The following is a 72089-nucleotide window of genomic DNA, read 5'->3' as shown; positions in this document are numbered from 1 at the left end:
TTTTGTGAAGTGGTGGCTAAGTTATATGACTATTTTATGTACGTACATTATGACACTTTTAAAAACATGCAGAGATTTGCAGCAAACTTAGGTAAGGAGCATTGGCAAGGACCTAAAAGCATGGTTTTGCAAATGTGTCTGTGTTTAATTTTTTGGAAAGTTTCATAATGTAGGTACAAAAGATAGAGATATACCTTTGGTGAGTGAGGTATACCATGTGGTCATGGACAGTGGCCAGATTGTCTGGGTTATGGCCTAAGGCCATGACCTGGACAATCTGTCTACTGGCCATGACCACGAGGGACCAGCAATGGGGCTAAAGTGGGCATGAGAAATGCAAATTCCCTACTAATGCACATCTCATTCCTGTAGGTTCAAATGATTCACAGAAAGTATCTTAAGTACTGCTTAAATTCCGAGTGCGCGGGAGAAACAAAGACCCTGGCACAAGGTCACAAGCTAATAGAACCAGAAAAGAGTCCTGAAGGTAAGGACCCTCACGCCCCCGCATACCTCTTATACTAATTTCAGTCAATAATTAGAGTATAATATATACACAATAACTTACAGGAGATTTGTTCATGTTTACCAGCAAAGTAAACCTTTATTTAATCAGAACCAAATATTATATAAACGGAGCTGTGCGCGTTTAGGGTATCAAAACCCCTCTTCAGGAGCAACAAAATTTAAAGTCATAAAAAACCATAGTCTTCAATTGGATTTTCTAGAAATCAAAAGATAGAGTTCATTATTTAATTTCTTTCACATATGTCCTTAATTCCCTCAAAAATTGTAATTGACACTTTAAACCAGACTTCTAGCTCCCATATCATGTTGCAAGGATTCACCTGGATTCGCTTTAGAATACAGTACAAGCTTCTGGTGTCATTTCTTCTAGATATAAGGTAACAGACTCATTGATAAACTCACACTGGGGCTGATGTCAGTGGAACTAAGAAAATAAAATAAAAAAATTAAAAGATAAGAGAAATAAATAAGTTACCCTTCTTAACAGAGAATGAAGAACCACACTCTCCTTATAGAAGTCACACAACCTTACCTATAAATCCCTGCTGTGAGGCACAGTAAAATCCCTTTCTAAGTACACAATCATAGATTTTTTTCCGAGTGGGTGCCTCTCTCTAGTTGTGCCTCAGGGACATGGAAACTAGGAGAGATATATAAAAAAATAATAAAAAGTCACCATATGGTGTGATATTCCATTCATAGTATCAATCTTCTGTTATTCTCTTTGTGACACTTTATGTTAGATTTGCGGTTCACTATAAAAGAATACCTGGGGTTCCTTACCTTTGACATAAAGAGGCATGTGGTGGTCCTCATAAAATGAGTTAGGATTCTTAGATGGGGTGGATTAAGGTATACTTCCCACGTTATAAAACAAGTGCTGAAGCTTCATAAAAAGGCACTATTCAAACATGAATGAATTGTACTTTTTTGGCATCCTCCAAAAAAATGCAAGAATGTAATTATGAATGTAAGGCCATGCACTGAGGAATAAAGGTAATGTGTCCACTGTAGTAATTTAGATAGGTGAATAATGGAATGCCAGTGGGCAGTTAGAGAACTGACTACTGTGAAATTCAATGCATAATCACGTGGATATATAATTAATAATACTTAATAGTCAATGAATACAGTTGTCTAATTATCACATGAATATGTTCACAATCTACAGTAGCTTAAATCAAGTATGTTACAGAACATCAGAGTAACCATTAATTCAGTCAGTGTCAAGTCATCCATATACATTCGTTACAGGATATAATACTTATTTTTGTAGATGCAATTTGCACAGATGTTCTCCTTATTAGAGACCAATTTCAAGTATGTCAGCTGCCTTTCTATAGAGGAAACAGCATCTGGTCAATCATTACAGTGTCTATAGATAGGCCCCTAGGTAGAATTCCTTGTTCATCTCATTGGGGTGTAAAGCATCTAGTCTGTCAATCCAGGCCTGTTACCATTTGGTAAGTCTCTTATGGAGGTCACCTCCTCTCGGTGGTCTATTCACAACTTCTAGTATCACAAATCTAAGTTGGGCTACAGTGTGTCTGTGGTCACTTAAGTGTCTAGCGACAGGTGACTTCTCGTTGTGTGTGTGCGAAAGTTGCTTTTATGCTTCTTCCACCTCTCTTTAGCACGTCTGATGGTCTGGCACACATAGTATATGCCGCAAGGGCAGCTTAATCCATAGATCACGAAGCTTGTATCACAAGTTGCAAAGTTCTTCAGTACAATCTTAGAACCGGTGAGGAAGGAGAAAGACCCACTGACGTGGGCGAGGGTCTGCCGTCTCCCCATCCAGGGGTACACTGACAACTTCTAGCACAACGCCAGCCAGTCCTGCTACTACATCTAGTATACCTATGGTCCAGCTACTTTTCGGGAAAAAAGAAGACCAGGTGAGGATGTAAGAAAAATATGGTCACTGTTAGGGAGCATTCTCATAAATGTGCAAATTCCCTTCACCTTAGAGACCCTCAGCAACTTTGCTGGATTTTAAGGACTTGATATTTTTTTTTACCTGGAGAGAGTTTGAGCTGTTTGTCCTACTCTCTCATGTATTTTGAATGTGTTTTACTCTTGTGTTATTTGATTATGGAGTTTTAGACAACTCCATAGGCATCATCTTTTCATGTGTGTCACACAGCATCCTCACTGCAGTGACACATGAGAAGCCTTTCAGGCTGTCTCAAGGTTTAAATACTTCCTCTGGGATAAACTACTTTTTCCCAGAGAAAGTAAAGTGAAATTGACTTCACCATATTTTCAAATTTATAGACCCAGCACACCCTATCTTACAATAGAGTGCTGGAGGGGTTACTTAGTGTCCCCTATGTCTAGAAACTCAGGTAGCAGTCAAATGCTACCCTTTCCTCTCAAAATGGCTGGTGGCAGTGGTTTTACAATGAACTACCATGATTTTTCCCGACCGCGAACACCGGTAGCGTTAAATCGTGGAAGCCATGTTTTTCAAGATGGCGTCTGAGCCTCCTTTGTTTCAACAGGTCCCGGTATTCTTTTTTTGCCATTTTTTATCTGGAAAGGTCCTTCTAGAGTTTGTCTCTGCGTGCCAAACCAGGTTTGGTCCCTTTGTTTCTACACCTTTCAAGGGCTTCAGGACTGAAGACCGCCTCTGGCGCCCGAGTGTCTGGGGTGGGCACGAAGTGTGGGAGGTGCCGAAAACTCCCTGTGCTTAGTCTCCTAGGAGACCCAAATGCGTCTGACGTGATTGGCTGGCTGACTGTCCGGCAAGGACAGCCACCCTGCTAGGTGAGTGGCAGGTAGGCTGGAATGAATGGGAGGAAACTGGATAAAAGGCGAGTCTCTTGGCTTGGAAGGCAGAGTCGATCACTGGAACGAAAGAACCGAAGACAAGCTGGAAGTGGACAGCTGCTGCAACTCCTGGACCGTTGGTTTGCCCGGTGAAGCCCGGCTGCAGGTCCGAATCGCCAAGTTCATCTCGACAGAGAAGCCCTTCAAGGACAACTTCTCCTTTTGAGTTGGTAGGACCAATTGGATTCCATTCTCGAAGCTGGTTGTATTTTCCTGAGAGTGCTGCAGGAAACCGAATAGCTAGGGAGAGGGAAACCTGATTGTGTGCTTGACTGCTTGACCAGAATTGAAGATTTGCTTTTGCCAGCTCTTTGAGCAGTCCTCGTGCAGTGCAGGAGTCACCCGACGTCATCCCTCTTGTCCCCATGACTGAGGCCCAGGAACAGCAAGATCTGCAGGAACTGCCAGGAACAGATGTCTTCAGCTAAATCTTTTTCTTCATTGTAAGGTACTGTGAAAACCCAACCGAGAGAGCTTACCTCTCACTGCGAAAGTGCTTGAAACTTTGTCAACTTGCAGGTCTAGTCGGCTTGTGACCCAACATATCAATCTTTCTTTTACAAACTACTTCTGAGAACTTTAGCAAAGACTTTTGCATTTAACTTCCAGAACTGCTTTATCCTATGCAAGACTTTAGCCCATTGACTTTGGTCTAATCTATTGCATTGAATGAGCTCATCTGGCGAACTCAAACTAGTTGCACTGTTTAAGAGTAAACTGTAATATCTATTTTATTAACTTACGCCTTTTTGCTCCTACTTCAAATGCTCTGAATGCCATTTTGCTCCTCCATCAAAGTAGTTTAAATGCCTCAGAACCTGATATTGTGAAGTACCGAAGTATATTTATGTGTGATATAGATTGCCTCCTTCTAGTTAATGTTTTATAAATGACTGTGAAATAAATTAATAAGTGTTTTACCAAGAAACCTTGAGTATAAGAGTCTATTTGACTACTTGTAATTATAGACCTATACCGTCCTTACAGCTCACATTTACTCTTGAGATAAGCCTGACTGCTCAGCAGTGCTACCACAAAACTGGGTACTGCATGCAAACTTTGCCTAACAGTCACAGAACAGATAAAAGACCAGCTGGTCATTAATATCTCTAGCAAAAATGTGTCTAAGAGTCAAATGGACACCCTCAACTGAGGACTTTCATTTACACCAACACAGGGTTTAACCTTTTTTGAGGAATGTATCAATATCTTTAGATTGATCCGCAAAATGAGATAAAAAATGTTCTTTGATCTACAACCACCATGTGAGGAACCATCTGCCACTTTTGATTATATCAAGATGAAACCAAAGAGCACTTTTGATTTTCAGATCAATAACATGGCACTTAGCCTCTTTGAAAGGAATATGCTTTCTGATCTCAAAAGTATTAATTACAGGAAAACTTCATGTCACAATATCCAGAAATGACAAAGTCAGATTTTTAAGAGTTTAGCAGATGATGGCACACTCATGTTAAAACCTGCTGATAAAGGAAGAGCACTTGTAATCATGAACACCACTTTTTATAACAATCGCTGCATTGAAATGCTCAATGATAAAGACACCTGTATTAAAATAAACAATGACCCAACCCCAATCATAGGGGAACTAACCAAGAATGTTCTTGATAAAGCTCTAGATAACGGATGGATAAACACAAAAACAAGAGATTTCCTATATAAGGAGTTTCCTATCACCTTAGTGTTCTATGGTCTCCCAAAGATTCACAAAGATCTTAAAAAGCCCCCTTGAGGCCAATAGTAGCAGGGACTGGTAACATCTGTGATCCCTTGGCTATTAACCTGGACAAGATCTTACAGACAATTGTACAAAAGACGTCTACATACTGAAAGGGGCCCCCAGGGGTCCCTAACGTCTATGGAAACAAGTTAAATTATTGAGAATTACCATCTACACAGGCTGCGCTTGATAGCTATACAAAACCCCTGAATGTGGTAATTGTGCACAAAAAAAGGATGGGGAAGTGGTCACAAATATGTTCAGCTGGTTTTTATTCAGAGTAAAACTTGTACATTCACAGAAAAAGTGACACACATCCAATGTGTTGGTTCTATCAAAATTTGAACACAGTATACACCTGTGTAAAAACCGTTGAGTTTGTACAATTGTAAGAGAAAGGGTTTATACTTGAGACATGGTATATTGCCATGTAATATCTAAACACATTATTGAAGCAGGCTATGTGCCAGGTAGCGATAAACAACCTGAATTACTACAATTGCGAAAAAATGCTTTGTGCAAACAAAGTGCCCTTAATACTAAAGAAATGCCAACACGTGTTTCAACCAAAAAGGCCGTCCTCAGGGCATACAAATACATATGCAGCTTGATAATTAGTCCAAAGACAACTAAAGTAGGGGGTAGTGGGTCAAAGCAAAAAAGAGAAAGAAGAAACAGGAGAGAAGAAAAAATGAAAACATAACGTTAGAATAATGCGTGCAGTTAAATCCTCTATTTATTAGGATAGTAGTCAAATCAAGTCATACCTTGTTGTGATTGTACTTGATTAATTCTTGGTTATGCTTGTGATAGTTGAGGAATGAGTAATTCTCAAAAGTGTAGCTGGCCAGGTCTGTAAACTGTAAAGCCATAAAGCAAAATAGTGCATATTTAGCCTAAAAGTCCTGCACTAACGGTTTATTATATAGTAATCACGTATAATTTGTAAAAAGTATAAAGATTATATTTACCGATCTTGCAGTCAAGCCGTAATTGTTGCTCGACTGGTGTGCCGCTGATGCAGCAGAAATGAAGTATAGTGCACGTATTTAACGTGCTTTCCCTTTAATAACGGCCGTAATCTATAAGATAATCATAACAGCGTGTTTACGTGATTTGCAAATATAGACACGTTGAATCAGCTATCGCACGAAAGAAAAGTAAGGGGCAGCCCTGGCTTACCGGCATAGGCTCCTGATGTTCGTGTGCACAATGGCGGGTTGTTTCTTCAATGCTGAAGGCATCGGCAGTGACTGGGGGTTACTATAGTAACCTCCACAGAATAGGTCAGGTGACATAGTCACGTGACCCAGTTGCTTGGGAACAGATTCCAAGCCGGAAATAGTAGAAATACTCATTTGTTGTGCGTTTACTTTGCAGAGATGCACTAATTTAATGGAACCGCATTCGCCAATAGTGATGTGGATGCTTGATAAGATCTGATATTTAATTCTCAACATGACATGAGAAATGGAAACGAACATTGTCCGCATAGTATACGTGCAAGGAAAGCGATAAGGAGGTTTGATATATGCATGTATTTGGAACCTGGGCGGTTCACTGTAAGGATATATATTAACAATTTTGCATACCGCAATTAGCTGGTGTGATACCAGAATGATCATGATTTATGGGCCAATAATAATTAGAAGTGTCGACAGGCATTTAATTACCAGTTAAGAAATGACGATAGATGGAATCTGAAGTTGGTTCATTAGACTATGTATAGGCGCCTCGGGCATAGCCGGTAAGCCCTCTTAAAGATCATAGGCTAGATAGCATATGTTTAACATTAGCTTAAAATTCTCGAAATTACCTCTGTATTCCCATGCTAACATGACCCATTCCGGCTGGACGGGTGATGCACATCCACTGTAGCTGAATAGTTGAATCATGAGCAAGTTCAAAGGTCATATTCATCTGGCTGAATCTAAGTATGAAAATATCATGTGCGATAGAATTAATGGAACTGATAAAAAATGAGCCTGTTGGAAGTATTGAGTAAAGGTAAGAACATTCAATATTATACAATCTGAAAGAACACCATCATTGGTACAAAATGGCAAAAATACCCTTGCAATTGGTAAATGATACTTGGCGTACAACTAGTAGCAACATCATATACTGAGCAAACAGTTTCTGTCTCTAGATCTATTAAAATTAGTCACATTGCTGAGTACACCAAATGCGGTGGATTAGTGAAATCTATAAGTACTATCAATATTAGCTAAACTTTTAACGGATAGGTTCAAAGTTATCATTTAAGGTAAGTTCTGAAAACTCCTGATATTAGTAAATTAAGCATATATCATCCTTGCCGTCTGTTACCTTAAGGAACCCCAGGTATCGGAACAGTATGCAACCAATTGAATTTTCACAATTTAAAGAAACACATTGAGTTCATGGTCTTGGTTCAAGCCAAGTGACAGGCAGCGTAGTTTGCAAATCATTCTTTCTTCCTGCTGTCGTAAGGTCAATTCTCTGTTGCCACCTCTCTGTTGTTGTTTGATGTGTTTGAGTCCAATACATTTAATATCCTTGGTGTTGTCCAGTTGATGATGCTTCTGCCAGTGGGAAGCCAATGGGAGTCTGATATCCTGACTGCTGAGGTTGTTAAGATGTTCTCGAATCCTAAAGTGAACTTCTCTGATCGTGCTGCCAATATAGATTTTCTGACATACACATTGAATACCATAAATGACATATTTTGAACGGCAATTGATAAAGTCAAGTATTTTGGTTTGAAGTCCATTACGACAGCTGAAGATTTTTGTGGGTGCTAAGGCATGATGGCAAAAGTTACATGACCCACAATTACAGAAGCCTGCTGGTTTTGAGCTTTCAGTGAGCCAATTATCCTGTCCAATTGGGTTAGGTTTAAGGAAAGAGGGACTGAGAATATTCCTCAAAGTAGTTGCCTTTGTGAAGATAATGTTTGGTCGATCAGTAATGCACGATGTCAAATCAGGATCTAAATGTAAGATATGCCAATGTTTTTGCAATATATACTGTATAAATTTGTGATCACTGGAATATTTGGTAATAAAGTTAACGTGCTTGGGATATTGTTCACTGGGCAATTTTGTCTTCTCTGTTAGTAACTGCGATCTCGGTATTTTTTTGACAGCATCAGTGGTTTTCCTGATTAGTTGGATTGGGTACCCTCTTTCCCGAAATCTGTGTCCAATAGACTTACATTCTGATTGGAACATTTCATCTTGGCTGCAATTTCTCTTGGCTCTTAACATTTCACCTCTAGGTATGTTTTGAATAACACTGTGTCTGTGGCTACGGCTGGCATGTAATATAGAGTTCACTGCAGTGGCTTTCCTAAACGTGCAGGTTTCGATATTATCAGATACAATATTGATTTTAAGATCTAGAAACATGATTTCTGCTGTGTCCATGTATCCTGTGAACTTGATGTCAAAAGTGTTATCATTAAGATATAGCATAAATGCTTCAAAAACTTCTTTGCTACCTTCCCAGATGGCCAGGACATCATCAATGTACCTTTTCCAACTGATAATGTGGTGCTTGAAGGGGTTATTCTGAAAAAATGTATCTTTCCTCAAAAAAGGCCATAAATAGATTGGCCAAAGAGGGCGCATATTTTGCCCCCATCGCAATCCCTTTGATTTGCGAATAATAGTCGCCATTGAAGAGAAACTGGTTATGCGTGAGAGTGAATTGCAAAAAGCTTTTGATCATCTGAACATGTGTATAATGGGAAGCAGAGTAAGTTCTAAAGCTAAAGTCAATCGTTTCCAGGGCCAGTTTGTGTTGGATTGATGTGTGTAATGCTGCCACATCCAAAGTCACTAGATAATATGTGGGTTGCCAGGAAATCTCTTGTAGTATTTGCAACGTGTGTGTTGTGTCCTTTAGATATGCTGGGATCTTAGGTACCAAGTGTTTGATACTGCTGTCTATGTAATCAGCAAGTGGTTCTGTAACGCCTCCCTGTCCACTCATGATTGGTCGAACTGATGGGAGAGTCAAAAAAGGTTTGTGAAACTTAGGTAAAAAATAGATAGTTGGCATAAGTGGTTTGGAAATCGATAGAAACGCCTTTTCATCATCTGAAATTAATCCTTGGTTATACCAGAGTTGAAGTAAGGTTTGTAATTCTTGTAAGGTTAATACTGTAGGGTTAGTAGTAAGTTTCTCATAAGATCCTGGCGTAGCAAGATGTTCCATTGCCATTTTGATGTAATCTGATTTGTTGAGAATGACAATGTTGCCTCCCTTGTCGGCTTCCTTAATGATAATTGAACTGTCTTCACATATGTCTTGTAATGCCTGTCGTTCCACCTTGGTTAAATTCTGTTTCCTGCTGCGGCAATTTTGTTGAAATCCATCTATATGTTTGTGAATTTCCTTGGTGATTGACTTGTAAAATGTGTCAATAACATTGTCTCCAGTGATTGGTGACATGAATTTCGATCTATTCTTATGTTCTTTGATGTCCATGTTTCGTTGATGGATACCGAGTTCTGCTTGAATATCACTCACAGTTTTTGGTTCCTCTCCCATGAGGTTGGTAAGTAAATTGATGTTTTCTATTTCTTGTATACTTTTGGAACTGGTGGCTGGGAGTTGTTCTAGTGGTCTGTACATTTCAACTTTGTTATGAAAGAATTTTTTCAATTTTAGTTTTCTTGAAAATTTGTAAAGATCAATTTGGAGTTCAGTCATGTCAGATGTGACATATGGTACCTGCCCTTCTTAGACTCTCAGTCCACTCCTCCTCTTCTTTCTCTTCCGCTACTTCACCTTTCAATTTATGCCTGCGCGCATGCTTCGCTCTACTTCTAAATCAGAGCATTGCTTCCCTTCTCCAGTCTTTAATAGTCTCAAATGCTGCAGGACACGCTTTCTTTCTTATCAACACCCTTTCCAAGTTATCTATTCTCGCTGTCTCAAAAACACCATTAATCGGCCACTGATGGTCTTGTTGCTTTCTGGTTTGCCTATGCCAAGTCTCACAGAATATTATCGCACCACTCCATACTTCACATTCATCTCATACGCCGGCGCTCCCCCAGGTGGTACAATTTGGCCATCTTCCAAAGATTGTCTAACACAGCAGAAAAACCCTGCTAGGGTGGACATAGCCCCAGGCATGTTTCAACCTTCCCTCTGGTTAATCATCCTTACCTAGGACGTTTGATTTTGCAAAGTCAACTCTCAACCAATATCAGGATTACTTTGAATCGGGGAATGACTCACTTGATAAATCAAGTCCTCTGTATACTGACGCACCAAATGACGTTGTGTCTGCGTTTCTTGGCTTCCGCCTCGTTTGGGGACCCTCGCCTCCTTGTTCTCTAGCCAGGCTCGTCGATCAGGGATCAGATGTGTGCAGATCTGCAAAGGAGTCTCTCATCACTTCTAGAGGGCGCCCCGAACACCTCTTGATCCTGGCTCGATCGTCCCGTCCTCGCCGTTCTCTGCCTTAGTCAATTACAACGTTATGCGATGGAACAAGTGGGGGAGGGTCCCTATTTGGGCGCCATCTTGAACGCCATCCTAACGTCTATGGAAACAAGGCGAGTCACGACACACGATAGATACACCAGACACGAGGTTGTATTCCCAAAGCTAGGGTTTATTGCAAAGCAAAAGTCTCAATTGGGCAACTCGGTCTCATGCCCCACGACGTGTATCTCTAGACCTTGAGGGACGCAAGAGAGTGAATTACGTACATCAGTTACATGTATACAAAATGCATATCAAACAATCAGCTATGACATGTTTAACACCCCCCCCTTTATTGGGTTTCTTTGAACTTGGTGTGATGATGGACATTTTCGACAACTATGACACCTTCAAATATCTATTCTAATAACAATTTGCAATTTGTGAGTGCGGAGGCATCTTTCAGTTGTTGAACAGAACACAGCGCTTCTGTTCTTGGAAGCGAGCTACATACGGGGGGGAGTTGCATTCCAGACCTTGCTATCTATGAGGTGCTATTTGTGTCCTGGGAGCCGACACGCTCTAACAGGGCTCAGCAAAGGGGGGTCGTAAGAAGAGCATAATTCAAGCCTTTAGCTGCTTTATTCTAACATATTCTACCATATAACGAGACTGGCTGGCAGCTGCGAAATGATTAAATGCCCTGCAGCTCTGCTTCAAGGCTACATTCGGGAGGGAGCCGGGCATTCTTCCTGGCGCTGCCTACGTTGTGTTTCAACAAACTCTTGTTATGCTCGCGGCCCTGCGGCCTTGTCCTTTTACGTGCAGATAACAATGTTTTTCAGTCGAGCAGTGTAAGCGGAAAATGTACTGCGAATCAATAAGAACAGAAAGCAATGAGCAATGGTTAGAAAACAAAATGGCGATTCTTGTTACATCAAAATGGCCGTTCATTGGCAAACTCGAAAACCTATATATTCTGTCATATCGTGCATGAGATGGTTGGCCCACGGCCATCAACATACGTTTGCGGTCACACAGTGGAGGTATCCATTTTTCTAGACTGACAAACCCTCCTTTGGCCGTATGCCAAACATCTCATCTATTTATTGAAACCTCCTCTAGTGGTGATGAGTCTGAAGTACTTATGTCTGAATTTTGCATGCTATCGTAAACATCATCGTCTTCATCAATATCTATTGCTATCAACTCTTTTACTGTTTTCATCTCATTTGTGTCTTGGTCAGCTCGACCATGAGGTTGTTTTTTCTTTGTCATCATATGCATACATCCCTTCGCACATCCCTCAATTACCTCAGCGCAAGCTATTGGTAGGCAATGTATGCAACAACAGCACGTTAGGAATATTCCAAACACCACTACTAATATCGAAATCAACTTCCATCCCCAAGAACTCAGTATTCCCCAAAACCAAGACCCTATTCCCCAGCTTCCTTCTTCAGTACGGAGTTCGGAGCTTAGGGCATGCATTTTCTTTATCGCTTCAAAGATTGTAGGGGAATAGTCATCGACATAAACACAACACGCTGATCCCACTATTTTGCAAATTCCCCCACGATCAACCAGGATTACATCGAGAGCCATTCTATTTTGCAGCGTCATTAACCTGATTCCTCTTTCTTCCAACGTCATGTTAAATAGTATATCTGTCGTTGTGTTTATGGTATTTTTTAGTATTCTGGACAGCTGCCTTATATTATAGGAGTTCACTATCTGCCCTAAGAATGGAATGAATGATTTTGCTACATCAGTTGCCATCAAAACACCCTTGTCAGTCCTTTTGACTCTAGTTCTGGAGAGTCTGGCCATGTCTGCTGTTTCTAAGAGGAATACTCCTGGGAACAGTAGACCTAGGTAACATGTACCTCCCCAGTTTCTGGGCAACCAAGGATATGCTTTCTCTCCACATAGAAAATAAACTGGATCTCCTACATATACTGGTTCTATTTCCCATTTTAATACCACTGTATTCATGCATCCAGTACATGTTCCGACTGAAAAAGAGCCTTTCTTTTTTAGTCAAAAAGGGACAATTCTTGGGCTATAATTCACCGTGTAAAATGGGGGGATTGCATCTTTGTCTCCTTCTGTTCTTACACAAAACGTCATTACGTCTTTTCTGGTGGGGACAATCTATCTCGTCTATTTTGTCGTGTTATCTTTCGCATACTTTTCCTCGTGGGCTCTGGGGCCATTACTTGTGCTTTATGGAATATGGAACAACCCACAGGCTTCATTATTATTTCCTCAAACTCATTCATGTTGGTTCTGTCTAATTGACCCGTACTACTCTCATTCCATTTCCCATAGAACATTGCACCTAAAGATGCACTACATGCAGAACTTAATGGTAATGTCTGTACATACCACCCTATTCCTTTCCCAGCATGCTGTGGTAAATGGGAACATACCCAGCAATTTGTTTTCTTCAGAATTGCATGTGTCATGTTCATGATTAATAACAACGTGTTATTCCCGAAACCTTCCCTGTGTCTTTCTTCCATTGGGGGCAGGGTATACGTAATCACTTGAACCGGGCTTTCAGTAGTGGATATATTAACTATTGGTAAAAACATTTCTAATGGGTGTATCGATTCCACATACCATAATATTAAGGCTGTCGTTATTGGTGCTACCACGCTCATAAAGCACATCATTATTGTCAGTGCCAGCATACAACTCGTTTTAGCATGCATTTTTCTTAAGTTTACAGTCTTTATAATTGACTCATTCTCAGCGGTGGTGCAGGAGGAGGCTGGAGCCGGTCCCGACATGTTTCTCATCGTCCTTCTTCTTCCTTATTACAGTTCGTCGTGGATATCTCTCTTTGTCGCGCTTGCTCTGATGTCAATAAGTTCAACGAATTGTCACAGTTCAGTTCTGCCAGTCCTTTATAACCTGGATTTGCTTATTTATTTTTAGGCAAGATCACTTGTCCTTTCTCATACTGCTCAGAGGACTCTTGATCAGTTATCTTTTGCCTTAGTACCATGTGTGCCCAGCTTGTCCGCTCTGGTTCCTGACACATGTACTTTTATGATCGCACCGAGGAGCCGCGAGTCTTGAATTGTCCGACTTGCACAATTCTCACGCTTCTCTCCTCTACACCTCTAATCCTTCTCCATCCATGAGCAGAACCAGAGGTTGACATAAACACCAAAGAACTGTGGATCACTTTGCCTTTCGAGGCCGCAAGTTGTATCGCCTCACTCCTGGTATTGTGTGATCCGTGAACAGTGCTGGTGCACTTCCAGATTCAGGCTCAAAGTCAGCCTGTGGCGCTACTGCAGGTGCTGGTGTGCGCCGCGCCAGTGATGCAGATTCGGTCTTTGGCTTGCTGGCAAGTGCTGGTGGGCGCCAAAGGGGTACACGGTTTGTTTCTGCTGGTATTTGCAAGGCAGATTTCATGTCGGCCAACAGTGATGTCGATTCTGCTGGGCAACATTGGGGCGCTCTGTGCCTTTCCCCCTTTTTGGCAATCGTCTCAGGCTTTGTTTCGAGTTTCACTTCTCGTTTTGGCAGATTTGGTGGCTGCTTACTGGCAACAGTTTCTTCCGTTTATGGGACCGCTGTGTCTTTCCGGTCATCTGGGTCAGGCAAGTCTTTCAGTGAAGTTGGAATCTTTTTGGCATGGGTGGCATGGATCCACGACTTCCGTCCATCCACCTGTATCGCCGTCTGCGTCGCCAAGATTACTTGATAGGGCCCCCGCCACCTGGGTGCTAATGATGACTTTCTTTCAAAATTCTTTAGCAGCACCCAGTCTCCTGGCTCCAGCGCGTGCCCAGGACCGGTGTATCTCACTGGTAATGCCTCCTGCACCTGCTGATGAATCAAACGCAATTTCTGCATTAAAAGGCCACAATAAGTACTAAGCACAGGATGTTCTACCTCACTAAGCTGTGGTGCGCACCATACATTTGCCGGCCTCCCCATTATGATCTCGTACAGGGAGAGCCCAGTTTTAGCCTGTACAGACGTACGTACGCATGCATAATAGTGCTATTGGTAATGCATCCACCCAACTCAACTTGCTTCCCGCACATATTTTACTGATTTTTGATTTGACAATCCCGTTGTGCCTCTCCACAAGACCGGCTGAATTCGGATGCCTTGAACTATGGAATCTCTTATCAATCTGAAGACCCACACATATCTGTAACACCACTGCACCCACAAAATGTGGGCCATTATCGGACCATAAAACACGGGGCAAGCCAAATCTGGAAAAGTATTCCTTAAGCATTACTTTTGCCGTGCTCATTGCTGTGCAGTCCTTCAAGGGATATGCCTCCACCCACTTACTGAATGCGCAGATCACCACTAAGACGTATTTTAAATTTTGGCATCTCTCGATCTCTATGAAATCAAAATGGATCACCTCAAATGGCATAGAGGGTGGGCCAAAACTGCCTATTGAAGCCACTGTTCCCTTTCCTACATTGTGTTGCAAACACGTGATACAGTTCTGCACCAACCTCTCTGCATTCTTTTTTAAGTTTACATTCTGCCATACTGTAGATAGGTGCTGTATTATTTTTTTCGCACAGATGTGGGTAGGGCTGTGGGCATTGTGGCCATTGCAGTCACATATGAATTTGGCAACATCCAGTTTCTAGTTCCCTTGTCCACCCAACCACCTTCCAGATCTAACTCAGCAGAGCCCTCTGCCCACCCTTGTATTTCATCAGCCGTAGCTTTGGCATGCATTTCTTTGACAGTGGCAACTCCATTTTCTATCATACAGGGTACTTCCTCAGTCTGAACCGTCATCATTTTGGTATTTAAATCAGTGGCCGTTTGTTTCGCAATTCTGTCTGCATACGCTTTTCCCTCTCCTACTTTGCATGTTACCTTTTTGTGTGCGCCGCATTTCACTATTGCCAGGCGCTTTGGAAGCATGAGTGCAGACAGCAATCGTACAATCAAAGGGCCATGTTGAATTCTGGCACCATGTGATGTCAAGAAACCTCGCTCAGCCCAGAGTCGACCAAAGTTATGAACCACCCCAAAAGCATACTGGCTATCAGTATATATATTCACATTCAAATTTTCAGAAATCTCGCAGGCTCTGGTTAATCCTATTATCTCTGCGGCTTGTGCTGAATTGTAGGTGATTCCTTTGCTTTCTACAACGCTCTCTAGGGTAGTGATAGCATATTCGGAAGTTGTCGTGCCATCTGGTAATTTAAAACATGAGCCGTCACAAAATAACTCTCCATCTAGCTCTTTCTGTGGGGTATCACTTAAATCAACTCTCCCCTTGGTTTCTTCCTCGGTGACCATTAAGCAATCGTGGGGGGGGGTGATTCATCCTCCCCAATTTCTTTTATGGGTAGTGGCATTATTTCTGCAGGATTCAAAGCGCTACACCTCTTAATTTGGATATGGGGCGCGAACAAGATAATCTCATATCTTGTCAATCTAGGAGAGGTGAGGTGTTGCGTCTGTGTCCTATTTAATAGAACGTCTATGGCATGTGGCACCATCAGAATTAAAGTGTGTCCCAATACCTTCCCTTCCGTTTGTTTCACTGACGCAGCAGCCGACGCGACAGATCGCAAAAATCGTGGTAGTGCACGCGCTACAGGGGCCAGCGCAGAAGAAAAATAGCTGCATGGCCTATTTCTTCCACCTTGTTCCTGTGTCAAAACCGCCAATGCACATCCTTCACTTTCACACACAAACAGTCTAAAAACCTTCTCATAATTCGGCGTGCCCAAAACTGGAGCCGAGCATAATGCAGTTTTCAATTGATCAAATGTTTTCTGACATTCCTCATCCCACTGTAACGGCATAACCGCATCTTTTTTAGTCAAATTCACCATCGGTTTCACAATTAACGCAAAATTACCAATCCATTGTCGGCAATATGAAGCCATGCCTATTATGGCTCTGACTCCTTTTTGTGTCTTTGGAATAGGCATACAAGAAATACTTTCTATGCGGTCTGGCGTTAGCCTTCTCCCTTCTTTCGAAAGTAGGTAGCCCAAATAGGCCGCCTCCTTTCGATTATATTGAAATTTCTTAAAACTAGCTTTATGGCCATGTGCCGCTAGGTGTGAGAGTAGTAATACAGTGCTTTCTATACAAATCTCCTCTGTGTCTGCAGCTAACAATAGATCGTCTATGTATTGCAAGAGTACACAACCCACTGGTAATTCTAGCATGTCTAGCTGCTCTTTTAATGCTCTACTGTAAATACTCTGACTTTCCGTGTAACCTTGCGGAATCCGCTTGAATGTAAATGATCATCCTCCTAATGTGAACGCAAACAAATATCTGCTGTCCTTGTCCACTGGAATGCTGAAGAACGCGTTTTTCAAATCCACTACACTAAAATATTCTGCTGAAACAGGTATCATTGTCAATATTGTAGTGACATCTGACACTAAAGGAAATTGTGGATCTACTACCTTGTTTAATGCGCGCAAATCAATTATAAAACGGTATGGTACATCATTGCCTCCTTTTTTATAAGCTGGAAGAATCAGGCTGTTACATGTACTGCCTGTAATTTCTTCAATTACTCCTAATTTCACCAAATCTGTAACAATACTCTTCAATCCTTTCTCACCTTCAGCCAAAATTCTATATTGGGGAATTCGCGGTAGAGTAACACCTTCTTTCAAAATGATCTTTACTGGCTCTATTTTCAAGCATCCTACATCGTTGTCATGCATTGCCCATATACAGGTTGGCACTTTACTTAGTTCTCCTGGTAAAGTTTCGGACATGAATTCTGACACAGGAGCATCGTGTGGCCAAATCGTTAGGAACATCCCGTCTACCGTGCAATGTATAACAGAACCTAATTTTTTCAACAAATTTAATCCCGACAAGTTCTCCCCACAATTTTCTGTTAAAAGGAAAGGACAATGTTCTGTAAATGGTCCTAAAGTAACTGGGACTGGTTTGGACACTGGGTTTATGACTGATGTACCTGTGAACCCTACGGAAACATTCTTTTGCCCTGACAGTGGTATATCCGGAACCAAGTGGTGGTGTATTGAACACTTATGTGCTCCTGTATCTACAAGAAAGCGGTGCTTCTCATTCCCGACTCTGATTTCTACGTAGGGTCCTCTCTGATTCACGGGAATAGACACTGGTTCCGACCCCTGTTCTGGGCTGTCCTATTGGGGAAATAACACATCATCCGATGTGTAATCATTGCTGTTACTGTAATACGTTTTTGGCTGTGTATCAAAAACTTTCCCACTCTTTCCTCTATTTCCCCCACTCTGGTTTCCATACTGTTAGTTTTGCTGTCCCTGTCTCCGGTTAGGGGCATTTTGGGTTTGGGCTTGGTTTTGATTACCTCCGTTATTGTGGTGCTGCTGCATACTATTCCTATTTGGTCCATTCTCTCCTTGGTGTCCTCTATGCTGTCTCCTCTGACCAGACCCATTTCTATTCTGTAGATGCGGACATTGCGCTCGCCAGTGTCCTTCCTCCTTACAATACGCACACTGATTTGGTCCCACTGTTCCCCCATGCATATTCGAATTACTCCTTCCTTGTGCATTCCCTCTCCCTCTATCGTGTCCTACTACTTGCTGCAGTAGTACCTGTGTTTTCAATAGGCATTCTTTCAAGTCTGCCCCCATCTGTTTTAGCAATGATAATTCGTCCACCATTTCCTTCTGCCCCGGTGATGGTAACTGCTGCCGTTTATTATGTGCCCCCTTTTTCCCTTTCCGATGTCTCCCGATATTCTTACCCCTGTACCCAGGTGTAGTAAACATTTTGGCATAATCATTATCTAATTCATCTTTAAGTTCAAAAAGTCCATATACATGTTCTCTCACTTCTTCGTCCCTCTCCCTACAGCGTGCTAATGCATTAAAATCTAAGAATCGCTGCGGTGGTAATTTCCCAATTAACTGTTTCCATTTCTCCACCAAATATTCACCCATGCATTCCAACACTACCTGTCTTTCGTTGCTTCTTCGGAAGTCATACATCGAAGCCAATGCTGCCGTCCCATCATTCCCGTCTATGTACATCTCTGCCTGTTGCTGCAATTCCACCTTCCTTTCTTTGCTGATCGCACTGCGAGTTACCCTCGTGCATCCCCGTTGTTCAGTCCCGCCTCTTACCCCTGTGGTTTCAACTTCAACCCCGGGAGGAACGGACGGTACCGAGTCTGTGTCTAAGGCGGGAGGTGCGGATGGGACAATGGGAACAGGGAGTGTCTGTTGTGGGCCTGGTTGGCTAATAGGAAGTGTTACGTGCGCAGTCTGTGGCTGTGGGAGGGCTTGAGCTACCGGAGGGAGATCTTGGGCTATGGGCGGGGTTTGGGCAATAGTTACTGACGTGTCTGGCCTCACTTCTGATCTTGGGCCTTGTTTTGTATGGGTCAATATGTTTTCTATCAATTCATCTGCTATGTGTAATTCTCGTTGTGGATATATTTTTTCTATATTCAACTGGTCACGCCTACCTGCCCTTCTTAGACTCTCAGTCCACTCCTCCTCTTCTTTCTCTTCCGCTACTTCACCTTTCGATTTATGCCTGCACGCATGCTTCGCTCTACTTCTAAATCAGAGCATTGCTTCCCTTCTCCAGTCTTTAATAGACTCAAATGCTGCAGGACGCGCTTTCTTTCTTATCAACACCCTTTCCAAGTTATCTATTCTCGCTGTCTCAAAAACACCATTAATCGGCCACTGATGGTCTTGTTGCTTTCTGGTTTGCCTATGCCAAGTCTCACAGAAAATTATCGCACCCACTCCATACTTCACATTCATCTCATACGCTGGCGTTCCCCCAGGTGGTACAATTTGGCCATCTTCCAAAGATTGTATACCACAGCGGAAAAACCCTGCTAGGGTGGACATAACCCCAGGCATGTTTCAACCTTCCCCCTGGTTAATCAACCTTACCTAGGACGTTTGATTTTGCAAAGTCAACTCTCAACCAATATCAGGATTACTTTGAATCGGGGAATGACTCACCTGATAAATCAAGTCATCTGTATACTGACGCACCAAATGACGTTGTGTCTGCGTTTCTTGGCTTCGGCCTCGTATTGGGACCCTCGCCTCCTTGCTCTCTAGCCAGGCTCGTCGATCAGGGATCAGATGTGTGCAGATCTGCAAAGGAGTCTCTCATGACTTCTAGAGGGCGCCCCGAACACCTCTTGATCCCGGCTTGATTGTCCCGTCCTCGCCGTTCTCTGCCTTAGTCAATTACAACGTTATGCGATGGAACAAGTGGGGGGGGGTCCCTATTCGGGCGCCATCTTGAAAGGGGCCCATAGGGGTCCCTAAGGTCTATGGAAACAAGGCGAGTCACCACACACGATAGATACGCCAGACACAAGGTTGTATTCCCAAAGCTAGGGTTTATTGCAAAGCAAAAGTCTCAGTTGGCCAACTCGGTCTCACGCCCCGCGACGTGTATCTCTAGACCTCGAGGGACGCAAGAGAGTGAATTACGTACATCAGTTACATATATACAAAATGCATATCAAACAATCAGCTATGACATGTTTAACACCCCCCCTTTATTGGGTTTCTTTGAACTTGGTGTGATGATGGACATTTTCGACAACTATGACACCTTCAAACATCTATTCTAGTAACAATTTGCAATTTGTGAGTGCGGAGGCATCTTTCAGTTGTTGAACAGAACACAGCGCTTCTGTTCTTGGAAGCGAGCTACATACGGGAGGAGCTGCATTCCAGACCTTGCTATCTATGAGGTGCTATTTGTGTCCTGGGAGCCGACACGCTCTAACGGGGCTCAGCAAAGGGGGGCCATAAGAAGAGCATAATTCAAGCCTTTAGCTGCTTTATTGTAACATATTCTACCATATAACGAGACTGGCTGGCAGCTGCGAAATGATTAAATGCCCTGCAGCTCTGCTTCAAGGCTACATTCGGGAGGGAGCCGGGCATTCTTCCTGGCGCTGCCTATGTTGTGTTTCAACAAACTCTTGTTATCCTCGCGGCCCTGCGGCCTTGTCCTTTTACATGCAGACAACAATGTTTTTCAGTCGAGCAGTGTAAGCGGAAAATGTACTGCGAAGCAATAAGAACAGAAAGCAATGAGCAATGGTTAGAAAACAAAATGGCGATTCTTGTTACATCAAAATGGCCGTTCATTGGCAAACTCGAAAACCTATATTCTGTCATATCCTGCATGAGACGGTTGGCCCACGGCCATCAACATACGTTTGCGGTCACACAGTGGAGGTATCCATTTTTCTAGACTGACAATACCTAAGGGACACATCTCATTTTCACGTTTTGGGGAGCTAGGACCACTACCAGAACATTGCATCCTGATCTCTTTCGATGTACAAGTCTTTATACCTCTATTCCTTATCTAGAAGGAATTGAAGCATTGGAATGGGCCCTCTTACAGGAGGAACATTGCAAAGCAGTGAAGGTTTTTGCTCTGGAGCTGGCTAAAGTCATCGTACACAATAATTTATTTCAACATAACACCCAGTTCCAGCTGCAAGCATCTGGTATCTGTATGGGGTCAGTCATGGCCACTGTGTATGCAAATATATTTATGTAATATTTGGAGAGTTCTCATGTACTACGAAATGAACACAGGTCACCTAGATTGGTGATATGGAGAAGGTACAGAGATGACATTTTTGCAATTTGGAAGGGCAACAAAGATGAGCTATATGATTTTTTATGATTTCTCAACTCGATCCACCGACATATCCAATTCACCATGCAGGTTGGAAATCCTAAATTACATTTTCTGGATGTTGAGCTTGAAATAGTAGAGAACGACATCTGGATGAACATTTTCCAATAAAAGACTGATGTCAATAACACCTTACACTACTTAAGCCAATACCCTAAACATTTGAAGGACAACTTACTTTACAGTCAATTCCCTAGACTGAAGAGAATGATATTGGATGAGGTCATTTTAGAAGCAGAATGTGAGAAATTGAGTGGGTGATACTATGAAAGGGGCTATGCTCGAGAAATAGTCAGCGCAGCAAAACTGAAAGCTCAACAAAAGACTCAGGAAGAGCTCCTTGCCCCAAAGCATAGAAGCACAGACACACTTTTTTGTATTCTATGATATATTCAATCCAGAGTCACCACGTGATGAGACGTTTGAGGAAAAACTGGAGACTCATTCAACGAGACCCACAGATGGATAGATTCATTCCCAAACCTCCAATTGTAGACTATAAAAGGGGTATAAACCTTCTTGACCAACTAGTGAAGGCAGAGAAATCAACCAAATTCAAACAACCAGTTCTGCATAAACAAAAGAAAGGCACTTTTTTTTCTGTGTCTTAACTGCAACAATTGTAACAACATCATCAAGGGAACCTACATAAAACACCCCCGGTCAGTTTCTAAGATTGTGCTGAAGAACTTTGCAATTTGTCATATGAGCTGCGTGATCTATGGATTAAACTGCCATTGCGGCATACACTATGTGGGCTAGTCCATCAGACGTTCTAAAGAGAGATGGAACAAGCATAAAAGCAATGTTCGCACACACAACCAGAAGTCACCTGTCGCTAGACACTTCAGTGACCACAGACACACCGTAGCCCAACTTAGGTTTGTGATACCAGAAGTTGTGAATAGACCACCTGAGAGCAGGTGACCTCCATAAAAGACTTACCCAATGGGAACTGGCCTGGATTGACAGACTAGATGCTTTACACCCGAATGAGATGAACGAGAAAAGAGGAATTATTAATAATTTTAATTATTATGCAGTGATGTAACACCATGAAACATTTTCTCTTATAAAAACTTTGAATTGACAGAAAAAACTTTGTTAAAGGGATGTTACAGTTAAGATGCATCCCACCCCTGGGACTCTGCTGCTCCAGTAGTTAGCCAGTGGCGTCCAACCTTGGCATCCCTTGGCACTTTCCTCTTGGGTTCTCATGAACACTTGCCCATCCGTACTGCCCCTTCTATTTATTCACTTTACTCACTGCACCATGCATATGTCCATTTATAGGAGCACTGTGTACAATTATTTTTTTATAAGTAAGGGAAATGCAGATGCAAAAGATTTGTACAAGATTGTTAAATGGCAGTTGGTGTGTGGGAGCTTAATATGTTGCTATGATTATATGTACAGTTTTTGGAAGTGATTGGGTGATGGAGGTGTGACTGCTTGCAAGCAGGCATTGAGGGAGTGTTACAAATATAAAATTTCAAAGGGTAAAAGGGCTGCCCTGTGCCATGGTGTGCACATGCCATCCGGGTCTTTTAATGATCCATGGCCTGGAAAGGGTACTGTGGAGACCGTGGATAGTTATAACGGTCCACCGATTATAGTCCTTATTGTATGCTAGAGAAAAGTATTTGGGACAGAAAATTCTTTCTGTCCTTCTATATTTTTCTCTAGTTTACAATTGTCCATTATTTCCATTAGCATAACCCAAAATGCTAATGGAAATGTTGGAAAATCTTTTTGAGTCTATCGACTTTACTGGGAAATGCAAAGTAGAGTCTATAAGATTCTTTTTTTAGTTCTATTTTTTAACTGTGAAAGGTGGTTCCTAAAGGAAATTTCTTTTGGGTGTTTTTTGATTTCTTTCTTTTTTTGCAGGAGAGGTCAGAAAGTAAGGTGTGGAGGGAAATGAGGGAAGAGGCACCAACCACAAATATGGAGGGGCAGGTGGACAGGGGAAGATGTTGCCCGTGTATTACATCTAAGGTAGGTGGCAGTGTTTCTCATGCTCTTTGATTACAACTTCCAAAGCACTTCGAGATTCCTCCCCTCTGCACAGCCGTGTGTTGCAGTATATACAGAGTACTGTTGTCTTCGGAAGATATGGATGAACAACCTCTTTTATCACTTGTAAGGTAGTTGGTTGGATTTTGTGTCCCACAGAAGTAGGCTGTGTAGTTACAGTATTGGTTGAGGAAGATGAGGTGGAGGAAGACAGCCTACTACTTGCTAAGAAAGGAACAACCTTTCTGAGAGCATTGCGGTGGTTGGATTTGGTGTGGCGGCAAATGGAGGTGGCCCGTCGGAGTACTGTCCAGGTAGTCCGCAACTGTTAAACTCAGTGCATTTCACTATGGTAGCTTTAGCCTTCGGTACATTCCCAACAGTGGTAAGAATTGCCACACCCCTGATTCTCTCTGGGTGCTAGAGGTAGGCACTTCCTCTTCTTCATCTTCTTGGTCCTCTTCAATGTCTTTTGAAGTACTGTCCTTTTTTTGTTGTGTAGGTCCTCCAGCAAGTGGTTGTGGTGGCTCTTGGGGGGAGGGATGCTAAATGCTGATGCCATTTTTAACATAAATAGCAGTTTTGCTAATATTCTTCCAAGTATGTGCTCTGTGCTAGATTGTTAATGGATAATGAGTAAGAATAGGTGTAGGAGCTATGTAAGGTTACATTTTGAGCTTCAAAGTTCCTAGATCAGCTGAAAACGCAGTTCAGAACTGTTCGCAAAGCACTGTCCCATTGGTTAAGTGCGGACGTATTCCCAAACATGTCACCGTGCCGCGCGCATCCGCGCGGCCACGTGACACTGTCCTGAAAGTCTGCGATAACGTCAGACGTCTGCGAACGTCTGCGAACACGAAAACAGTGTTGCAAAAAGTGTATATAAGTGTTAAAAATTATGCTAGTAGGTGGGAAATGGAAGAGTTTTAAGTTGAGACTTTGTAAATTGGACAAAAATGTTGCTATATTGGGGTAAGTATGATATTAGTAAGTTGTAGGAAATTAGGGTGCACTGGTAAACACCCATGAAATTCACTGAAAAAACATTGTTAAAGAGATGTTATGGTTAAGTTACATTAATAAAAACCTATACAATTCAGTGAACAAACTTTGTTATAAAGGGACGGGAACCCGAATGGACTCTAATACACATAACTGATAGGTTCTAATGAAACAAGGGAGATACCAATCAGAGCAGCTTAATATTACTATTGAATCAAGCTCCATGACAGTGGTTCTTATGAACCGAGGGAGATACTAATCAGATCAGCTTAATATCATTATTGAACTGAGTGCTCCATGACAGTGATAGATTGTCGTGAAGAGCTGTTAACCAAATTTTTGCCTTGATAAGGACCATACTGGTCAAAACATGTGAGAAATGTAAGTTATAATCAAGTTATGTGGCAATGTATGTTCTAGCTAATTTATGTTCTTAAATTGACAATTTGAAAATAAAAAATTAAGAATCCTATTATTGACTAATATGACTTATTGGTAAGTTATGAAGTTAGATGAGCGCAATAGATGATGGCACACTCTGTTTATTTGATTTTTCACTTTTTAAAAATTAACGCTTGTCCATTGTACCCTGAGAATACCCTGGTCAAGTCACAACTTTGAAGGCTCGTAAGTATGCCTCTAAATAAAATCTGCATTTGTTCTTTATGTATGCAACACATCATTTATAACACTGTTATGTTTACTACTTAGTCACAGAATTCCCATGCTTCAATTGGCAATTAGTTCCCTCAAGCTTGTTCCATAAAAACAAGATCACCAGTCACTCTTCCAAACAACATAATTATCGACTCATAAACTAATGACTTCCCCCAGTGTGTACGTTGTCACTGTATATCTTGTGTTAAGATTGCTCCTTAGTGATTGCCATTCACAATTACATTTCTGTGTACATCCTGTGTTCTAGAAATAATACACAAAGTGATGTACAGTCAAACAACCCTTCTGATTAATCCAAACCCATCATTCTAATCTTCCACACATTATTTAAAAATTGTTACCTGCACTTTCATCCGGAATAGGAACTTGTGAGATTTGTAACTTTTTTGAATGAGAACACAATGGGCATTCATTTCACTGCAACATATAATCAGACATCATATCATTTTTAGATCTATAAATATTTATTTCCAACATTGTAATTGAAACAAAGACGTATAAAAGCCCAGCAGAAACAAATGCGACTTTTCCTATGGATAGTTGTCATCGGAAGAGCATAACTAAGAACCTCCCTTATGGTGAATTGGTTAGGGCCAAAAGAAATTGTACTTCACCTGAATTGTTTAAACAACAATGTAACATTTTAAATAAGATATTCCAACAGCGAGGATATACTCAGAAGACTATTACACAGGCAATCCAAAAGGATAATCAGTGAGCTAGAAAAGATTTGCTAATTCCAAGGGTTCATGAAAAAGACACTGGGGACAAGTATAGATCATTACAAAATATACCACACAGAGCCATGTGGTTTTCAACATGGTAAAACAACATTGGAATATCTTGATGCTAGATAAGGATGTTACTCAGCTCATTGATTCAATCCCCAAAATTGTGTACAAAAACATTTTGACAATTGGAAACTGAATTGTTTCCAATTTTCTGAAAGAAGAGAGTACTAAACAGTCTGGTGTACAATGTAACTATCGTAAAATTTGCTCAAAATTGTAAACCTTTTTCTGATGATCACGTTAAAAAGATACACATTAACAAATTCATTAACTGCAAAAGTTATTTCATAGTTTATGCCATTAGATCTGTATGTGACCTAATTTACATTGGAAGTACTAAAAGCCAACTTCGTATGAGAATGTATGGACTTCTGCATGCTATCAAAAAACACAATGAAGAATATCGGTTTGCAGTGCATTGGCAAATATGAATGATGTCAGATTTTGTGGAATTAGACGAATGATGCAGAAGGAAACAGGGGGACGTTTGGAGAAAATGTTGAGGCAACAAGAGGCTAGGATGATTTTTTATTTTGGAAACACCATTAATGGTGGTCTCAACTCGGATCACAAATTGCATGCATTCTTAACCAAGTGTAATGAATGTTCCGATATATTTATTTATTTATTTATTTATTTATTTGTATTGCGCCGGTAGCTCTCGAGCTTCGGGGTGCAGAGACAAGAACACAAAGGACAAATGACAAACAAAGTACACGTAGCACAAGACATTAGATCTGCAAGAATAGGTGGGCAGGTTGTATTGTGTATATTACTTAAAGATGTGCATTTTCAGTTGTTTGCGAAAATGTTGATAATTAGCTTCCATCCTTATCTGGCCAGGGAGGTTATTCCATAGGCCTGCTACAGTTATAGGGAAGGATTTACCTGCCCCGTTTTTACATCTGAAAGGAGCCACCACAATCAATCCTTGTTCGGCTGATCTTAGCTTTCTGGCGGGCTTGTATGGAATGATTTTAGTTTTCAGGTATGCAGGGGCTTTACCAAAAATACATCTATGTGTAAGCATGAGGGACTTCAATTGGACTCTCTCTTCAATTTTCAGCCAGTGAAGTTCTTTCCTGGCTTCGCTGATGTGCTGATTCCTGGTTTTTTGCTTAATAATTCTCACTGCATTATTTTGCAGTACTTGGTAGCTATGGTAGCAATTTTTGTTAGATCCTAGTATTAGGGCATTGCCATAGTCTAAGCGCAATAAGATCGTAGCTCTTGCGACCGTGGTGCTGTTCTCATCAGAAAGGTAGGGTCTTATGGCTTTTAGTAAGCGGAGGTGGTATGAGCAAGTTTTTGTAACGTAAAGGGTTTGGGCATCTGATCCAAGAGATGCTTCTAGCATCATCCCAGGGGTTTTGACCTTGTTTAGGACCTTCATTTTGGTATTTTTGATGGTGAAGGTGTTGTATGCGGGATGGAGCTTAGATCTGACTAGATTGGAACCAAAGACCATAAGCTCTGTTTTGTTGCCGTTTAGGCACATCCAATTTCGGTCCATCCATTGCTCTACCGCTTAGTAAACGTGACTTTTTCATTGTCCTTTTGATGGTCTCCACTTAGTTCAATTACCAGCTGAGTGTCGTCAGCGTAATTGGTAAAGAACGTGTTGATGTTATCGAAGACTATACAGAGAAACCTGAGGTATAGGTTAAACAGGAGTGGGGACATGCTGGAGCCCTGTGGAACTCCACAGGTGATTTCTTTTTCTTTAGAGAATAGGTTTCCCCAGTGAACTCTAGATGTTCTGTTTTGTAGGAAAGACCATTTTCCTTTTAGGAAAGGATTGTAAAGTGAATAGGCTCCATAATTATATGCTACATTTTAGAACAGCTATACTTGATGTCTAATGGAGAACAATTCAATAAGTAGCATATACTAGGTTGATATAAAATTAAACATTTTTAGGAATGTTAATAATGTTACTTGTTGAGGACGATGAAGCTTGACATTGATCTTTGAGCATCTAGGTCACATTAAAGTAGGACAGTGACATCAGATTTATTTTCATTCTGTCTAAGATTTTGAATAGCGAAGAAGTGACAATATACCTGGAATCAGAGAATACCTGTGTCATGTAGAGGGACATATTTAGTTGTGCTCTTGGTAAGCCATTCATTAGTTGTGCCAGGCAGCAATAGGTGTGATTTCCCCTCAGTCTAGTGATGGAATTGGTAGACATAATGTGACATTGGCCAGTGTACAACAATAATCATGTGCGGTACACACAGAGGTAAAATAAACTATTAGTTATTTCGAAATGGCGTGCATTTTTGACAGGTGCAAGTAGTATCTATTTCATAAAAGCGTGTTATATCCTTATTCATGGATCATGATCATGGTTAAGTTGCTGTTTCCATAGGAAGAGCACTTTTTGGGCGGCTTATAACTTCGCTCCCCCTAGATGAATCCTCACCAAACTTTGCAGTATATGGGCCACTCAGAATTTGTTTGCAAAGTTTGGTGATGTTTGGTCCAAGGGGGGAAAAGTTATAGTGTGGTCCCAAAACGTCTTTTTTTCCCATAGAGTGAATGGGGGAAAAACTTTGCTCACACCTACAGGCCAAACCGCTGGATGGATTTTCACCAAATTTGCGGCAGGAGGTGGACCTTGGTCCCGAAAGCGTGCTTTTGTAAATCTGGTGCCAATCCGTCCAGTAGTTTTCTTTAAAATGACCAAAAAGTATGTCTCAAAAAATTAGTAATATCTATGTCCGCTCCGCGGTCACACTTCCCTGTTCGCTTCATGGACAAGATACCGATTGGCTAAGGGGCTCGCGTCATGACCGGGGACACGCGACGTGTCCGCCGATTGGCTGGAGTGAGGCGTGATGTGCGTCAGATTGTTTGGATGCGCCCGACATGTTGGATCCGCTGACAGCGCGGCGACGACCAGAGGCGAAATACTGTTTCGAAAAGTGTTTTGGTGTGTCAGAGTGCTTGGGGAGGTTCAGAGAGTAAGAGATGAGTGAAATACTGTATTTGTTTAGGCGGCAGGTGCTAATGATTTATTCGTCATGCCCGCCTTGTCCGGGATATATGTAATTACTGAAAGTGAGGGGTCTCATAAGGATAATACTTCTGTCCGTGCTGTGTGCAGGCAACTTGAAACTGTTCTAAGGACACGCGCAGTGTTAGCGAATATTAAAATTGAGTACATGCCGTAGTTAAAATGTTTGTTTCTATGGGTGTGGTACTGACTTATAAGCCGCCATGGGTGTGATATGCTGCGGTGGTTGTGGCCAGGGCCTAGCGTCTTGGGTGCATGGCCGTAGGCCATAGGCCGTAGGCCATACTCCCAAGACTCTAGGCCCTGGCACAGCATATCACAGCAATATATACACCCGTAGTATCGCATATTGATCAGGTGGTTGTGAGGAGGGCCTAGAGTCTTGGGTGCAGGGCCGAAGGCCATGCACCAACGACCAAATTTATACATAGAGAAGTTATAAGCCACAATGGGTGTGATATGCTGTGGTGGTTGTGGGCAGGACCTAGAGTCTTGGGTGCATGGCTGCAGGCCGTAGGCCATACACCAAAGAGTCTAGGCCCTGCCCACAACCACCGCAGCATATCACATTCATACATCACACCCATACAATCGAATATCTATCTGGTAGGTGTGGTAGGTGTGGGCAGGGCCTAGAGTCCTGGCTGCAAATTGAGTATATTCTGCAGTTAAATGTTTCATTCTATGGGTGTGCTAATGATTTATAAGCCACCATGGGTGTGATATGCTGTGGTGGTTGTGGGCAGGACCTAGAGTCTTGTGTGAAATTATACTTACTGTTTAATATGTTCAGATTCGATATATTTCTTAATTGACTTTAGTACTTGGAGGAACTATTATTTTTCAATTTCCGTGATAAAAGAAAAGAGCATGTTAGTGTTTGTATTTTATAAAGACTTATTACATTGCAAAATAGACATTTTAGCTTTTTTTTTACCCTCATATTTAGTTTACAAGCCAGTGTACTGTGCATTTTGCTCAGTTTCTGTGTTTGTTTTTGAAATCATTGGGTCTGGGGGAAAAAAAATCCTTGTCGGATTAAAAAAAACCCTTTCTTTGCAATGCTAGAAACTATTTCTTTGTTTCCTTTGAGTGTTCACTTGTTGTTTCTGATTAATGTTCTGTATGTTGGCTTGTTGCAGATTTTTTAAACAGTTAGATACCTGTTAGCGTATTCTATCTGTATTTTTGGTTACAAATCAGTGGTATTAATTTATCTGTGTGGTTGTTATACAATCTTGGGCAGTTAGATACCTGTTGGCGTATTCTAACTGTTTATAGTCTTTTAATTGAATTTTTGATAATGTTGAAGTACACATTAGTTATTACATTTTGGCTTTAAGAAGATTAAATACGTGTTGGTAAGATTTGCTGGTAATCTCTGCTTTATAGTAATGCTACTATCATTACATTCGAACCATCCACATTTCTTTTTAATATATGCAGTGTAGTGACCTGCATTGGTTGTGGCTCCTGCGTGGTAGATTATACCTATTGTTGTGAAGGTTGTCTTACCAAGTGACACTTGACCGTGTGTGAATCCAGTGAGCTTGCAGTTGTTTTTGGTACCATCTGCATTGTAACATAGAAGCATTAGTATTATGTAGTTACTATGTGTTTGTATCAGTAAGGTGGAGCGATTATCTGAATTGCAGATAGAACATAACCTGCCATGGTTTGAATTTTGTAGAAGTTGCTGAAATTGAATGGATTCACAATTAGGTATGGATACTTACACAAATAGCTCATTAGGGATTTGTTCCTGTGTCACATTGTTAAAGAGAGTGTATGTATGTTTCCACATGAATGAAATCTGGAAGATTTCATTTATAGGTATGTTTTTGTTTTCGAGTACTTGTAGTAAGTACATTAGAAATTCTTGTGGATCTTCATGTGAGTTTATAGTGAATCTCACCATTCCAGCACAGTAGTCCAATTCTTGTCTTATTCCGTGAACACTATACGTGTTGTCAGGATTGTTTGTTGCGTTTCTATGAAAGACTAACATTTGCAAACACAATTGGTCTGTACTGCGTAAGTAAATGTTGTTAACAATTGGTGGCAATTAAAATAGAATATTCATTGCTACATTTGCATAGCAACTTACACCAATTTCATTTGAAAATTTGAATGGACCAGATAGTTCTGTGTCCGATTGATTTTTTTCGGAGTGTCTGTTCCTTCTTTGAAGAAGTACCTGATTTACTTTCACTAATAGGTTCTTCTTTGCTTGTGGTAATTGATGAAGTATTAGCTTCTTTTGTTTTCTTGAAGGATTTGCAGTCAGATCCTGTTGCATTTCTGTTCGAATTACTTTTCTTTTACAACGTTTTCTTTTTTGTGGAACAGGATATGATTTCAGATGGGGGGTGTACAGTGAGCGCAGTCTATTGTATTCTAAAATGCAAGGAATATCAGCGTTCACTTTACTTGCATCAAAGTTGATTAGAAATAGACCGTCAAGTGTACGTAAGTGTGATAGTGCTACGTAGCTCATGCCTTCTTTAAAGACTGCGTTTCCAATATCGATCAATGCTTTGTCTAGGGTAAGACCTTGGGATTTATGAATGTTGACTGCATATGCAAGAGTTAGAGAAAATTGTTCTCTGCGTACATACATGTCTTTGAAGAGAAGGAATCGAGCTGTTGAGCGCCCTATCTTTTTTACTTCTGAAAGTTTGTCAAAGAGAATATTGACAAACTGAATGTTGGTGTCACGTGGGTATGTTTGAAAGCCAACAACTGTACCCAGTGCCCCATTAACTAGTCCTTGCTCTACGTCAAGGTTACGTTTAAGCATTACTCAACAATTTAAGGATAATTTATATATTTTTTCCAACCCAGCTGTGTTGGAGATTGAATTTTCTAAGGTATTTAGGGGCCGATTCATGGAACAAACGTGCGCCGAAAATCGTTGCGCAAGCAGGCGCAAGCAGGCGCAAGCAGGCGCAAGCAGGCGCAAGCGCAAAGAAACAGGCACACGCGCACGCGTGCGATTCATGGAAGTCCCTGCGCGTGTTCACCTCGGGATGTGCGCCAAACCCGTGCATGGCGCACAAGTCACTGCAACATCCCGAAAGGCGTGCGCAACGCGCACAGTGAAAGCGCACAACCTCGGCGCATACACCAGAAAGTGGGCGGGACACGGGCGTAACGCGCGGAATGGGGAACAACGCGCGAAAATAAGGGCGTAACTGGGGATGTACTGCAGGGAAGCAGACGGAACGCCCACACGCACTCGAACCACACGTATTCATGGAATCGAATAGGGCAAAGCCACGCACAGCCAAAGACACGCACAAGCTGAAACACGTCCGCCACACGAAGGCAGGCGGTAAAGTCCCAGCGCATCACAAAAGTGGCAACATACAGCAATTGGGCCTGTGCGAGCGGGGCACGTGTATTGCGGGGGTGCGCGGGAAGCAACACACGCGATCGAGCGGGGTACGTGTATTTCGGGGGCGCGCGGGAAGTGACACACGCGATTGAGCGGGGTACGTGTATTTCGGGGGTGCGCGGGAAGTTACACACGCGATTGAGCGGGGTACGTGTATATAGGGGGTGCGCGGGAAGTTAAATACGCGATTGAGCGGGGTACGTGTATTTCGGAGGTGCGCGGGAAGTTACACACGCGATTGAGCGAGGTACGTGTATTTCGGGGGTGCCCGGGAAGTTACACACGCGATTGAGCGGGGTACGTGTATTTCGGGGGTGCGTGGGAAGTTACACACGCGATTGAGCGGGGTACGTGTATTTCGGGGGTGCGCGGGTAGTTACACACGCGATTGAGTGGGGTACGTGTATTTCGGGGGTGCGCGGGAAGTTACACACGCGATTGAGCGGGGTACATGTATTTCTGGGGTGCGCGGGAAGTCACACACGCGATCTCATCAGGGTACGTGTATTTCGGGGTGCGGGGGAAGTATCCCACGCAACATCAGCAGGGTACGTGTATTCCAGGGGTGCGCGGGAAGTTCCACACGCAATTCCATCAGGGTACGTGTATTACAGGGGTGCGCGGGAAGTTCCACACGTGATATCATCAGGGTACGTGTATTACAGGGGTGCGCGGGGAGCAGCACACGTGAATTGCACGTGTGGGTCCTCCCAGGTGTTCCCTCTATACCCTCCACGGCCCCTGCAGGTGGCTCACACCACAGGGGCCTACCCAGCACATGTCATGCAGGCACCCCATCCACCATGGCCATGCCCACCAGCCAACCCACATGTCAACTTGCACTACTGCCCACCAACGCATGTCCCCCTGCACCCCCAGCCACAAGGGGCACCCTCCACCAGGCCCCCACCCATGTCTCCCACCACCCCCACCCCCCCAGTCACCAGGGGCAGCCTCCACCAGGCCCCCACCCATGTCTCCCACCACCCCCACCCCCCAGCAGTGCAGGGGAACCCACCACCAGGCCCCCACCCATGTCTCCCACCACCCCCACCCCCCAGCCACCAGGGGCAGCCTCCACCAGGCCCCCACCCATGTCTCCCAGCACCCCCACCCCCCAGCACTGTGGGGCACCTGCCAGCAGGCCCCCACCCATGTGCAACTCATGTACCCCTGCACCCCCACCCCCCAGCACTGTGGGGCACCTGCCAGCAGGCCCCCACCCATGTCCAACTCATGTTCCCCACCACCCCCACCCCCCAGCACTGTGGGGCACCTGCCAGCAGGCCCCCACTCATGTCCAACTCATGTACCCCTGCATCCCCACCCCCCAGCACTGTGGGGCACCTGCCAGCAGGCCCCCACCCATGTCCAACTCATGTTCCCCACCACCCCCAGCCCCCAGCACTGTGGGGTACCTGCCAGCAGGCCCCCACCCATGTCCAACTCATGTTCCCCACCACCCCCATCCCCCAGCCACCAGGGGCAGCCTCCACCAGGCCCCCACCCATGTCTCACACCACCCCCACCCCCCAGCCACCAGGGGCAGCCTCCACCAGGCCCCCACCCATGTCTCACACCACCCCCAACCCCCAGTCACCAGGGGCAGCCTCCACCAGGCCCCCACCAATGTCTCCCACCACCCCCACCCCCCAGCCACCAGGGGCAGCCTCCACCAGGCCCCCACCCATGTCTCCCAGCACCCCCACCCCCCAGTACTGTGGGGCACCTGCCAGCAGGCCCCCACTCATGTCCAACTCATGTACCCCTGCATCCCCACCCCCCAGCACTGTGGGGCACCTGCCAGCAGGCCCCCACCCATGTCCAACTCATGTTCCCCACCACCCCCACCCCCCAGCACTGTGGGGCACCTGCCAGCAGGCCCCCACCCATGTCCAACTCATGTTCCCCACCACCCCCATCCCCCAGCCACCAGGGGCAGCCTCCACCAGGCCCCCACCCATGTCTCACACCACCCCACCCCCCAGCCACCATGGGCAGCCTCCACCAGGCCCCCACCCATGTCTCACACCACCCCCAACCCCCAGTCACCAGGGGCAGCCTCCACCAGGCCCCCACCCATGTCTCCCACCACCCCCACCCCCCAGCCACCAGGGGCAGCCTCCACCAGGCCCCCACCCATGTCTCCCAGCACCCCCACCCCCCAGCACTGTGGGGCACCTGCCAGCAGGCCCCCACTCATGTCCAACTCATGTAACCCTGCACCCCCACCCCCCAGCACTGTGGGGCACCTGCCAGCAGGCCCCCACTCATGTCCAACTCATGTACCCCTGCACCCCCACCCCCCAGCACTGTGGGGCACCTGCCAGCAGGCCCCCACCCATGTCCAACTCATGTTACCCACCCCCCCACCCCCCAGCACTGTGGGGCACCTGCCACCAGGCCCCCACCCATGTCTCCCACCACCCCCACCCCCCAGCATTGCAGGGGCACCCTCCACCAGGCCCTCGCCCATGTCCCATCCATGCCCCCCTGCACCTGGGTCCCACCAATCCCCAATCATGTCCGTAATGGCCATCCTCCCCTGCCAAAAGGCCCAACCAACTATCACATCCACCCACATATCAAAGGCAATTACATGTTACACACCCAATGTAAATAATGCAAATGAACACATGTCTGTCACACACAATGGCTGCAAGTGAATGTTAAAACACCCAACATGACATGCATGAAAGCAATGAGATGATACGACACATTGAAGGATGAAAATATAAATGTATTAAAAATCAACTTGAATGGAAATGAAATGAGAAAAAGCACAAAGCAAAACAACCAAAAGAAGATGAATGTCCATGAAAAAAATCAAAAACACACAGCACAATCAAAATAAATGGTGTCCAGAGTCACAGTCAGAAAAGAAATCCAAGGGTAAATGATAAACAAAAACCATTGCTCCATGGCGATGAAAAAACTCCATAAAAAAGTAAAATCCATTGAAAAAATATTTACAAGAAAATCCCGGGTCCATGAGCCCAACCAAATGAAACCTAACTATGACAACTAACTAAAAACTGAACTACATACAAAAACGTGGCGCATTGTCCAATCGCAACCAAATAAAAAAAAAAATAAAGGAAACCTAACACTAACTATATAACTATATACAAAGGCGGCGGGCAAGTCCAGCGGCTCACTCCGTGGTGTTCTGGGCCAGGGCATCATCGAACTCCTGTTCGATGTCCCAGAGGTGGTCCTGTTCCATGGCCCCGAGGATCCGCAGGGACGACGCCGTCTCCTCCTCCAACCCCCTGCGGATTGCCTCGAGGCACTCGGCCCGCCTCAGGGCCCTCCGCATGGAGTTCTCCGCCCTGACCATGGTGAGCCGCGCCTCTTCCGCCAGCCGCCGCTCCGCACCTATCTGCTGGCCCAAGCGCTGCCACACAGAAGACACACCCCGTCCTGGGTCCACCTGCCCTCCGGCCGATGCCTGCCCCTCCGATGTTGAAGGCCCCGAGCCTTCATGGCTCCCACGACGTTGCTGCTGCTGCTGTGCCTCTGCCCGTGCACTGCCTCCTGCTGCCTGCACATCCTCCGCCGGCTGGGGTGCAGTTGTTGATGTGGCCACCCCTGCTGGACGTCCGACTCCCGACTGTGGCAGGGATGCCTCCTCCACCAGCCTGGCCGCACCGTCAGAGGCAGCTCCACAGGGCACCCAGGTGACTGATGGGTGGGAAGATGGCACAGAGGACGACTGGCGCGTAGGGGGTCCAGTTGAGGAGGGGGTCGGAGCAAGCCCCATCAGACGGAGGAATCCGGCCTGGGTGACCTGTCCCAGCAGGCTGACGTGGTCAACGAGCCATTCGAGATGACGTGCAGTCTCTTCATGAAAAGACTGCAGGTCACCTCGCATGGCCCGTTGACGCAACGCCACACCAGCCAGGACAGGCTCAACCCGGACCTGGATGGCCACGTCCGCAGGCAGAGGAAGGCCAGTTGACGTGAGCTCATCCCCTGCCTGAAAACGGGTCTGGACGTAGGCATCCCTGCTGGTGCAAGATGATGCAGGGACAGGATCAGGGACAGGATTGCACACAGGCACCTCCGCGGCGGCCTGTGCTGCCTCCTGTCCCTGGTCCTGCACTGCACCACTAGCACCAGTGGGATACCCACCTCCAGACCCCGTCTCTGGTGCTTGCACGGCCTCCTCCTCCACCAAACCCCCCACCAACCTGGATGACTCCGTGCCATCTTCCCCTGTTGGGCCCTGTGGTGTCCCAGCTGCCCCTTCTGCTGCCGAGGAGTCCAACTCCAACCTCCGCCTCTTGGACCTCCCCACGGCAGCTGCGGCCTGGGACGCGGCACCGGACTCCTCACTCCCCGACGAGATGACAACCTGGGAGGGGAGCCGGGCCTTGCGTCTCCGGCTGGCGGTCGGATCCCCGCCGCTTTGCTCCACAGCACCTTCTCCGCCCTCTTCATCAGTTGACGCTGCAGACAGGGAGAAACAAAACACAGGCATCAGGGCACTGTACAATGGACACATACACACATGACAGTTGTACATGAGTGGCATTGGCAAACCTCAGACATGTCATCACAATCCCCAACACACATGTCATTACAACTCGCACACATTAGCCATACCACAGCCATATCGCAACTGCCACCACCATCCATACACATACAGCAGCATGAGCAGCCAAAGGTGAGCCAGACATCACATGCAACACAGGAAGTGCACCACACATGTACACACACCACCACACTTGCATGCATGTGTACACCTCTGCCAAGTGTCGCACTGTTCAGACGGGCATCCATGTCACATCTGCCAATCAGGCTTCCACATACCGCTGTCACATACATCCATGTTGCATCACTGTTGCACCCTTGTCAAATACACACACATGCACATGTACACAGTGCTGATACATGCAGCCGAAAACAACATACATGCGTGACATCACGGACATGTCTACTTACATACACATTCATCCAAACATGTGTGCCCACACAACTGGATTTGGCATGCAAGCCTACACACACAAGCACCATCCTTGTCTCACACATTACAGCCCTCGCATGTGTCAGCCCCACGGCCCTGTACACCCCCACCCATACTCGACCCCATACAAACAGATGTGCAACCTGCACACTACTGAATAATCACCACACGCACTGCTCACAATCAAGATGCATGTACACTCACCGCTCGACTCCAGACGGGTCTGCTTCTCAAGGACCTGGACGTGGAGCGCTGGGGATATGCGTTCCAGGACCCTCATCTGTTCTTCCGACAAGTGGCCCCGGCGCCCCTTGGCATCCGCTGCCTTCAAGAGGCGCCGGGCCTTGTTCAGGGTCCTGGACCTGAAGTCCTCCCAGCGCTTCCTGACATGTTGTAAGTCGCGGACTGCCACCCCCTCCGCGTTGATGGCAGTCACGATGTCAGTCCAGATCCGAGTCCGTCCTTCCTTGTCGGCGCGGGAACTTCCGAAGAGGGCATCATACTGCCCCAGGACTTGCTCCACCAGGACACCAACTTCGGTGGCACTGAAGCTGGTGCCCCTCTGCCTCTCTGGCCGGGGGTTGTCAGTGGTCACAGATGGTGTTTGCCCCGACATGACAACCCCAGAGGCAGGAGTGGGTGGGCAACTGGGTCCTGGGGCTGGGCTGTGGAGCGATGGAATCCCAGTCGGGAGTCTTCGGTTCCAGCAGGGGTGGTCACAGCAACAGCACCCCTGGCTGATGTGCAGGCAGCAAATGGCAGTGCACGTGGGCAGCAGGCAGTCAGGCAGCAGCAGATGGCAGGTGGGAGCGTGCTCGGGGCTCTGGGGGGCAGTAGTTCGGCCTTCTGGGCAGGAGCGTGGTCTTCCGTGTGCTTACGCGTGGCCAGCTTGATACGGAGTGATTTGGCACGTGAAAAATCTGCACGTCAGCGTGTAATTCGAGGAAAGGCCCTTAGCGCGTAAGCGCGTCTGCACGCATACGCATTTTCATTGGACAGAAGGCCCCTCAAGCGCAAGCGCCCCTGTGACGTGACGCGTACAGACGTGCATGGGCATTTCAGCGCGCGTGAAAAACTGCACATCCGCGTGTAATACGAGGAAAGGGCCCATGCGCGTAAGCGCGCGTGGAAAACTGCACGTCCGCGTGTAATACAAGGAAAGGCCCTTAGCGCGTATGCACGGCAGCACGCATATGCGATTTCATTGGACCAAAGGCCCTTAGCGCGTGAGCGCGTCTGTGACGTGGCGCGCACAGGTGTTTCCCTCATTGCACGTGATGACAGAACACACGTGGATTTCCACCAATCGCGTGTGAAAGTTCCCGGCACCCCGGAACACACGTACCCAGGCTAATCGCGTGTGGAACTTCCCGTGCACCCCTAAACACACGTACCCAGGCCAGTTGCGTGTACGCTCACTCCCCTCCGATCACACGCGATGACACTCGGACCGTATCCGAATACGGGAAACCCGCGCATGGCAAAAGACGTGCACAGGCGTCAACGCGTCTGCCACACGAAGGCAGGCGGAAGCGTCCCCGCGCACAGCATAAAAGTGCGCGCAAACAACAAACGCGTATATACAGCTACGATGAATGCCCCATTTGTCGCTGCACTGATCGTGGGACACCGCAGGAGGAGGAGAATAGCCAGGGCACGCATTTTCGCACCACGGACAAGCATTTTTGGGATGCCTGACGACCAGGTCTATGGCAGGTATAGGTTTCCACCCCATATCATCCTAGACCTGGTAAGGGAGTGGGAAGATGACCTCACATCCCCCATCCTTTGCTCCCAAGCATTGAGCCCCTTGGAGAAGCTGCTCAATGTCCTGCATTTTTTGGCCACTGGGTCATTTCAGCGGACCACTGCCATAGTGGGGGGGTCTCACAGGCCACGCAGTCACGCTGCCTACACCAGGTACTGGCAATCATGACATCGCGCCCCTCAGTCCGCAGGCACATATACATGCCCAGAACACCCGCAGAAAGGCAGGCCGTTCTCCTGGATTTTTTCAGGGTGGCACACTTCCCCAAAGTGCTCGGTGCCATAGATTGCACCCATGTGGCCCTACGTCCACCTAGGGCCATTGAGCACATCTACCGAAACCGCAAGCACTGGCATTCCATCAATGTACAGGTGGTATGTGATGCAAAGGGAATCATCACCTCTGTCTATGCAAACTACCCTGGCTCCACCCATGACAGTTTCATATACAGAATGTCCGCCCTGAGCAGGGCCCTGGAAGCTGGGCAGCATGGCGACACATGGCTCCTAGGTCAGTACAAATGCCCTTGCACATGCATGCAAGTCACACACAGACAAATATCCAAACCCTAATAATCTCAACTATTATCACCTCCCCAGGGGACAGTGCCTACCCTCTGAGCAACCACATGATGACGCCAATCCGGAACCCCACCACACCACCCCAGGTAAGATACAACGCTGCCCATATTGCAACCAGGGGCATAGTGGAGCGCACATTCGGAGTGCTCAAGTCACGTTTCCGCTCCCTTGACCGCTCTGGTGGGCAACTACTCTATGCACCACCAGTAGTGTGCAGGATCATTGTGGCAGCATGTGTCCTGCACAATGTTGCAACACGGCAGGGCGTCCCGGTGGACATGGTGGTGCCCCCACATCCCCAACCACAGGCACAGGCGCTGCCCATGGGAGGGGACAGGGCACGTGGCGAGGAAGCCCGGACCCAGCTTGTGGCCACATTTTTCACCTAAACTCCCACCCCTGCGGAGTGCACACAGGCCTGGCACATACCAGGTGACAATCGATGATGACAAAGAGACAGTTAACTGTCACAACCCTACCACCCTGAGAAAGTTGCCATGGAAGTGCCACATCGTCTGCATCCCTAGCTACTTAAACACAAGCTATCCTGTGTGACCAAAAGGCACACATATGACATATGACATGATATGGGCCATACACAAGTATTCCAAGGCGCAATGAGGCAGGGAGGGGGGAACAAGGGAACACAGAGAACGGTACTACTAGGCCAGGTGTCATTGGGATCGTGCAAGTGCAGGGGTAGGGGGAATGGGAAAAGTGCAAGGGGAAGGGGGGGGAGTCCAGTACAGGGGATGTAGCCCAAAAAAATAATACATAGGTCGCCTGGTGGCAACTACCAAGGTAAGTGCAGACAAGTGCTGGGAAGGGAGGGCTGTAGGGATAGAGAGACAGTACTGCAGTGCAGGGGTTGCCAGGGAGGCAGTGCAAGTGGAGAGTGGCTGGGCCAGGGACCGAGGTCGGTGAGAGTGGCCCAGTTGCAGCTCCTGTGCAGTTCCAGTGGAGAATTCTGCAAGGGAGAGGCAGACAGTAAGCAGAAGCAAAGAGGAAGGTCTTGAGGTGCTTCCAGAACTGGAGATGATTCCCCTCAAGTTCAAGTCAGGCGGGAAGTCTGTTCCAGGGGGAGGGCCCTGCTGCGGAGAGAAATCTAGCCCCAGCTAGTTGCTCTGAGAAGCGGATGACACAGACATGCAAGGTGTGCATCACACACAACTGCAAACCAGGCCATGGCCATCACTGTCATGTCACTCAAACCCTCCCAAACATCAACATGACATGGCACGCAATACCCATACACCAATGCAGTAACGATAAGGTACACATTGCCATGTCCTAAATGCACAGTGGCATCGGACACTGCTGCCTGACCCGGAATCAGATGAAATGACAGACCAACAACCTCCCACCCAAAATAAGTCATTTCCAAATGCATTACAACAGTCGTAGACGTAACATCACAATGAATGCCTGTCTACATGCACATTATGCATTGCAAAATCATCACTGCAGCTCATGTGTGCAGTGTCCTACTCCTGCATCACACTGCTCAGCGCACAGCACAGTGAACAGCCATTGTGTGTGATGCACACCCTGAGCATCACATCTAAGTGACAGACCAAGTCAAACATCAAATTAGGCATGTACTGGATCCATGATCGGTCACAGAACATGTGCTGCCGGGACACAGTGGGCACCAGAAGGCAAACAGTGTACACGTGGATATGCAAGGGTGGGAGTACATGTAGTGCATCAGAGTGCAAGTGTGTGGTTCTGCAAGGACATGCACTCCACATATGCATGTGCACTCAAGTGACCATCAGTGTTCCCTACACATCACATGTGAACATCCACCATGTGTACACCCCAGCATGTCAAACCACAACTATCCCCTCGCACCTGAAAGGAAAACACAACACATGAACAGGCATTGATCAGCAGAACACAACATGTACATAGAATACCACCATTACTATGTCAGAGTTCCCATCACACTGCAGGGCAAGGCAACTATCAACAACAACCCCCCCCTTCCCTCACAAATGACCATGACCCACTGAACAACTGCACCTGGGTCATGGAGCCTCCAAACCTCAATTCCACCTGGCCACAGGATCACCTTTAGCCTTCGTCACCATCTCCCACCTTGTGTGTAAAAAGATGCCTGAACCCTCAGAATCCACACTCATTTCGAAAATCACAAAATCGAAGGCATAAAAACGAACCCGAACACCGTCCAGTAGATGACTTGACGTAGCAGTACCTCACAAAGGCCAAGTACTACCACAATGATGCAACAACCAAGGTAGCACAGCAAAACAATGTCACGGCAGGATGTGAGACATGTGTGGTACATGACATAGGATGATGCACCATGAATGGATGTGTACTGTCACAGGTCCCCTGTACAGGCGCGGGAGTGTCACGAAACAACCACCCCCACCATGTCCCGGGTGCCTGCAAGGTCAAACTCACACAGGCCCCTGAGACCCTGGTGGGGAATGAGGTTCAGGGATATGCAGTCGGGACAGGTGTTGACACACTGGATGACTGGAATGAGCGGCAGGAGAGGGGAGGTGGAATGACACATGAAACTAGGGAATGCACGAAAATGTACAACCTGCATGAACACATACACAATCCAAACAAACTTGGACATCATTGTCATGGCCTTCTGTAGTCCAGGCTCAGGAGTGGTACGAACCAACCACCCCCTCTAGGGATTTGGCGCCTGCAAGTTCGGGGCTTACACAGGCATCCGCAACCCCAGTGGGGAAAGAGGGTCAGGGAACGTTGCTTGGATAGGCACGGGAAGCAGGAACACCGGGTAGAGGGTACAGGTTTCAAAATTGCATAGGATCACGGGTGATTAGGGAGAAAAAAACATACCAAATTGAACCACACATACATCCATGCATCAGTACACGCCCCAGCAAGCCTATGCAGAGCAGTTCGTAAGAAAAACAACAAGACACTTAGCTCTGGTTTTGAGTGCTGGCCTCCTGCCTGCGCACTCTCAGGTCCGGTTACAGGAGCACTGCAATGCTGCAAAGAGAGACACAGTCAACAACCTGTACGTGCCAATTGCACAAAAACACAACACCAAACATGCCCCATAGCAACAGACTACTCTACAAACAGACAATCTGTGGTTGATGCTTCGTACCCATATATAACATCACCCCTGTGACGGGTCATACACAGTCAATGCAGTAAGGCAGCCGCTGCTGGGTGCGTGGCAAATGGAACACCAATGTGTCACAATTCACACAACATGCAATGTTCCCTGGGTAAGCAGACAGACCCATATAGCAAGCCATGACTACAGAGCAAGTTGCGTACCACCATGACCGAAACAAAGTTGGCAGTGCATTTATCATGAAGTACGTGGAAAAGACATGCACTGCACCCGAGTATGTCCCTTGCTGTATGTCCCTGTGAGCTGCCCCTTTCCATGTCTCGGAAGGCTACATGGTTGATACAAGTGGCTCAATGGACCTTGGTGTACCGGAGGGTATGTGCCACTGCCCCTGCATGTGTCCCAGACAACCCTACTATCAGCAGCCATCAGTCCACAAACACATCTGAGCTGCATTGTGTGCTTCAACACCAATATTCGTCTAAGCTCACCCTCAGTGCTGTGACTAAGCCTGCATGTGCAACTCGCCTGGTGCAAGCTTTGCTGTGTCGTGGCCCCCCTGTGATACTCACCTTGCCTGGAGTTCCTTGGAACATGTCAGCAGTTCTAGGATGTGGGTCTGCAATCACTGTGCCTCTGCTTCTGCACACATGTGCATGTGGGCACCAACAAACGGGTCCAGAATACCGTCATCCAATGGGCCATGTCTGCTGGCAAAGGTGCTCTGGAGGCTCATCCCCCTGCAGAAAGGGCATGAAACACATGATTAATGCTTCAAAGTCATCTGTGTGTGTCTCATCAGGCATCTCATTACTTGACCATGTCAGAGAGTCACATCACAAATCACACCATCAGTCCGTCTTTCACCTCCAAAGTGTGGAACACTATCTACAGCATGAATTGCAACAAGCACATGTACAGGAAAGATATGAAACATACTACACAATGCATAGCAATCAATGTCCACATTAATCATGACACACCCCATCTAGCAAAAGCTGAACAGTGGACAATGACACCTAAATCATCCCCACTAGGGGTGTCAATACAAGTCACACAGCACCAGACATGCCACAGATATGACAGTCCAAAGCCCTTGTGTAAAATGCTGTAACACCGAACCATCCTTGCGAGCCCATGGATAAGGGAGGCAGGAGTGGCATATGTGAGTCAAGGAACCCAAGCAGCAAACACATACACAAGACAACCATGAAGGGCCCAGCTGGAACAGACAGTGGATGCCTTCAAAAGCCACAAAGCACCGCACCGTCACATGAAAGCACAATAGACTAGCAATTTTAAGCTAAATCAACTATTAACTAATTACACTAACTATGGAAAACCTACATTACCTATTTAAACTAACTATCAAACAGAAACTTAACTAACTAAACTAAAAGAAAAATCAAAAATGGCCACATACGACCCGGGGGGGAGGGGAGGCACCCAGGAGGGGGGAGGTACAGGGTGCTGCTCAACATCCACATGCGATGATGCTGAGCCAAAAAAAAATCCTCCATGGGCTCAACGCCTGGACAGCATGACCTATGTGGGAGATAGATGGTCGTCAGAGTCTGGCTCATCCTGGAAAGGAGGACGTGGCACAGTAGCCTGGCCACGCCTAGCCGCAGCTTGCCCCTCGTCGGCAGCAAGTCTGCTGGACGGGTGAGCCTGGTTCTGTGTGGCGATGTGACGTAGGTCTGCATGCAGAACCTCCCGTGATACACGTGCTTCCTCTTGCAAGGTAGCACGTGTAACACGGAGTTCCTCCTGCAAGGCCTGGCTGGACAACCGCTGCACCTCCCGGCAAGCCTGTAGCTCAGCCGAGATGGTACGCTCAAGCTGTGCAAACCTCTCCTCTGCCTGCTGCCTCTGGGACATCATAAGGACACCCAGAGTGGATCTGAGGGAAGCATACTCCTCCCTCAGGGCATCCATGTGCGTCTCTGCGTGAGCAGCAATTGCTTGACGCAGAGACGACATTTCAGCCTGGCGTGCCCTGTCTGAGGCCGCCATGCCCAGCCTGAGCGAGCGGGCCGTGGACCGTGCCGCCTGCTGCTGGAGAAGCACCTACCTAGCAGTGGGGAGCACAGATTGGGCCACACGCTCCATGCTCTCAGCGATGTTCTCCATTGCTGCCCCCTGCCGTTCGGAATTGGCAGTCATGTCTTGCTCCCACTTAGTATACAGCGGTTGCGCGCGGCGACCGCGTTGCCGGGCTTGACCCCTGCGGGACCCAAGGACCGGGGGTCCTCGCTGTGTTGGCACCGCCTGCGGCTGCACGACTACATGCCCCCGTCGACGTGATGTCCCAGGCACATCAGTGACTGGTGTGGAGGGTGACCCTGCGTCCCGATCCACCACGGGCGGAGGAACCAAGACTGTCTGATCCCTCAGTGCAGGTGTCGCAGACAGAGGAGTGTCCACATCAGAATCACTCACCCCTGACACATGGACTTGATGCTCATCCAACTCAACATGGACGTCAGAGTCGTCATCAAGGCTGGACTCATAGGCAGCCAGAGACAAGATGGACTGCAGCACTTGGGGGTTTTCGTGGCCTACCACCCCACGACCCCCACTAGTGCCGGGTTGATGTGCCGTTACCAACCCTGTGTCTGGCATGACAACACCATCCTCTGCCTCCATTGCGTCATCACCTGAAAAATAGAGAGAAAAAGGTCAATACACGTCAGAAGCACACAACACACACACACACCAACAGCAAAGGCATCCGGCAGACATGTGACACACAACATATGACCTGGCATGCATGCTGGGTATACTTTGAATAGCTTCTGTGATCAGACCTGTTGAAAGGTGGCAGTTTCCATGGAAGTGGGTCTATGCAGTGCAGAAAATGTGTACGCCACTCACTACCTACATGTACAAGCACTACATGGTGTGTGCCAGGAAATGTGAAGGCAGTGCAATGTCAAATTCAGACATCACGTGCATTGTGCATTCAATGTGTACCATGTCTAGAAGCCAAGCACCCCTCCACCCCAGTACCAAAGCAGGGATGCCTAGCATGGTATCAAAAGGCTGACCATACACCTGTGTATTGAAAGGCAGTGTTGACTGACATCAACAGCTTAATGTGATTCAAATTACAACACTGCAAATGATGCTGGGACAGCCGGCAGGACACATGATGGAAACTCCGGAGGCCGCCCACGTGTGAAGAAGACACAACAAGAGTTGGACAGAGTCATTGGCCATTGAACAGGCTGAGGCCTGTGAGCCACACAGATTGTCAGAGCCTAAACATGTGTGCAACGCAGGACTGAGCCACAGTTGACATGGGAAGGCTGATGAGATGGCAGGCAATGTATGTAACCAAGGATTTATATTACAGTGATCATCCAGTCAAGGACACATAGGGGCACGCGTGCAATGCACATGGAGCATGAATGGGCACTCATGTCCCTGCGGGACATCTGACCCATGCACAGTACAAGTGAGATACCCTGCATCGAGTACTAAGGCTGTACCACACGGCATATGTCTAGCAGATTCTACGCTGGAAGTTATCATCTACACAGGACACATGAACAAGAAAGTACACATTGGCAAGATTGAAGCAGACCAGTGCAAAGGTGGAACTGGGGTTCAGAGTGGCAGAGGAGGGGCAAGGGAGCATGTCTACATGGAGTCCCGCATGCAGGCAGAGGAGACATGCATGACGGTAGCATTGCATTACTTACACATCAGAACCATGTACACGTCACATGTAGAAGCAATCATGCACAACACATCCCACAAGTGAAACACACACGTCCTCAACAAACACGCATCAACACTCACTGGACTGGGCATCAAAGTCCAGCTTCTCTCCCACTCCTTCGACCAATTCAGGTGGTATGAACTCCGCAACGAGAGCCTCATGCAGAGTGAGTTCTTCCTCCTCTGGTGCAGGCCCACCGCCAGTCACCAGAGTCAAGTTGTAATTTGAGGCACGCTTGGCCTTAGTGCTGCGCTTGATGTCATTCCAATGCTTTTTGCACTCCTGCGCCGTGCGCACCTCATGGCCGAATGAACTGACATGTTCCGCAACATGCTTCCAGTGGGTGTCACGTTGGGCAGCCGTGGTCTGACTATTGGCACCCACTAGCATGTCACGGCTGTGGCCCCGCACGTAGTCCACGAGGAAGTCCAGTTCCTGCTTACAGAAAGGCTTCTTCCTCGACGTGCAGGAGGTCGTGGCTGTGTGTGGGGTCCCAGCCTGTGCTGCAGGTGCAACCTTCCTCCTCTTGGACTGTGGCGCAGACCCTGGCTGGCTAATGCCGCCCTGACCAGTATGGCCAGTGGGTTCGGTGGATTGAGCCAAGGGAGTGGCAGGTGGAGGGATGACCAAAGGCCTGACTTGTGTCAGTGGCAGCTGGGTGCCCACTAATGGACCCTGCGCAGCAACATCAGCTGTGGCAGGGTCGTTGGCCGCAACGGTCCTGGTTGGCAGACTCACAACCGGGGTGCTGTTGGGTGCATCTGCCCCTGCACTTGCCAACACCCGGCTGTTCGGGGCAGCAGATGACATGACTGCCCCAGGGACACGTGTCTTGGTCTGAGCAGCTCGGCCTGCCCCTATGGTTTCCCCCCTGGCCTGTTGGAGATCTACCAATGGCTCTTCAAGTGCCAACGCAGCCTGCGCTGGCAGACCCTGAGCCTGGGTGGCGGTGTCCACAGCTGCACCTGCAGCTACCACTACCCTTGGGCCCGTGGCAGTCGATGGAACGGACTGCCGGGTCATATGGGTGCCAGTGCCAGATGCAGGAGCTGCATCCCCCAGAACCACAGGGGGTGGTGGCATGGCTGCACCGACACATGGCACAACATTGTGCTCAAGTGGCGCACCCCTGCCTCTTCCCCCTCTGTGGCTGCCCTGGACACCCTGGAGTCCCCCTACTCCCTGGTCACCACGGCCACGTCCCTGACCACGCCCGCCACGAGGAGTACGCCCAGCTGAGGCGCCCCTCACCTTTGGTGGCCTCCCAACCATGGCACAGATGTAGTAGTGCTGGCACAGATGGAGTGGTGCCAATGGGAGGTGTACACCACAATTGACCTGGGCAATTGGGGTGAAGGGGGTGGGAAGCAAGATGTTAACAGCCCCCCTGCACCTGCAAAGCTGTATGTGACCCCGGTGATGTGGTGACGGGTCACGCAACGCTCAGGCACCCCAAAACTGCAGTAAAACCGTGCACGCAACCCTGCAGCCTACGTGCGTGGATTCAACCTCCCGCAGTACGCGGTGGCACCCAGTAACACGAATAACGCGTACGCGTGGGACACGCAGGCTACTATGACATCGAAAATGGGTGCGATACACAGGGGCACCCGCAGTGGGAAAAAGAGCGTGTGCGACTCACCGTCTGACTAGCGCGATGCAGAAAAACACGCGTAGCCAATACCCCCGCCAAAACAAGAGATACGTCCTTGATAGCTGTGAAGTTGTGATGGCGCGCGAAACAACAGGAAGCAGCAACACACGTCGGTCTCCACGAAAGGCACGTACAGCGAACTGCTGGGCCCGCTCACCTTTAACCCGTGCTGAGGGAAACGCACGCGCGCGTCACGTCACTTACGCGCATGGGCCCTTTCCTCGTATTACACGCGGACGTGCAGTTTCCACACGCGCTTACGCGCATGGCCCTTTCCTCGTATTACACGCGGACGTGCAGTTTTTCACGCGCGCTGAAATGCCCATGCACGTCTGTACGCGTCACGTCACAGGGGCGTGCAGACGCGCTTACGCGCTAAGGGCCTTTCCTCGAATTACACGCTGACGTGCAGATTTTTCCGTGCCAAATCACTCCGTATCAAGCTGGCCACGCGTAAGCACACGGAAGACCACGCTCCTGCCCAGAAGGCCGAACTACTGCCCCCCAGAGCCCCGAGCACGCTCCCACCTGCCATCTGCTGCTGCCTGACTGCCTGCTGCCCACGTGCACTGCCATTTGCTGCCTGCACATCAGCCAGGGGTGCTGTTGCTGTGACCACCCCTGCTGGAACCGAAGACTCCCGACTGGGATTCCATCGCTCCACAGCCCAGCCCCAGGACCCAGTTGCCCACCCACTCCTGCCTCTGGGGTTGTCATGTTGGGGCAAACACCATCTGTGACCACTGACAACCCCCGGCCAGAGAGGCAGAGGGGCACCAGCTTCAGTGCCACCGAAGTTGGTGTCCTGGTGGAGCAAGTCCTGGGGCAGTATGATGCCCTCTTCGGAAGTTCCCGCGCCGACAAGGAAGGACGGACTCGGATCTGGACTGACATCGTGACTGCCATCAACGCGGAGGGGGTGGCAGTCCGGGACTTACAACATGTCAGGAAGCGCTGGGAGGACTTCAGGTCCAGGACCCTGAACAAGGCCCGGCGCCTCTTGAAGGCAGCGGATGCCAAGGGGCGCCGGGGCCACTTGTCGGAAGAACAGATGAGGGTCCTGGAACGCATATCCCCAGCGCTCCACGTCCAGGTCCTTGAGAAGCAGACCCGTCTGGAGTCGAGCGGTGAGTGTACATGCAACTTGATTGTGAGCAGTGCGTGTGGTGATTATTCAGTAGTGTGCAGGTTGCACATCTGTTTGTATGGGGTCGAGTATGGGTGGGGGTGTACAGGGCCGTGGGGCTGACACATGCGAGGGCTGTAATGTGTGAGACAAGGATGGTGCTTGTGTGTGTAGGCTTGCATGCCAAATCCAGTTGTGTGGGCACACATGTTTGGATGAATGTGTATGTAAGTAGACATGTCCGTGATGTCACGCATGTATGTTGTTTTCGGCTGCATGTATCAGCACTGTGTACATGTGCATGTGTGTGTATTTGACAAGGGTGCAACAGTGATGCAACATGGATGTATGTGACAGCGGTATGTGGAAGCCTGATTGGCAGATGTGACATGGATGCCCGTCTGAACAGTGCGACACTTGGCAGAGGTGTACACATGCATGCAAGTGTGGTGGTGTGTGTACATGTGTGGTGCACTTCCTGTGTTGCATGTGATGTCTGGCTCACCTTTGGCTGCTCATGCTGTTGTATGTGTATGGATGGTGGTGGCAGTTGCGATATGGCTGTGGTATGGCTAATGTGTGCGAGTTGTAATGACATGTGTGTTGGGGATTGTGATGACATGTCTGAGGTTTGCCAATGCCACTCATGTACAACTGTCATGTGTGTATGTGTCCATTGTACAGTGCCCTGATGCCTGTGTTTTGTCTCTCCCTGTCTGCAGCGTCAACTGATGAAGAGGGCGGAGAAGGTGCTGTGGAGCACAGCGGCGGGGATCCGACCGCCAGCCGGAGATGCAAGGCCCGGCTCCCCTCCCAGGTTGTCATCTCGTCGGGGAGTGAGGAGTCCGGTGCCGCGTCCCAGGCCGCAGCTGCCAGGGGGAGGTCCAAGAGGCGGAGGTTGGAGTTGGACTCCTCGGCAGCAGAAGGGGCAGCTGGGACACCACAGGGCCCAACAGGGGAAGATGGCACGGAGTCATCCAGGTTGGTGGGGGGTTTGGTGGAGGAGGAGGCCGTGCAAGCACCAGAGACGGGGTCTGGAGGTGGGTATCCCACTGGTGCTAGTGGTGCAGTGCAGGACCAGGGACAGGAGGCAGCACAGGCCGCCGCGGAGGTGCCTGTGTGCAATCCTGTCCCTGATCCTGTCCCTGCATCATCTTGCACCAGCAGGGATGCCTACGTCCAGACCCGTTTTCAGGCAGGGGATGAGCTCACGTCAACTGGCCTTCCTCTGCCTGCGGACGTGGCCATCCAGGTCTGGGTTGAGCCTGTCCTGGCTGGTGTGGCGTTGCGTCAACGGGCCATGCGAGGTGACCTGCAGTCTTTTCATGAAGAGACTGCACGTCATCTCGAATGGCTCGTTGACCACGTCAGCCTGCTGGGACAGGTCACCCAGGCCGGATTCCTCCGTCTGATGGGGCTTGCTCCGACCCCCTCCTCAACTGGACCCCCACGCGCCAGTCGTCCTCTGTGCCATCTTCCCACCCATCAGTCACCTGGGTGCCCTGTGGAGCTGCCTCTGACGGTGCGGCCAGGCTGGTGGAGGAGGCATCCCTGCCACAGTCGGGAGTCGGACGTCCAGCAGGGGTGGCCACATCAACAACTGCACCCCAGCCGGCGGAGGATGTGCAGGCAGCAGGAGGCAGTGCACGGGCAGAGGCACAGCAGCAGCAGCAACGTCGTGGGAGCCATGAAGGCTCGGGGCCTTCAACATCGGAGGGGCAGGCATCGGCCGGATGGCAGGTGGACCCAGGACGGGGTGTGTCTTCTGTGTGGCAGCGCTTGGGCCAGCAGATAGGTGCGGAGCGGCGGCGGGCGGAAGAGGCGCGGCTCACCATGGTCAGGGCAGAGAACTCCATGTGGAGGGCCCTGAGGCGGGCCGAGTGCCTCGAGGCAATCCGCAGGGGGTTGGAGGAGGAGACGGCGTCGTCCCTGCGGACCCTCGGGGCCATGGAACAGGACCACCTCTGGGACATGGAACAGGACCACCTCTGGGACATCGAACAGGAGTTCGATGATGCCCTGGCCCAGAACACCACGGAGTGAGCCGCTGGACTTGCCCGCCGCCTTTGTATATAGTTATATAGTTAGTGTTAGGTTTCCTTTATTTTTTTTTTTATTTGGTTGCGATTGGACAATGCGCCACGTTTTTGTATGTAGTTCAGTTTTTAGTTAGTTGTCATAGTTAGGTTTCATTTGGTTGGGCTCATGGACCCGGGATTATTTTTTCAATGGATTTTACTTTTTTATGGAGTTTTTTCATCGCCATGGAGCAATGGTTTTTGTTTATCATTTACCCTTGGATTTCTTTTCTGACTGTGACTCTGGACACCATTTATTTTGATTGTGCTGTTTGTTTTTGATTTTTTTCATGGACATTCATCTTCTTTTGGTTGTTTTGCTTTGTGCTTTTTCTCATTTCATTTCCATTCAAGTTGATTTTAAATACATTTATATTTTCATCCCTCAATGTGTCGTATCATCTCATTGCTTTCATGCATGTCATGTTGGGTGTTTTAACATTCACTTGCAGCCATTGTGTGTGACAGACATGTGTTCATTTGCATTATTTACATTGGGTGTGTAACATGTAATTGCCTTTGATATGTTGGTGGATGTGATAGTTGGTTGGGCCTTTTGGCAGGGGAGGATGGCCATTACGGACATGATTGGGGATTGGTGGGACCCAGGTGCAGGGGGGCATGGATGGGACATGGGCGAGGGCCTGGTGGAGGGTGCCCCTGCAATGCTGGGGGGTGGGGGTGGTGGGAGACATGGGTGGGGGCCTGGTGGCAGGTGCCCCACAGTGCTGGGGGGTGGGGGGGTGGGGAACATGAGTTGGACATGGGTGGGGGCCTGCTGGCAGGTGCCCCACAGTGCTGGGGGGTGGGGGTGCAGGGGTACATGAGTTGGACATGAGTGGGGGCCTGCTGGCAGGTGCCCCACAGTGCTGGGGGGTGGGGGTGCAGGGTTACATGAGTTGGACATGAGTGGGGGCCTGCTGGCAGGTGCCCCACAGTGCTGGGGGGTGGGGGTGCTGGGAGACATGGGTGGGGGCCTGGTGGAGGCTGCCCCTGGTGGCTGGGGGGTGGGGGTGGTGGGAGGCATGGGTGGGGGCCTGGTGGAGGCTGCCCCTGGTGACTGGGGGTTGGGGGTGGTGTGAGACATGGGTGGGGGCCTGGTGGAGGCTGCCCCTGGTGGCTGGGGGGTGGGGGTGGTGTGAGACATGGGTGGGGGCCTGGTGGAGGCTGCCCCTGGTGGCTGGGGGATGGGGGTGGTGGGGAACATGAGTTGGACATGGGTGGGGGCCTGCTGGCAGGTGCCCCACAGTGCTGGGGGGTGGGGGTGGTGGGGAACATGAGTTGGACATGGGTGGGGGCCTGCTGGCAGGTGCCCCACAGTGCTGGGGGGTGGGGATGCAGGGGTACATGAGTTGGACATGAGTGGGGGCCTGCTGGCAGGTGCCCCACAGTGCTGGGGGGTGGGGGTGGTGGGGAACATGAGTTGGACATGGGTGGGGGCCTGCTGGCAGGTGCCCCACAGTGCTGGGGGGTGGGGGTGCAGGGGTACATGAGTTGCACATGGGTGGGGGCCTGCTGGCAGGTGCCCCACAGTGCTGGGGGGTGGGGGTGCTGGGAGACATGGGTGGGGGCCTGGTGGAGGCTGCCCCTGGGGCTGGTGGGTGGGGGTGGTGGGAGACATGGGTGGGGGCCTGGTGGTGGGTGCCCCTGCACTGCTGGGGGCTGGGGGTGGTGGTAGACATGGGTGGGGGCCTGGTGGAGGCTGCCCCTGGTGGCTGGGGGGTGGGGGTGGTGTGAGACAAGGGTGGGGGCCTGGTGGAGGCTGCCCCTGCACTGCTGGAGGATGGGGGTGCTGGGAGACATGGGTGGGGGCCTGGTGGAGGCTGCCCCTGCACTGCTGGGGGGTGGGGGGGGGTGGTGGGAGACATGGGTGGGGGCCTGGTGGAGGCTGCCCCTGGTGGCTGGGGGGTGGGGGTGGTGTGAGACAAGGGTGGGGGCCTGGTGGAGGCTGCCCCTGCACTGCTGGAGGATGGGGGTGCTGGGAGACATGGTTGCACATGGGTGGGGGCCTGGTGGAGGCTGCCCCTGGTGGCTGGGGGGTGGGGGTGGTGGGAGACATGGGTGGGGGCCTGGTGGAGGCTGCCCTGGTGGCTGGGTGGTGGGGGTGGTGGGAGACATGGGTGGGGGCCTGGTGGTGGGTGCCCCTGCACTGCTGGGGGGTGGGGGTGGTGGTAGACATGGGTGGGGGCCTGGTGGAGCCTGCCCCTGGTGGCTGGGGGGTGGGGGTGGTGGGAGACATGGGTGGGGGCCTGGTGGAGGCTGCCCCTGGTGGCTGGGGTGTGGGGGTGGTGGGAGACATGGGTGGGGGCCTGGTGGTGGGTGCCCCTGCACTGCTGGGGGGTGGGGGTGGTGGGAGACATGGGTGGGGGCCTGGTGGAGGCTGCCCCTGCACTGCTGGGGGGTGGGGGGGTGGTGGGAGACATGGGTGGGGGCCTGGTGGAGGCTGCCCCTGGTGGCTGGGGGGTGGGGGTGGTGTGAGACAAGGGTGGGGGCCTGGTGGAGGCTGCCCCTGCACTGCTGGAGGATGGGGGTGCTGGGAGACATGGGTGGGGGCCTGGTGGAGGCTGCCCCTGCACTGCTGGGGGGTGGGGGCGGTGGGAGACATGGGTGGGGGCCTGGTGGAGGCTGCCCCTGGTGGCTGGGGGGTGGGGGTGCTGGGAGACATGGGTGGGGGCCTGGTGGAGGCTGCCCCTGCACTGCTGGGGGGTGGGGGTGGTGGGAGACATGGGTGGGGGCCTGGTGGAGGCTGCCCCTGGTGGCTGGGGGGTGGGGGTGGTGGGAGACATGGGTGGGGGCCTGGTGGTGGTGCCCCTGCACTGCTGGGGGGTGGGGGTGCTGGGAGACATGGGTGGGGGCCTGGTGGAGGCTGCCCCTGGTGGCTGGGGGGTGGGGGTGGTGGGAGACATGGGTGGGGGCCTGGTGGTGGGTGCCCCTGCACTGCTGGGGGGTGGGGGTGGTGGGAGACATGGGTGGGGGCCTGGTGGAGGCTGCCCCTGGTGGCTGGGGGGTGGGGGTGGTGGGAGACATGGGTGGGGGCCTGGTGGTGGGGGCCCCTGCACTGCTGGGGGGTGGGGGTGCTGGGAGACATGGGTGGGGGCCTGGTGGAGGCTGCCCCTGGTGGCTGGGGGATGGAGGTGGTGGGAGACATGGGTGGGGGCCTGGTGGTGGGTGCCCCACAGTGCTGGGGGGTGGGGGTGGTGGGGAACATGAGTTGGACATGGGTGGGGGCCTGCTGGCAGGTGCCCCACAGTGCTGGGGGGTGGGGGTGCAGGGGTACATGAGTTGCCCATGGGTGGGGGCATGCTGGCAGGTGCCCCACAGTGCTGGGGGGTGGGGGTGCTGGGAGACATGGGTGGGGGCCTGGTGGAGGCTGCCCCTGGTGACTGGGGGTTGGGGTTGGTGTGAGACATGGGTGGGGGCCTGGTGGAGGCTGCCCCTGGTGGCTGGGGGGTGGGGGTGGTGTGAGACATGGGTGGGGGCCTGGTGGAGGCTGCCCCTGGTGGCTGGGGGATGGGGGTGGTGAGGAACATGAGTTGGTCATGAGTGGGGGACTGCTGGCAGGTGCCCCACAGTGCTGGGGGGTGGGGGTGGTGGGGAACATGAGTTGGACATGGGTGGGGGCCTGCTGGCAGGTGCCCCACAGTGCTGGGGGGTGGGGGTGCGGGGGTACATGAGTTGCACATGGGTGGGGGCCTGCTGGCAGGTGCCCCACAGTGCTGGGGGTGGGGGTGCTGGGAGACATGGGTGGGGGCCTGGTGGAGGCTGCCCCTGGTGGCTGGGGGGTGGGGGTGGTGGGAGACATGGGTGGGGGCCTGGTGGTGGGTGCCCCTGCACTGCTGGGGGTGGGGGTGGTGGTAGACATGGGTGGGGGCCTGGTGGAACCTGCCCCTAGTGGCTGGGGGGTGGGGGTGGTGGGAGACATGGGTGGGGGCCTGGTGGAGGGTGCCCCTGCACTGCTGGGGGGTGGGGGTGGTGGTAGACATGGGTGGGGGCCTGGTGGAGCCTGCCCCTGGTGGCTGGGGGGTGGGGGTGGTGGGAGACATGGGTGGGGGCCTTGTGGTGGGTGCCCCTGCACTGCTGGGGGGTGGGGGTGGTGGGAGACATGGGTGGGGGCCTGGTGGAGGCTGCCCCTGGTGGCTGGGGGGTGGGGGTGGTGGGAGACATGGGTGGGGGCCTGGTGGTGTGTGCCCCTGCACTGCTGGGAGGTGGGGGTGGTGGGAGACATGGGTGGGGGCCTGGTGGAGGCTGCCCCTGGTGGCTGGGGGGTGGGGGTGGTGGGAGACATGGGTGGGGGCCTGGTGGTGGGTGCCCCTGCACTGCTGGGGGGTGGGGGTGCTGGGAGACATGGGTGGGGGCCTGGTGGAGGCTGCCCCTGGTGGCTGGGGGGTGGGGGTGGTGGGAGACATGGGTGGGGGCCTGGTGGTGGGTGCCCCTGCACTGCTGGGGGGTGGGGGGGTGGGAGACATGGGTGGGGGCCTGGTGGAGGCTGCCCCTGGTGGCTGGGGGGTGGGGGTGGTGGGAGACATGGGTGGGGGCCTGGTGGTGGGTGCCCCTGCACTGCTGGGGGGTGGGGGTGGCGGGAGACATGGGTGGGAGCCTGGTGAAGGCTGCCTCTGGTGGCTGGGGGGTGGGGGTGGTGGGAGCCATGGGTGGGGGCCCGGTGGAGGGTGCCTCTGCACTGCTGGGGGGTGGTGGGAGACATGGGTGGGGGCCTGTGGAGGGTGCCCCTGGTGGCTGGGGGTGCAGGGGGACATGCGTTGGTGGGCAGTTGTGCAAGTTGACATGTGGGTTGGCTGGGGGGCATGGCCATGGTGGATGGGGTGCCTGCAGGACATGTGCAGGGTAGGCCCCTGTGGTGTGAGCCACCTGCAGGGGCCGTGGAGGGTGTAGAGGGAACACCTGGGAGGGCCCACACGTGCAATTCACGTGTGGTGCTCCCCGCTCACCCCTGTAATACACGTACCCTGATGGAATCACGTGTCGAACTTCCCCCGCACCCCGAAATACACGTACCCTGATGGAATCGAGTGTGGAACTTCCCGCGCACCCCTGGAATACACGTACCCTGCTGATTTCGCGTGTGTAACTTCCCCTGCACCCTGAAATACACGTACCCTGCTGATATCGCGTGTGGAACTTCACGCGCACCCCTGAAAAACACGTACCCTGCGGAAGTCACGTGTGTAACTTCCCCTGCACCCTGAAATACACGTACCCTGCTGATATCGTGTGTGGAACTTCACGCGCACCCCTGAAAAACACGTACCCTGCGGAAGTCACGTGTGTCACTTCCCCTGCACCCTGAAATACAAGTACCCTGCTGATATCGCGTGTGGAACTTCACGCGCACCCCGAAATACACGTACCCTGCTGAAATCGCGTGTTTAACTTCCCCTGCACCCTGAAATACACGTACCCTGATGGAATCGCGTGTGGAACTTCCCGCGCACCCCTGGAATACACGTACCCTGCTGATTTCGCGTGTGAAACTTCCCTCGCACCCCGAAATACACGTACCCTGACGGAATCGCGTGTGGAACTTCCCGCGCACCCCGAAATACACGTACCCTGATGGAATTGGGTGTGGAACTTCCTGCGCACCCCTGAGATACGCGTACCCTGCTCGCACGGGCCCAATCGCGTGTGGAAATTCCCGCGCACCCCTGAAATACACGTACCATGATGAAATCACGTGTGGAACTTCCCGCGCACCCCTGAAATACACGTACCCTGCTCGCACGGGGCCAATCGCGTGAGGTACTTCCCGCGCACCCCAGTGATACACGTAGCCCGCTTGCTGTGCTGGTACAGGGTTAGCGCAGCCCTTTGCGCTGGTTTGGGTATATTGATGGCTTTTCCCTGCGCGAGAGGCGTTCTTGGGGGCGTAACTGGCGCTGCTGCAGGGTCGCTGCGCCACTGTGCGCCACGGCTGGTTTTGGTGGCTGGAATCCATGAATACGCTGTGCGCGGAAATCGATTTTAGCGCACGCGGCTGGCGCAGGGATTCGCACGCGCACACTGTGCGCCAGCCGCGTGCGCCACTTGTGCGCTGAATTCTATGAATTACCCCCTTAATCTTGTTGTGGCTTGCTGACACATGGGTAGTGTCATATCATGTACGTCCAGTTAGTCTGTGGAGCAAATTTCAATTATTGGTTGCATTTATTTTTTTAACATTGTTTCATTGAATTTGAAACAGCTTGCAAGAGTTGGCATTAAGGCCATACAATTGACATTTTTGTGCGCTAATTGTTTCATAACATCAGTAGCACATGCGTTATCGCCATAAAGTGCATGGATGTGCCGGTTTTTCAATATTGCTTGTGCTTCCTGAGATAGTACACCAATTCTAATACTTTTTAAAATGGTGGCGTAAGTGAGGTCTGCAGATTGACACATGTTTTCTATTAATTCTCTATATTGGAAATGTTGCCAAAGGTTGATAGTTCCTATGCTGCCAACAGTGTTAGGGCAGAGTTTGTGTCCTAAGGTTTTAAAAATAGGTTCACCTTTCACTGGTGTCAATTGTAGAAGATTTCCGAAAATGATAATGTGTTTTCCTGCAAAGAGTTCTTCGTAGTTTGTTTTAAGTACTTCTTGTAATCTGAGGTGAATTCATCTATTAGTAGCATTTTCATTTGTTTTAATACTCTGCGTAGTTCCATTGCAGCTTCTGCAGAAAGTTTGTAATAGTCTAATTTGTTTTGGTGTTCTACTGGAAGGAGTAGTAATCGGTGTAAAGTGACACCACCTATGTTGTAGGCAGCTAAACCTGTGGAGGCAGTTACAACAGCTGACAGTTTGTTGTTTAGCAATTGTTGAAGGAGCTTGCTGATAATTTTGATTAAGAATGTTTTTCCTGACCTAGCTTCACCACTGACGTACAGCAGTATAGGCTTGTAATTTTGGCAGGTACATTCTTTATTTTTGTGTTGTACACCATGAGCAATTTCTTTTGTTACTTCTTCAAAAATGGTGTGCTGATCTTTGTTAAGTTTTGAATGTAGTACAGTTAATTCTTCTATATCTTCTTCATAGTGACACATGGTGTTTTCCACTTCTGTCATAGCTAATTCTGCTTCATTTGCTATTAGTAGCTGTCCTAGTGGTTCTTGACTTCCTGTTACAGAAGGTTGACTACTGTCGAAAGTGTCCTTATCTAGTTGGTTCTGGAGTTCTTCTTCGTGTTGCTGTTAATTTGCATATTTAAGTAGTTTTGGGTCTCAATCCAGACGTGGACCCCTTGCTCACTATTCTTAGAGAGGCACAGATCCACCCTACTGATGAGGTCCAACCAGACCGAAACACGTGTCTGGGGTTTCTGTTGGTACTCTTGTTCAGAGGAGAATTGCCTAGCATTTCGGTGCTGGACTGCCCCAGGGCAGGACAAAGACTGATATGTTTGGGATATTTCTTCTCTGTGAAAGATAGTGAGCTAAAGACTCTGGGTATGTCTCTCGCAACCAGGGCTAATGTCTGGCAGAGGGACTCCCAGGACCCCCTTGTTAATTTGCATATTTAAGTAACTTTGGGTCTTTTAGCATAGTACAGCTTATACACTAGATTTCTTACATTTGAATGATGTGTTGATATCATTTTTATATCATGGAAGGTGTGTTTGCAAATAGGTCCTGTAATGCAGGCTAATGAATGTCCTTGTAGTCCTGTGTATTTGCTCACTGGACAGGTATCCATATTTTGCAGCACTTTCATTTTCATTTTGTCTTTACCTTTCACATACTGATTGAGTAACTGGCGTAAAGATTTGAAAGATTTGTTAGGAATGTTACACATTGACGTGCACGGCCATTTGTATACTGGACGGTCTGGTTCAGTCAAATGGAGTGGTAATTCTGAGTTTTCTAGGGATACGTTTGTAAGCAGTGTTTCTTGTTCCATGATGGTATTATTGATTTTTTCATATCCTGGTCCACTGCTATGGATGGCGTATTGTATTTGTTTGATTTTGTTTGTATGCTTCTTCATTAAAATATGGTTCAGTGGTCATTGTGTGACTCCATTCACCTCCACAAATATTTAAGAAGTTATTTTTGTTGACATTCTGTTTATTTTCATTTGCTCTATTTCTGCGTTCCTTTCTACGGACTTGCTTTTTGGAAGGCATTCTTTGGGGTCTGTTGTAAAAAAAAAGGTATGGGTTGGTCTGTTTTACAATGTATGTGTGCTGTGTGCATGCATGAATGAGTTTGATGGGGAATATGTTTGTGGTGGTGTGTGAATGTGCATTGGGCAGTTACAATGAGCTGGGAAGGCTATTTTTCTGTTTGTATATTACTACACTGTGCTTCAGATCAGAGTAGAAAGTGAGCTAGTGGTGAGGAGAAGCATTAATAGTAAACGTAATGGTATAAAATTAAAACAGCTATTTGTTTTGTAGTACTAACATTCTAAGGCTTGTGTATGTTATTTGTGTTCCAAAAACACAGGGATTTGAGTGCCATTCTGCCTGTTAATCTTTGTTTAATAAATGGGGATTTGTGGGCAGAATGGTTCAGAAATTGATGTTTTTTTTGGTGCGCAAATTACATAAATACCCTCACAGTCTCTTTGAGGAACAGTAAGAATATAAAGGTAGTACTGTACATACTTTTTTTTGTGGAATGACCAGGTTTCTTCGGATATATTCTTTGCAGTGTAGAGGTTGTTGATTTTCAGGAAAGTGGTCTTCACTGCAATTGAAAAAGAAAGAAGTTAGTAATTTTGGGTGTTTAAAGCAGTGATGTTAATGTACACGTTCATTTTTCAGCTTTCGTGGGAGTATTCTCATTTGATATCTCAACACAGTGTATGCATGCATTTCATTGCACTATGTGCAACTTTTATATGTTATTTGCAGTATGCTAGTTGAACCTGCTTCGCAAATGAGTACAATTTTCAGTTCATGAAATTCCCTTGTTTTTTTTCAGCTTTGTTGTACATAGCAGAGAGGTTTGGAAGTCATAGGTCATTATAGTAGATGGGAAAAATTTGAATACTTTCATATTATAAGTAGGAATGCGAAAAATCGGGAGCACCTGAGAGGGAGATGTCACCACAGCAATCGGGAACATTTATTTTTCTCATACGATCGCATTGGAAGTAGCATTAATTTAGGCAGAAGACAGTAGAAAATCGTGACATTTTTTTATGGAAAATCGAATTTTGCGTGTAAATCCGGAATGTTTCTATGCATGTATAGGTTATGCGGGAGATAGTAAGAAGTAGTGCGATTTTTGAATGAAAAATCAGAAGTATTGCGCTTAAAGCGGGAGCGTTGATATGTATGTATTGGCTATACAGATTTAGTGGCATTAATTTGTTTAAATGGAATCATAAGAGTTGCACATGTACTCTGAATAAAATATGCATACCTGTACTTTGTAATCACGCATGTGGGTATGCATGGAGCTCTAAGTAGAAATCCACGACACTTGCACAGTAGTTTTTGTAGTAGGTGCTTTGCAATGATATGAGAATTGATTCAGAGTGATCAACAGTACATTTGAAGTGCGGAACTCTGATGACGGAGTTAGATGTAGAGGTGTTGGATGTGATTGGTGGTTGGTTGTGTGACTGCTTAGCTGTGTCCAATGAGGGAATGGATTTGTGAGTGATGTGGAAAGGGTAGAATGACTGGACGGACACCACGCTTGTCTGCGGGTAGGGCGTGCCACATACAGGGTTTTACAGCAAATCCAGAATGGAAAGGGGACTGTAGGCATCAGCCAATCAGATGTTGACATTGTTGATTTGTGTAGAAAGAGAGTGTGTGTAGTGAAGATGGCAGAGGTGGAGACAGTCAGAGTCTTGGTGCTCGGAGATATTTTTGTCCATGGTTTACAGCACTATTCAGAATGTAGGCATGTGGCAAACAATTTTGATGTCAGAGAAGTGGAGGTGGTGTGGAGCGCTGAGACTGATTGCAATGTAGCAGCAATTCTCCAAGTTTGCAGAGATATACTTAGGATGACCAGTCCCCATGTGGTAGTTTTGCACTATGGTGCTTCCCATTTGGGCTACGTGAGTTCATCTACTTTGTTGGGAGATTTGGAACAGTTGGTCAAGAAGTCATTAACATCTTTCCAACTGCGAAAGTCATTTTTTCTGGCTTACTCCCTAGAGCAAAATGGGACAACAGTTCTGTTTTTTGTCCTGGTCAAAGTATTGGTAGGTGTGCCATCAATCGCGGCATGCATGCTTTCATGTTAAGAGCTGGTATGTTTTTGTGCAGCCACGAGAACATTGTTTCCAGTAATGCGGCTTATTTTGAAGCCGATGGTGGATCTTTATCTTTTTTGGGAAATGCCATGTTCTTTTGGAATGTAAGGCTTGCTTTGGAGAAGGTTATGTGATGATTGTAGAAGTAAACTAAGTAGAAAATAAACCCCAAAAATACAAAATAACAGGTGTCTGTCAGGCCTCTGCAAAAAAAACAAAAATAAACGGCTCTTTTCAGAGCCCACCTTAAAGGGGAAAAGGGAAATACTATTTAAATGTACAGTTGTCACGCTCAGATCCTCTACATGTCCGCGGACATGGCGGTAGTCTGCAGGCGGCGCGTATTACATTACAGGGATTCTGGGGTGGAGAGGCATGCAAATGAGAATGAGCGAAGCTAGGGATTGGTCAGTAAAGTTCAGTGGGTGTGTTCTGAATGGAGAGATTTAGTGAGAATGTCTTTTTGCTGAGAGGAGAACAGACAGCTATGGCTGTGTGTGCTCGAAAACAGATTATCTGGATTTTGGGAGACTAATGGATACATTGGTTGAAGGTGCATGCAGAACGTTGCGGTATATCTGCAGATCTTGGATTCCCTCATATGGAAGTGCACTGGCATGGAGTGCGTGGCATGAAGTGGCTGGACTTGGTACCTCTCTGTGCTACTTTACAGACAGAGTGTCATCCTGATATAATTATCATTCATTGTGGAGGGAACAGTTTAGGGCATGTCTCTGGAATTTCATTGCAATTTGCAATGAAGGAAGGGCTTGAGAAGGTCATGGACATGTTTCCAAATTGCCACGTAATTTTTTCTTGTATTGCACAAAGACAAACGTGGCTGCGTTCTGATTTATTTGGTCCACAAATGGAGAAAGTGAGGCGCAATGTCAATAAGGCTGTTTGTGCTTTTCTAAGAGATGTTGGCATGTCCTCTTTCCACAATGACAATATTTTGTTTCGTAGTACATTCATTTTTCGCAGAGATGGAGTCCATCTTAGTCCTGGGAGCATAGCTCAGTGGCAATGTGCTCGCCTTGGAAGCAAGACGACACAAAGCAACACAGGTTCAATCCCCGTGTCTGTGCTTAGAATCCTCTGGGTATTTAAGCGCATTATAAATACGCTACTAAGACAAAAAAAAACAATGACGCAACTGAAAAAAATAGCTATTCCTGTAACAGCGTCTCGATGCCCGCGGGCTGTGTGAGCGATTTAAAAATGCAAAATAAAAAAAAATATTTTACATATGCTTGCAATCAGATTTTTCTTTGAAATGTACAAAATGCATTGCAAGCTTTTTTGGATTCATAGTCATCTATTTTGCATTACATTTTGACGAATCCAAGTTTTCCAAACACACAAAACACCACCAAAAGGCTCTTTTCAGAGCCACCTCTTCCTCCCAGAGAAAAGTGCATTGGTGTTGCACCCCAAATTCTTTCTGTCCTAGGACTGTCTGCAAACTTTAAAAAAATGTGCAGGGCCTATTTTTAAACTGTGAAAGGCGGCTCTGAAAAGAGCCTTTTTTGGGGGGTTTTTGTTGTTTTATATGTTTTTGATTTTTTTTACACACGACACACTAGGAGAGGAGGGAAAAGGAGGGTAAGGAAGAGACACCAACCACGGGGATAAGAAAGGGCTGATGGAGAGAGAAAGATGTAGGGTGGGCCTTATTTAGGTAGGTAGCAGTTCTTCTGGTGCTCCGTGACTGTAGTCTCGAAAGCACTTCGAAGACTCTCCCCCCTGCAGAGTACTGCGTCGCAGTACATAAACAATATTGTGACCCTCGAAAGGTAAGGATCAACAGCATCGCTAATGGCCTGTGAGGCAGCTGGAGGGATGCGCTCTCCCACAGGAGTGTCTCTTGTGGTGAGAGGATTGGACACAGAGGATGCTGCGGAGGAACTCAACCTACTACGTTCTTTACATGGTACCACCTTGCAAATGTCCGCACTGTGGAACAAAGTTAGGTGTCGCTTCATGGTTGTCGTACCAAAGCTGTACGCACCAGGTCTCCCACGACTCAGCACCAAGTTGCACTGTTTACAGGTGACCAGGTTTGCACGTGCTTTTGGTACGTTACCAAAAATGGTAAACAACCTCCACACCCACGACTCCCGGCGAGTGCTGGTAGTAGGGAGTTTTTCCACCTCATTCTCTTCATCCTCTTCTTCCTCGCTCTCTACATCCTCACGCGTATTTCCCTCTGCAGGCCCTTGGGGAGGTGGTGGCGGTGGAGGGTTTGGGGTTGGGGTTGGTGCTGAGGCTGATGTAGCCACAGCAGCCATGGATACCATTAGGTAATCTCTGCTACAGCACTAAAGGCATCAAATCTCAATCTACAATCGTCAGAAGTACAATGAAGATGAGCTTGGGGGTGTGGCCTTTTATAGGGGTGGAAGGGTGCGCCTTGTGACCATATCGAACACTCAAAGGCATTGAAAAAGTTCCAAACAATATGTTGAAAGCTAGGGCCATTGTATGCGACATGTGAAATGATGATTTTGCATTGTAAAATAATTTGGCATGTTTGCATAAGTTCTTTTGAAATGTTGTGGAAGCGGACAAAGTGCGCAAATTAGGACACACGCTCAGCGTGGGTGCGGTCACATGATGACGTCGTGAATCCATCCACGAAGGAAATGGGTGCCCGCAGGACACCACATGCACAGGAATGGTCATGCGCATGCGTGCGGGTGTTCTACGGACAGTGTTCGGGTCCTGAAACTAATTAAAATTGCCACACAAGTGAGACGGACAGTTACAGACAGGCGCGATGTTCGCAAGACTTACGGGTGTGGTGCGCATGTGCATAGATGTTCGGCTAACTGTACAGCCAGGTACAGTGTCCTTAGGACACCTCCATTTTGTTTGACTACGGACATGCCAGACACCGCGCCTGTTCTACATGCAGTTCCATCTTGGCTGTGGACGGTACGGACAGGTATAATGTCCTTAGGACACTCCTTTTTTACTCATTTACGGACATCCCGGACACCTGGTGGGTTCTAAGAACAGTTTCATCTTGGTTGTGAACAGTACGGAGAGGTAGAATGTCCTTAGGACGTCCCATTCTGTTGATTAACAGACATCTTGGACAGTGGTGTGTTCTTAGACCAGTTTTATCTTGGTTGTGAATGGTACAGGTAGGTGTATTGTCCTTTGAACATCTATATTTTATCAATTACGGACAGGCCGAACAGGCACGCTGTCCGTGGACATTTTAACTCTTTCAAAAAAACCTTTTAACCATAATGTCCCGTTTATAAAGTTTTTTTTTGTGAATTTCACAGGTTTTTAGTAGCGCAACCTAACCATAACATCCCTTTAACAACGTTTTTTTTACTGAATTATATATATGTTTACTCAGCTGTTATTATGTCACCATGTTTTGCCTTGCTCCTGTTTACCTTTCAAAGTTGTTTATTTACTTTCAGTTCATAGCTCCTGCTATGCAGGTGTATTATGATGGTAGGAATGTTCTACGTTTATATAAGTGGTCCTTCTGTGAAGCTCAGGCAGTTCCAGCCAATCAGTGGAGAGGGGCATTTATGAGAATCTACTTAATAAATACAGTTGGAGAAAAGCTGCTTTGTGCTTACCTTCATTGCTACCTCAGAAAGAGCCAATGAAAGGCAATATGGTGCATTACATACATTTCGCATAAATATGAGTATAGTGAGATGTTTAGCAGCATGATTTTGCGTGAAGAACAGTTTGGAAAGTGAAAAGGCAACTTGAGATGTGTTATTAATTAACAGTTTGATATCGTGTGATGAGCTCTGGTATTTAATGGGTCAGTCATTTACAAATCAGCGTTATGTAGTGATAGGTGCTAACTACATTTGGAATTCTACAATAAAAGTTAATTGACAGTGATGATATTAAATATAGCTTATGGAATTGGTATATGCAATATTGTGCTGTTCGCAATCATAATGAGGTATGACATACACATGTTATGTTATGCACACTTATAAAGTGCACATCCACCCAAGGGCATCTTGGAGGTAGGACCACAACAAGTGCCACTGACAGACAGCACCCTAGCATCTAAAATAACAAGGTTTTCAGCAAGCGTCTAAACTCATAGTGATTCTCAGTGCTCCTAAACGAAAGTGGCAAAGCATTCCACAACTTGACTGCCACAAGAGAATTAGCCTGACCTCCGGGCCTAGATAGCCAAAATCGAGGAACAGTAATCAAACAAGCATTGCATGAATGAAGAAGATGCCCTGGGACGTAAGCAACAAACTTATCCATAAAAAAATACACCCCCTTGCCAATAAATGCTCTATTTACCAGGCATAAGGACGTGAATTCGTTACTTTTTGCAACAGAAAGCCAGTGAAGAGAGCGAAGCACCGCAGAAATATGAGCATCAGAGGGGGGGTCAGTAGCAATCCAAGCTGCCATATTTTGAAGTAGCTGGAGCCGGCACAGAATGTAGAGAGGCTGAGCTAAAAACAATGAGTTGCAATAATCGATATGAATTAAAATAAGCAAGGCAAAAACCAGAGGCCAGAGATGAGATTGAAAAAAGGGCAGCACTGTGTGGAGAACCCTCAAGAGGAAATGACCAGCTTGACATACAGAACTGACCTGGGCAGCCATAGAGAGCGAGGCAGAAAGCTTGACTCCCAGATTCTTTACAACTGTCACTGGTTCTGGAAAGACGCCCAGAGTAGATGGCCATAAAGAAGGAGTCCACAGGGTGAATTTAGAAGGACAACCCACCACCAGAACCTCAATCTCGTCCCCATTTCGCTTGAGCCAATTGTTGTTCATGTAGCAGCCCACGGCCATCAAACACTCACTGAAGTGCGACGACACCTCAGGTTGGTTAAGATTGAGTCGGAAAAATAATCTGGATGTTGTCGGGATAGGAGTAGCAATGTAGGCCATAGGAGCGGGCAAGAAAAACAAGCGGCTGCATGTACATGTTAAATAGCATAGGGGACAAGGCAGAGCCTTGACGTACTCCACAAGACAGAGAGCAAGAGTGAGAGCAAAATGGAGTATGAGAGAGAGATTTCCCTCTATCAGACAGGAAAGATTCAAACCAAGATAGTATGGGACCAGAGAGGCCTGCTACAGCCAGGCGGAACAACAAGAGGGAGTGGTTGACAGTGTCAAAAGCAGCAGAAATATCTAATAAAATCAGAGCTCTCACTCCCCACTGGTCCACCAGCTGGGCCAGGCCATCCATCACTGAGACCAGGACACTTTCAGTGCCCCACCCAGGGTGAAAACCAGACTGAAAGGTGTCCAGAAAGCAAAAGGTTTCCAAGAAAGAAGTAATGATAGGAGAGACCAGAGACTCCAAAAGCTTCATAAAGAAAGGAAGGAGTGAAATAGGGCAGAAAGCCACTAGAACAGTGGGGTCAAAAGCAGGTTTTTTAAGAACGGGAATAACGATGGCCTGACCCAGACAGACAAGAGAAATTAACTACCTGAGTTACCCAAGTAACAATCTCTGGCATGATATCCCTAAGCACACCTAGCGGTAAAGGATTCAAAGAGGTTTGTTTGTTTGTTTGTTTATTCATTTGTTAGGCGCACCAGACTCGTGAGTAAAAGGGCGCAACAATATGGAAATGCAATATGGAAAGGTTGCCGATTTAAGTCCCCTAGTGGCAGTGAGTATTGCCTCAGGGGTAAACACAGGGAAAGAGGACCAAGACTGAAAGAAAGCAGCTTTCTGTGTGACTGAAGCTGAATAGTCTCCACCCGAACTAGATAATTGAATGTTGTTGTATATGTCCTCAATTTTAGTAACAAAAAAATCAGATAGAGAGTTGCAGAGTGTTTGGGTAGGAATCACTGCGGCTGAAGAGGAAGTATTGGAAGAAAATGACCAAAGCACATACACAGAGACACATATGCTAATACCCAGTCCAAGATGGCGTGCGATTGGTAGAGGTGCGAGTCCTACCTTCACTGTATTGATCAGAGTTATTTAATTGACTGGAAAGATGGTGCTATGTTCTTTGGGAACTTTGGAATCAGCGCTGAACTCAGCACGACAGCACGAAAGTGCAGGTAACAATTTGTAAATGATGTGTGTTAGATTAGAAGGCAGGGTTTGGATTCATTGAACAGGTTGTTTGACTGTACATCATGTTTTGTATTATTTCTAGGACACAGGATGTACACTGAACAATTATCGTTAATGGCCATCACTAAGGAGCAATCTTAACAAAGGATAAAAAGTGAAAAGGTACTTACTGGGGGAATTAATTAGTTTATGAGTTGTTAATCATATTGTTTGAGAGAGTGATTTATGATCTTGTTTTTACAGAACAAGCTTGAGGAACTACTTGCCAATTGAAGCAAGGAAATTTGATGACCGAGTAGTAAACTTAGCTTTGTTATAAATGGTGAATTGCATACATAAAAAACAGTTGCAGATTTTACGTAAAGGCATAGTTACGAGCCCAAAGTTGTAGCTTGAACGGGGTATGCACAGGGTACAATGGACAAACATTAATTTAAAAAAAGTGTATTAATACATTATTGTATATAAAAAGCATCATAGTGTAATGTAGGATGCAGCGGGATGTATATTTGGAGTTAGAAAATTGTGAGCAAAATATATTACATGTCTCTAGTTTATTAAATCATGTCTTGTTGATGATATGATGTTCAGTATATTTTGATACAGATAATCCTGATAATCAAGGAAGGAATTGTTACGGGCATATGATGTAAATGTAATATAGCCTTGAAGAAGCTCAGTAGTCTCCACGAGAATATAGATTATGAGGTCTATGCGAAACACGTGTCGGCGAGTTGAAGTGAAAGTGCATTGCAAGCACAGCATGGATTTCTGTAATATGTGATCTGTGATACTTTTCTGAATGTATTTGCCTGTTGAATGCATTTGAACATATTATGACCTTATTCATTTGAATATAAACTGATTCTTATTGGTGCAATGAGGTTTGGTTTGGTTGATTATTGTTAGTGAGGGTCAGGTGATGACTTCACCAAATACTTTCAGCCTTTTTATGTCTATTTTTATTTTCAGTTTACGATTGAGCAGATGTATTTCAGTGAATGTGCGCAAGGAGGTTTATTTCAAGGAATCTGAGTGTTTTGTTTATAAACTTTGATTAAATCCTTACTCAGTAACAGATCTATGAGGGTCTTTACACCTTCTGCATCTGCCTTACCATCACCAGTCACCTGTGGAGTCCCACAATCATCATGCGTGTCCCCCACCCTCTACAACGTATTCACCAAACCTCTATTCAATATACTTGATTATCTGGGTGTCACGTATACTAACTATGCAGATGACACCCAGATACTCATCCCTATAACTGGTGACTACTGCAGACAGTAAAACCCTTAACGATATCTACAGCACCATACACCTATGGATGGCTAAGCATGGTTTATGTCTAAACAATGACAAAACCGAACTACTCCTTTTGAATAAACTAGGGACCTTCTTCAAATCCTTTAACATTGATGGTAATATCATTAAAGTAGCCAATGATGTGAAAACATTAGGAATTTGCATTGACTCAACACTCTCACTCTCAAGACAAACTAATGCCCTAGCCTCATCTACTGCCTATTTTTGCAAGCTTATCACAGCTTGCCATCCCTTCCTGACCACTTCCAACTGCATCTCAGTAGCAAGAGCTCTAGTTTTATCCAAACTTGTCTATTACATTGCACTTTACCTGGGCACATCTCAACAAAATATCAACAAATTGCAAGTTATGCAAAATAACGCAGTTAGATCGGCCTGCAACATTCCGAGGCAACAGCATATCACTGCAACCAGACAGAGCATACATTGGCTTAACATTAAGCAAAGAATAGACCTTAAGTCACTTTCACTTATTCACAAGTGCCTTCATAACCAGGCACCCATTATTCTCTGTGATACCTTCTCACGTGACAGTACAACACGACCAACTAGAACTGCGCAATCACATTGCGTTAACATCCCTCCACTCAACCAACAATTCGCGGGTGGAGCCAGCTTCCCAGTCCTGGCTGCAAAAAAATTGAATGCTCTTCCTGTCTCGATAAGAGATGAACCATCCTTTTTGCAATTCCGACCAGAACCCACTAACCGTATAAAAACTATCTACACTACACCAGATTGCTACGCTAGTAGTATCACTTGCTGTATATATGCATTGAATCTGTATATTGCCTTTTTATTGTTAAATGTCCTAATACTTTCTGCAACTTTATACCATTTACAACATCAATATACTTTGCTTGTTGCTCCTGGCTTACTCAACCTACTCTCTGAACCACACTGCCTATTGCTTGCATTGGTACCGTAATACACATGTAACTTGCTGAACTGTCTGTATATTCATTCATGCCTGTGTGACATGTAAATTTCAGCACCCAGTTGCCCCAGGGCTCAGCTTCCCTTTACAAATAAATAAACACAAATACAAATGTGTTGCTCTTAAATAGTCACTAGTGTTCTGCAATCGTTAGTTCCTTGCCGTTTTCCTACATATAGAATTCTATTTTCTCCACCCCATGGCACAGCACATGAGCGCCCCTTGTTGCGGCGGTCACCAATTTGTGTACCCAGGCTGGCCAGCACCCTTCATTTCGCTCATTAATGCTGTAGCGGGTTGATGTTATCACAAAGCCATCACGCAGGAAGGTGCTTTCCTCACAGATGGCATTGTCACCCAGATCCCCTGAAATCTCTCTGGATGCTGTGCAATGAATGTTGTTGGTGGTCACATACAAGTTCCACTGGAGCCCAGATTTCAGTAAGACTTTGTGCCCACCATGTTACTCTGCGAAAGGAGACACATGGCTGGACAGTAAGTCCACCTCATTCAAATAGATGCGGTTCTACTAGCGTGCTGTATAGCAACACATGCCTGTCCACACACGCACATGCTCGGGCCTTCCCCACTCAACTGTCCTAGCAAGTGCTGGAACCGTAAACTGCAAACAGCTGTATTTCATGTAACTCCTTTGGTACCATTCTCGTAATATACATGTTCATTCATCTGAAAAGATTACTTTTCTTGACAGGCAGTCTTAGTTTTAGAAGTAAACATGACAGATATAGGAGCTATTTATTTCCTCTCAGAGCTGTACTTACATCTTCCTAATATAGCTTACTGGTTGACCATTAGCTAACTTGTTGCACCTGCCATTTCTGGGCACTTCCTTTGCCCCAGGGTGCAGCAGGGCAGGAGAGAAGGAAGGTTACACACTGGTCCTGGAGAGTTTTTCACCTACTTAGGAAAACATCAATTGGCTTCATTTATCCTCTTTTGGTCCTTTTCCCTTTAGAGGCTGACCTGGTTCCCCTGGAAAATGGCGGGCTCTCAGACTTCAGCCGTCCTATCCCATCTTCAGGGTGGATGAATGATGTTCTGGAGGTGGTATCTCCAGGTTTAGCTGCCCCCTGCCTCCCCACAGCACCTGAAATTCACCTCATCACCAAATTGTTGTGGACTCTCCTACATTGCACACAGAAAACATGTAGCAGTAGTTTCCGTATGATGCTGTTTATTCCGCATATGCCAGAATGTAAAAGTCGAACCAGAGTAAGAATAGAAATCAGAGGAGCCACCAGTTATCCATCTAGTTCCTCTCTCAGATCTCTGCCTCCAGCAACTGCTCCACATGGAACACACTCTCGGTGGCATAACAGGGAGCAGTGAACTCACCTTCTTGCTTTTGCCAGACTGGGAGATACAGGATATAACATTTAGCGAGTCACCAAAAGAGTTACAGACATGAAATATATTTTCCTCCTCCTGAATTACAAGGCATTTTCACTGAAACTAATATTTCCTTTCATCATCACAAACAGATGGCACACTGAGTTTCAGCCACTCTAAAGAATAAAAATAATCTCATCCTTCCTCCACAATGCTCTAAGAGTAAGTCTTTCGAACAATATTTTTTCTTGTTCATTTAAAACAAGACACAGACACTGAATATAATCACCTGCTCCCAAAGAATTAAAATGCTTTTTCTTTACAACTAGTATTTTCTCTTGTCTTTCACAAAAAGATGACACACTGGTTCACTGCCACTAAGTGTAAATTCCTGCCTGCATTTAAATACTTCTAAGATGTTTCTTCCGCAACTATTATTTTTTATTTTCATCACAAAAAGATGACATACTGCATCACAGCCACTGAATATAATCTCCTGCATCTAAGATTTTTTCTCTACAATTGGTGTTTTCTCTTGTTCGCCAAAAAAGGATGGTGAAGTTACAGGCACTGAATAGAACCTCCTTGTGCTGCAAACAATTCTAACACTCTTCCTGCACAAGTAGTATTCTCTCTTGTTTATAACAAAAGATGGTCACTGAGTAACAGCCACTGAGCCACAGTGAGCCTCAGTGAGCCACTGTTCCTGCCACTGTTTCTTACCACTGTTTCCTGCTACATTTACTGATCATGGGAATTTGGCGGATGTCCAAGGTGGATAGGTAAGGCAGAGCCGACTTTGCATGTTCAATAGCTGTACTGATCCACCTTGGACATCTTACACCATTATCCCAAGCATGAGCTTTTCATGTTGGTGGTAAAGCAAAGGATTCCTATGGCATACATCTGCAATTACTAGCTGATGGAAAAAATGCAGTTTCAAGAGGAATATATTTTAAATGATTCACACAATCATGAACTGTGGGAGGCATTTACACTTTTTTCCCCAATACCTGAAGAATAAAGGTAAATTTGATTCCATGTTCCACTTCACGTTTCCACTCCATTTTGGAAAAT

The sequence above is a fragment of the Ambystoma mexicanum genome, chromosome 4q (assembly GCF_040938575.1).
Source record: "Ambystoma mexicanum isolate Mex_15411 chromosome 4q, UKY_AmexF1_1, whole genome shotgun sequence".
NCBI lineage: Eukaryota > Metazoa > Chordata > Amphibia > Caudata > Ambystomatidae > Ambystoma > Ambystoma mexicanum.
The sequence above is the reverse complement of the archived record's forward strand: the minus strand, read 5'-3'. Positions refer to the sequence as shown.